Source organism: Arachis stenosperma, chromosome 3, assembly GCF_014773155.1.
Source record: "Arachis stenosperma cultivar V10309 chromosome 3, arast.V10309.gnm1.PFL2, whole genome shotgun sequence".
In the NCBI taxonomy this organism is placed as follows: domain Eukaryota; kingdom Viridiplantae; phylum Streptophyta; class Magnoliopsida; order Fabales; family Fabaceae; genus Arachis; species Arachis stenosperma.
The window spans coordinates 28,982,539-29,054,627 of record NC_080379.1 but is presented as its reverse complement, the minus strand read 5'-3'; the positions used below and the strand labels follow the sequence as shown (position 1 = coordinate 29,054,627).

The 72,089-nt window shown below is 36.6% G+C and overlaps 2 protein-coding genes and 1 non-coding gene across 4 annotated transcripts; all 3 read right to left on the bottom strand.

Moving 5' to 3' along the window:
- Positions 1–20,693: 20,693 nt before the first annotated feature.
- LOC130968421 (protein MICRORCHIDIA 6-like) lies at positions 20,694–38,192 on the bottom strand. 2 transcript variants are annotated; one of them, XM_057893682.1, is made up of 21 exons: positions 37,820–38,192; positions 32,854–33,124; positions 30,809–31,174; positions 30,570–30,644; positions 30,408–30,442; positions 29,937–30,015; positions 29,677–29,766; positions 29,519–29,594; positions 29,259–29,337; positions 25,069–25,197; positions 24,244–24,342; positions 24,055–24,156; positions 23,822–23,968; positions 23,520–23,612; positions 22,609–22,660; positions 22,394–22,505; positions 22,093–22,250; positions 21,908–22,014; positions 21,684–21,763; positions 21,425–21,467; positions 20,694–21,123 (listed from the first exon to the last, which is right to left on the bottom strand). In XM_057893682.1, the coding sequence occupies exons 3-21, from the start codon at positions 31,164–31,166 to the stop codon at positions 21,034–21,036; spliced, it is 2,004 nt and encodes a 667-aa protein (XP_057749665.1). In that variant the 5' UTR covers positions 31,167–31,174; positions 32,854–33,124; positions 37,820–38,192; the 3' UTR covers positions 20,694–21,033. The 2 variants fall into 2 exon arrangements, with proteins under 2 accessions (XP_057749665.1, XP_057749664.1); XM_057893681.1 differs by lacking the exon at positions 32,854–33,124.
- A 771-nt stretch (positions 38,193–38,963) lies between these two features.
- Positions 38,964–39,557, bottom strand: LOC130965783 (probable receptor-like protein kinase At1g33260). The gene has a single exon (XM_057890546.1). The coding sequence runs from the start codon at positions 39,555–39,557 to the stop codon at positions 38,964–38,966; it is 594 nt and encodes a 197-aa protein (XP_057746529.1).
- Positions 39,558–61,978: 22,421 nt separating this feature from the next.
- Positions 61,979–62,084, bottom strand: LOC130971703 (small nucleolar RNA R71). The gene has a single exon (XR_009082917.1). It is a non-coding gene; the product is annotated as a small nucleolar RNA R71 (small nucleolar RNA).
- Positions 62,085–72,089: the final 10,005 nt, after the last annotated feature.

Genomic DNA, 72,089 nt, shown 5'->3' with positions numbered 1-72,089 from the left:
CCATGAGATCATCAATTCTCGGCAATGGGTACTTATTCTTTATTGTAACTTTGTTCAGCTGCCTGTAATCCACACAGAGCCGCATACTCCCATCCTTCTTCTTCACCAGTAACACTGGAGCACCCCACGGAGAGACACTTGGTCGTATGAAATTCTTTCCCAACAAATCCTCTAACTGAGACTTTAGCTCGTTCATCTCTAACGGTGACATCCTATAAGGAGCACTTGAGATTGGTCCCGCCCCGGGCACCAACTCAATAGCAAACTCAACCTCTCGGTTAGGTGAAAACTCATCAATGTCATCGGGAAACACTTCCGGAAACTCACACACAACCGGAATCTGCTCCAACCTTTGATCATCACCCGAAACACCCGCGGTTAACAACATGATACCCTGACATTCGGTTCCAGAACAGTTCACCATCATCGAATTCAAGTAATAATTATTTACCACGACCGGCCCTTCTGTATCCTCCGGCATAAAGTACACCGACTTTGTAGAACAATCTAGCAGAACATGGTTCTTAGATAACCAGTCCAATCCCAAGATAAGATCAAGGCCGACCATCGGTAAGCAGACCAAATTATGAACAAAATCACGCTGCTTGAACCTAAAGGAAACTTCCGGGCATCCCAGCCTAGTTACCGTGGCTTCATGGGTAGCACTGTACACTCTTAGATCATAACCTAAGGTTACAATCTTCAATCCTAACTCATGGGCTTTCTCAAATGCAATGAATGAATGCGATGCTCCAGAATCAAATAAAGCATTTAAAGTTTGACCAGCCATTTCACAGTTACCTCGAATAAGTGTCTCGGATCCCTCAGCTCCTACAGCTGAAGTGGTGAACACCCGACCAGTCTGTTGTGCCTTCCCAGTACCTTGTTTTTGCCTCTCAGGACAACTGGCGGCTTTATGCCCCGCTTTTCCACAATTGTAGCACAAACCCCATCCGGCCTTGCATGGTGCTCCCGGATGGTGATTCCCACACCTAGTGCAAGCTTGATCATTCTGAGGCTGCTTCCCAAACTTCTTTCCTTGGGAGTTGTTGTTGTTGGGCCTCCTGAAAGAGCCTCCCCTCTTGAAAGACGGACCCCTAGGTGCAAAGCTCTTCCCTCGGTTCTGTGGAAATGAACCTTTGTGACTCCCTTTCTCAGCGGTTGCCCATTTCACACACTCCTCAGCAACCCTACACTTGTTCACTAATTCGGAGAAGGTCCTAATCTCCATTGGTCCCACTGAACTGAGGATATCACTCCGGAGTCCTCCTTCATACTTAACACACTTCCATTCTTCATATTCCACCGGAGTCCCTTGGCACATACGAGAGAACCTGAACAGCTCCTCAAACTTGTCAGTATACTCTGATATGGACATAGTACCCTGCTTCAGCTGTAACAATTCAAGTTCCTTAGTCGTCCTAGCAGAAGTCGGAAAGTACTTCTTATAGAACTCTTCTTGAAAGACATTCCAGGTGATATAGTCATCACCCTGCTGCAGAAGACGTCGGATGCCTTGCCACCAATGCGACGCTTCACCTGTGAGCATATAGGTAGCAAACTCGACACGCTGTCCTTCAGGTACCACTTGTGCTTGCAGTGCTCGCTCTATAGCCTGAAACCATGTATCAGCCTCAGTCGGGCTAGTAGTTCCCTTGAACTTAGGCAGATTAACCTTCAAAAAGTTTGCCAGTGTCATCGGGCCTTGAACTCCACCTCCATCATTACCATGGTTGTTCATCTGTTGACCAAGAGCCTCAGCAGTGGCTTGCATAGCAGCAGCCATGTTCTCCAACGCAGCCATAAAGTTCACTGGGTCATTAGGGTTATTCTCCGGTGCACGAGCATTCGTACGACCTCTCGCACTACCTCTACCGCGTCCACGAGGCGCCATCTGGTTCCTATACATACCAAACAATCGATATTAAGTTGATCAGTCTCAATATCGGAAGTCTAGTACTTCAAAGTCCCAAATGTATGCTCATGAACGTTTATGCCAATTATATCAAGCAGATATACTAATAGCACTTAACACACACACAGAGAATGCACAGAAGCATAGTCAGTCCATCCCTCAGGCTCTACAGGAACGAACTGCTCTGATACCATAATGTAACACCCTACCATACAGAGCCTTATGCTTAAGTCATAAGTCAGAGATGGCAAGGTATTACGACCTCTAAAATAAAAATTTAGTACGTATAGTAGTATGAATGATTGATGATAACTAGGAGCCTTTGTAGAAAAAGGGGTAAACAAAAATCATCGCAACTCAAAAGCGCATCACTCCGATTGATAACGTAACGAACAAGGATAAACCAACGCGAGATTATATATATACAAAGGAGTGTCAAAAACAGGAATATCAAAACTCAAAATCCGGCTGCGAAGATAACCGGTCCGAGCATAGCAATATATACATATGATAAAATAATGAAAACCCCAAAGGAAACCCAAAAGGGACACAAATATATAAAACCTATTCTCCAAAATCTCCCATAAGAGGAGTCATCACAGTTTATATTATTTAATGGAGATAAAAGTATCTAAGCGAAACATATAAACCAAAACATAGTCCCGAAAACAAAGGATCTTCGCAAATCTAGAAGTCTCCAGCATGCCTCAGCGAGAAACCTCACGTCCTGCATCTGAAAACCACAAAATCCGCATGGGTGAGAACCAGAGGTCCCCAGCATGGTAACAGCTTCCACATATATAATACATAATAATAGAGGAAAGCCAAAGGCAATCCTAGAACTTCCTCCAGATAATATCAAAGCTTATAAACAAGCTACCATATAAGGGCATCTGACTAAAGATTCTTCAGTCTAACTAATACTTCCCTTTCCAATTCCTTCAAACCTCCCAACCACCAGCAGGAGTATAATATATCAAACACAGTTATATCAGACAAAGAATATACAAATAGGAGCAGTTAAGACATTTAGACAATTAGCAAGTAATATGCAGTCAAATAGGCAATCTCAAACAATTCACATAGTATGCATATGATGAATGCCTGTCCCTAGTGGCTGATGATATCATCTTGTCGGTTATAGAGCCAACCCGACAAGTCCTGGTCGCTAACCATTGGACTGTCCCTCTGTCGCGCATCCCCAAATCGAGTTATACTCGTTATAAACTTGATCATAAACATGATCCATATCCATCACCCTCACTGGTGAATATTTCGGGGGCGAGCTCATCTGGGTCTTTCACAGTGCCCGGCCACACTTACGACATAGGGTCAACAGAGTCTCGAGCCTCCACCTGGAGCACGTGGTGGCTAGCCACTGCTACTACCCAGGGAAACTCGTATCTCTGATAGTGGAAGTGCAATTCACAATTATCAATAATTCAGCATCAACATGCATGAATTCTCATCCATGGATCAACATCCATATCAGCCATTTCGGCTCACGGTTCAATCCAGAACCAGCCAATATTCATAGCATACACAGCTATTCCGGCTCATGGTTCAATCCAGAACCAGCCAATTCACAAATAATCACGGCCCTTCGGCCAATGGCATAACAAGCACTTCCACCACCATCCTCCGCATTTCACATAATCATCTTGATCCTCATTGATCATTCATATTTCCCTTGCTTCACTCGCAAGTTACCTCATTCACTAGCCCCTTATTAATAGCTAGGCATGTCATAATGATTTAAGACATAAATGGTGAGATCGGAGGCTTAGAAGTATGAGATTTGGCTTTTAAAACTCAAAAATCAACTTTGGGATGAAAACAGGGCCACGCGTACGCGCACTCCACGCGCATGCGTGGATGGCCTCAAAAACTCATCGACGCGCAAGCGTCATGCACGCTAACGCGTGGATTACAAATTTGCCAATCGACGCGCATGCGTCAACCACGCGTACGCATGGGTGTTCTCATGCCCCAGGCACAACACTGGCACAGTTCTGGCATAACTCTCTAGAAAATGGCTGGGCATTGGGTGCAGCACAATCGGCGCGCCCGCGCACATCACGCGCACGCGTGGATGGCGCTTTCTGGAAGATTGGCGCGTACGCGCCAGGTGCGCCCACGCGCAAGGGGTTATTCTGCTAAAAAATTTTCTAAGCTAAAAGCTGCAGAATTCACAGATTTAAACCCCAATCTTCCAACGGACATAACTTCCTCATTTTAAATCGTTTTTCACCCGTTCTTCGAACGGCATGGACTTCCCAGATCCAATTTCATTTCTAAATAGATTTGGTACAAAACGGAGATCCGTAGTCCAAGTTATGTCCCGTCAAAGTATGCCCAAAAACCATATTTTCATACAAAACCATAATATGCCATTTTCAAAACAAACCATTTTCAACTCTTTCCAAAATCAATCAAAACATGCCAATTTCATCCCTTTTCTTTGAAATCAATTCAAAATGTATCAAATTCAACATCAAGCCTCCTCAACTCACACATTGACACATTACCACAATATACAAAATCACTATCTCATTATTTTAGCCCATTTCACCCAAGTGGCTCAAACTCAAACATATTGACATATCATATACTATTCCTCATGCCAATTTTCAACAACACCAATTCCAATAAATCATTATTGTACACAATCAACATCATACTCACCATCAACATGGTTCAACCCACAATTCAACCATAACCAATCATCAAGCATATATCACAACATGCATATTTCTCATACATCATACCACCAAGGCATCAATAATCATCATCACATATATGACCACATCATATATCTCAATCATTCAACAACATCAACAATTCAATGCCTATCTTAGGGCCTCTAGCCTAAGTATTTCCTACCACATTACATATTAGATACAGGAAACCGAAACCATACCTTAGCCGATTCTCCCAAGCTCCACCGGAGCACTTCCAAACCACTTATCCACAAGCTCTCAAGGCCTCAACACCTCCAAGAACAGATTTTTCACCATCAAACCCTTTTTCAAGCTTTTCAAAATCACCAATCAAGCTCCAATATCCACACATACACAACCTAAGCCACAACCATCATACCCATACACAACATCTCAAAACCCAAACATCATAAAACCACAAATTACACTAGGGTTGAGAATCTTACCACACCCAAGGTCCAAGGAGACAAGATTAACCTTCTCCTTCAAGAGAGTTGGGTCCTATAACATCAAAGAACCCAAAATCTCAACATTTTACCCATGAAACTCGAAAATAAGGGCTGGAATTTCGAATAGAAACATGTGGCTTACCTCAAGATTAGTTGTATGGGTTTTGTAGAGCTCTCCGTGGTGAACGCGTGGCCACAAACGGAGCGGCAATCGGAGCTCTAGATCAAAAGTTATGGTGGTTTGAAGATCAAGTGAGAGATAGAAGTTGAGAGAGTGTTCTTCTCCCCCCTTCCCTCTAATTCAGCATGTTTGTGTGTGTAATGAGGAGAGAGAGTGCTGAAAGCTAGGGTTTTGGTTAAGTTATGTTGGGCCAAGGGCCCACTTTGGGTCCGGTTGGCCCGGTTTGGCCCGTTCGGTCCAATCTTGGTCCGAATTCTATAAAATTGGTACCAAAATTCTCGTCTCAATCTCCTCTATCACATTTAGCCATAAAAATCACATTTTAGGCTTTCTAGAATAAATTCTCATTTATGGGTTAATTAGCCGTTAATTAACCGGGTTTTACAGCAATCCTTGTTCTTTTTCCCACTATTGGACCTCTTTGCTAGCCCATTAAGCTCACAAGTTAAAGTTTCTTCCGAATCTACCACATCGGTTATAAGGTTCCTTTCCTTAAAATCAGGTAATCCTTGATAATCGCCAGTAACCGAATGAGTTGATACGATATCTCCGCAATTGTGACATTTATTGCTATTAACCCATTCATTCAAAATTATGTCTGGAATTTCTAATCTACCTTTGTCTTCTTCCTCCTCCCGTGCTACCATCATCACCATCTCTTCGTCTTGGCTTCCTTCACATGAAACTACTGTCCCCTATCTTTGCCTTATACCCAGTCTTGAGGTCTTGCTTGTGTTCCCATGATTTCATTCCACCCCTGTCCCTTCATCCTTACTATTTTCTGGACACTGCAAAATGCATGCTTCATGACCAACCTCCTTCACCAGAACATCAAACCCACCTGTACCGACAATGATATGGATCCATTCATGAATTACATCCATTACACCAGTATCAATCTGAATACATCCTACTGTGAAAGAGTTACATAATTTTGTCTCTCCCCCGCATCTAACCACTTCACCCCCATTGACCTCCTATCGTCTTGAAAGTGTCAACTGACCATGCGTGCAGTGGAACTCCAAAGCATTCCAGCCATACTCTTCGGGTTTCACTATATTCTGTCTCTTCCCATCTGCATACACTATGAAACAATTGTAGGAGACTGTTCATGTTAAAGGTGTACGTTTCCTCAGCATGCACACCACTATCAAAAGTTAAAAGCACTTTGTATGCTCCCATTTCCCGAACCCGAACGACATTCGGGATGTTCCTCTCAATCACTTCCTTCAAGGAAGCAAAATTAATAGCCTTCGTCGTGACTCCTACAAGACTTCTTTGTAGCCATTCCAAATTTTCTGTCGCCACTGCTACTTCTAACTTCTTCGTCCATCCATATACATGCGGGACCTTTTCAACCTCCTTTGTTTTTCAATCCTGTCCAGATGACAATGAATCATTCTGCATTGTTTCCATCCGTGGTTTTTAAGTATTGAGGTTCTGCGTGACATCACGTTCATGTCGTGTGGTAATGTTCGTTATTTTTGATATTCTTCTGTATTTAGCCTCTCCCACGAAGACCACCTTACATCTCAGCCTCAGTCAATTCATTTCTGTTATAGCTTTCAATGCCCCTCATTTTATTGTGTATCGAATGAAAGCAAACATGTATATATGTTCCCATATTTTTGTTTTCGAGATAGATATATGTCATTGATGCGTCTCGTCCAGTTGAACAAATGAAATAATTCTCTCTTCGATATGTCTTCGAAAAGATTACTCACAAATATGGAGAAGGATTCATTCTCAAGCCAGCGATACTCTTTTCGATTCCAAATCCTGGGATCCTTGCCAAGTTTCCTAGACCTACCCCCTTTCTGTGTTTCCCACCCACTCTCTCTCTCTCTCTCATTCTCTCTCTTCCTAAGATTGATTTTCTAAGGAAGACTTTTTTTTGTTAGTTAGATAACCCTTCATCCCATCAACAAATATATATATATATATATATATATATATATATATATATATATATATATATATATATAAACAAAGACTCTCTAACTCACTTTATTATATATACATATATGCTTGCTATTTCAAAGAGGTTTATATAAACATGGAAAATAAAAAACAATCATATAAACCTCTTATGATTATTGAGGCAGCTTAAAGCACATATAAATGGTGCTTTAATCATAGTCAATTTGCATAAAATATGGCTGTCATGTTCATACCTTGTATCACATGCGGATGGAAGCTTTGCACCAAAATATAACCAATAAGAATTAATTAAAACGGAGAAATAATTGGAAGTTTTTTAAATAAATAAAATAAACAATTTGTAGCATTTTTTACTAAAATGCATCGGATCTCTTATCTTGCTTACATGACGATGTAGCCATATCACATTGTACATGTATTGTATAATGTCTTTATCTCGTTTACAGTATAAATGAGATACATTTAGTCTTATTTCATTTATATTGTTAACGAAATACGACTGGAGAAGGCCTATATATATGCATTTTGTCCACAGCCACAGTCAAGAGCTTATCACTTCCATTTCTTGGCATTTTCTCCCACTTTTATCCTCTTCTAATCATATTTTCGAATTACTTCAAGATTATGGCGTGCGCCAATAATCACGATGCGGACATCAACCAAATGAACGCGACCTGGCACATTACTGGAGCAGCCGACTTTGAGGTTGGTGTTTTTCATTTTATGTTTATGTTAAAGCATAGATGTGTTGCCATACTTAGAATACTTTTGTAAAAGTAGTATACAGTATATGTCAGGTGAATGAAAATATTGTTAGAAATGGTTTAAAGGATATGGTATGATGTTAGACATACTTTAAAATGAATTTTACTTAAATATTTATTTAGATTTGTGTTTTTAATCTAAGTTATTAAGCATATGTTTATTACTTTAGTTATTAATTTTGGTTATTAAAATTTTTTAATAAACTTAATTAAGTAATAAAATGTGTATGTTTTTATTTATTAAATATTTAAGTAAATATTTTTTTAAAAAAATTTGTTATTACTTAAATTAAGTTATTAAGCTGATGGCATACTTGTTAGCTATTTAAGTAAATGTTTTCACTTAATCTAACTTATAAAGGAGATGCCAAATGATTGTTGTTATTAAAATATTTAACTAAATATTTTTATTTAAATTAAATTATACAGACATTTAATAATTTAGTTATTCATTATTTAAGTAAATACTTTTATCTATATTAATTTCTAATGTAAAGTTTGTAGTTATTTGTTAAAATAGTTTACTTATAAATCAAATTAATTTGTTTTGTAAACATTTGTTGGTAGAATTTTTTACTTTGAAATTTTTATAGCTTTATACATTTCTGATTCGGATTTTTTATTTTTTACTAAAGGCCTCGCCTACTTCTTCTCAAGAGGGTGAGTCATAGACTACCACCACTCGACGCCATTGTCCCCTACCTGCAAGAGGCTGGCTTCGGCGACGCAGTGTCACTCAGGAATTTCGTATTTGACAACTCTCTGATCATGACATTCGTGGAGCGTTGGCGCCTAGAGATCCACACATTTCACCTGCTGTGGGGTGAGTGCGCCATCACCCTGTAGGACGTCGCTTACCACTTCGGGCTGCATGCTAATGGAGAGCCAGTGGGTGGGTGCTTTCGTGACTTCCATACAAGGTACGAGACCGATGCTTGGAAATTGGTTGAGTGGCTACTCAGTGACATGGCTTTGAGAGCATGTCCGACAGATGCCCGATACAGATGATTCAGCCACACTCTGACAGTATGCGAGGTGCTACATATTGTTGATGATTGGGGGTTACCAGATGACTGATAAATCGAATAATCAGGTCCATCTCTTGTAGCTCCCACTACTAGATGACTTCTAGAGGTATCATTCTCTGTCCTGGGGATCTGGAGTTCTAGCATGGATGTACCATTTTCTATGCTCTACAGCACACTGCTTCATCACAGACATTGCATGATGCACTCCTTTGCTGATATCTTGGATATACCAGAGATTTCCTAAGTGGTGTGGGATCGACAGGTGTACATGTACCTTATATATGGCAATGAGGTAACTGTTCATTTTGGTTTTACTATTCGTTTTTGCAATTCAATATGATGTGCAATTAAATGAATCGTGATTGTTCTTGCAAATGTTCATATGTTGATCGGCTTGACACAGTAGAGCAGAGACCACCACGAGCAGAGAGTCCTGTAGGATAAGGTAATCGAGTTACCCTTTTATTTGGTTTAACTTGCATAGAAAACTCAAACTTTTTTAGCACCTGTGAATGATCATTATTTCACTAAACCAATGTAGTTCCTGTGAACGCCATACAACGATCCTGCACTGCAGGATATCTGCCTGTTATGGCCGAAGAAAGAGGCAGAGTTAGGGACATGGATGTCTATTGTCTCCCTCGTCAGCTTCAATATAGTTGAACTCTACCATGCCGACCGGGTCAAGTGCCAGTTCAATGGCGAGCAGCCAGTGCCAAAAGACCCGGTCAATGTTGACAACTTCCTAACTACCACAGGTAGGGGTGAGGACTTCTGGTGGCCTACCAAACTTCGTGAGTGGTACGATCGGTGGAGGGCTCGGTTTCGGGAGGGATACCAGTGCCTTCGGAAACGCGGACACAGGTGGTGCATAGCTGTCGTCAGCTCATGCCATAGAATTAAACAGAATTCATATTATTTTCATTGCGATATCCCAAAAAAGTAAATCAAATGATTCCCCTTTTATTCTTTTTTTACTTTTCTTTCAACTTAAATTGAAAGAAATTTTTCTCTGGAAAAGACTTTTTTTAATCAAAAAATAAAGTTCATTTTTAAAAAACATTAAAAAAAATTGTTATTCGATGAATAATGGGTCTTCCTGTAGGAGTCCATGAAACTGACAATTTTGTTGCATCAAAGTAATGAGTTGAGGCTTCAATCCAAAATTGTTGGCATTCACAGGTGGCACAACAATGCCACTGTCATAAAAGGTGGGATTAGGAATATTGTAAGAACCAAGATTTCTTCTAGGTTGCTGAAGAGCATTGGGAGCATTAGGAGCATTAGGAATGACAACATTGTTATTATTGTTTAGCTCCATGGTGAATTCTTCAGCTTCCTTCTTAGAATTTTCTCTAATACTCTCAGCAGCTCTAAAAGTTCTAGCTTGTTGTTGGCGTCTTCTAATGGTCCTTTCAATTTTAGGATCAAAATAAAAAAGAAGTTCCTTGTCTCTGTTCCTACTCAGAAACAAACAGAAAATAAGAAAAATTAGAAATCTCTATGTCAGAATGAAGAGAATTCCTAGTAAGGTAAATTGAGTAAAAGAAATAAAATTAAATAAACTAAAAAAAGTAAAGTTTTCAAAAATAAAGGGTGAAAATTAAGAAAAATTTTTGAAAATAATGAGAAAAAATTTAAAAAATAAAATGAATAAAATAAGGAAAAATTATTAAGCGAATTTCAAAATTAAAAGGAGAAAAATCAAACAAATCAAAGCAAGAAAATGTCTAATATAGGTAATCAAACAATAGGTAGTTGTCAATCACAGTTAATCCCTGGCAACGGCGCCAAAAATTTGGTACGAATTTTGGATATCACAAACTGACCTGCAAGTGTACCAAGTCGTACCAAGTAATACCTTAAGTGAGTGAGGGTTGATTTCATGAGAATTAGTGGATCATGCAATAATAGTTGAGTGATTAAGCTAGTCAGATAAACCAAATTGAGTGTTTTGAGTTCCAATTATCTTAAAGCGGTAATCAAAGACTTTAAGAAAACAAACAGTGATTGATTGGTGAGAATAATGTGAGAAAATAATTAAGGCTTTGGAGATGTTCAGATATAAGGATTAACAATTCTTATTAACTACATTGATTATGCAAAGATTTAATTGACAACAAACTTTAAGTGATTAGACTCCAATTTCTTGGTGATTTAATCCTCCTCTAACTCAATTAACTGCCAATTTTTTGGTGATTTAATCCTCCTCTAACTCAATTAACCGCTAATTTCTTGGTCACTTAATCTAATTAGAGGATTTAAGTTCAAACCCTAGTTTATAAGCCACACAAAACCTTAAAAATCAAAAGATGATATGATTATATGTCACGTATCACGTTAAGTCCAGATAGTTGGAGATTCATGAGAATTCAGTTTCAAGCTGTTATTCAAGTGATGTAACTTTTCCAAAATTCAACAAGAATTCAATTTAGAAAAGAGTTATTTTTCAATATACTCTTATTTGTATGATGAAGAACGAAATTGATTCTTGAATGTAAATCAATGCATTAATCAGAAGTAGAAAATAATAGTATTAATCCATCCAAATAAACAGAGCTCCTAATCTTAACAATTGAGGTTTAGTTGCTCATGGTGCGGAAAAGTTCTAGTAGAGAAAAGTGTAAAAGTACGGAAGAAGAGAAGAAGGACCCCTAGGCCAAGATATCTTCTCCTTTTATATCTAATCCTAATTAATATAAAATATAATTTTTAAAACCTAAAAATATCTTTTCTTAATTCAAAACTAAATAAAAGATTAAATTAAATCCTAAAGATTTGGTGCAGATTCACGTGGAAGCCCTTCTTTTTCAGCATACTGGTGCCAAACTTGAGCTGGGTGGCGTTTGGCGCCACGTACTTATGAAGCACGAACGTATTCCAAAAATTCTGGCACCAAATGCCAAGATGTGGCATTTGGCGCGACCATGGCAGTGGCATTTATTGATTATTTTGGTCCTGGTGCCAAATGCTGGTGAGGTGGCGTTTGGCGCCACCTTGGCTGCATTGGCGTTGAACTCTATTCTCCTTTCTAAACTTTGCCAAACTCGCCTGAATGCTACCTCTGATCAATCAAATTGAAAAATAACTCAAAATAGCATTCATGGTGGCTTAATACACCTAAATCTTGATTATTTCAACAATGTCACATGCAAATTCACTAAGAAAAGATAAGAAAGATGCTCACGCATCAATCCGACCTACTAGTCATCCTTGCTATAAAACCAAAAATAACATCCAGGCTATATAAACATAATAAATATTAACAAGAGGATATTTACAAAATGAAACAGATTACTACCTAGCTCGGTACGAACATAACTCAGCTTTCCTATCAGAAAATTCTTGTTGTCAAGGTTAGGAGCTCGGCCCTAGCACTCTTAGAACAGGGATACTACACACTCTTCTACCTCATCTAAGTCCCCGAGATTGTATTTGATAATATTGGGAAACTCCTAATACATACTAAAAACGGATTCATATCTTTTATTCAGAAAGAAAGGTCAAACACCCTTTATAAATCGGATCTTAAAAAAATAAGTTTTGAAATCATGAAAATAGTCGTTAAAAATGGATAAAACTTTCCTTTCTTGAACAGCTCGAAAGAAAATTTAGCCTTGTTGTTTGGAATTAATGGCTTAGTGAGTTGAAAAAGGTAAAAGAAGACTTTGGAAGATAAAGGGAGATCAAGCTCTCAACTTATTAATTGATAAATTTTTATAAAACCCCAAGAATTGGTATGAAGTTGAGAAAGAACAACTTTACAAAGATGAAGAATTTCGGATTCAAAATAAGAAAAAAAAAGAATCACCCCCAGTCTAGTAAACAAGCATTCGTACATATACATTAAATGACGCTCCGACTTATCAACTTGGGGGGAGTAAATCCTATCCTCAGGGTCAGGGGCTACTATCTCATACTTACCCTCATCCTCCCAATCTTTACATAGCCTATGTTGTCTATGAAAAATTTCAGCATATTCATTATCAGAGACAGCGAAAAGAGCAGTAATATCTACCCAGTCTAAATCAAACAAAATTTTAAAAGACACACTGAGTACTTTGAGCGAAACATAGAAAGCTATACCTACAAAACAGTAAAAGAAAATCGTCATTACAAGCCGGAACACCGAACAAAACAAACATTCAAATAGTTTGCAAGAGTTTGGGTCATCTTCAACAAAATGAAAAAATCCCATAATTGTTAATCTCTCTCGCAGACATAGCAATTAATCCATCCTATTAGAATTTGAAATGGCGCCGTTATCAGAAGCAAAAGTGGCACCATTTGAGGACACAAAGCAAAGCCTAACATTCAACACAAATTCATAACAGAGAAATGACTTTCAAAAAAAGTAAAATGACAAAGGATACTAATATAGAACAAACCAAGAAGATTATTGCAAGAAAACACCCATAAATATTACCAAGAAATCATTTTTATTCACACAAACATAACAAATAATATCATTAGAAGCACAAATACATTATCCAGTAAAAAATATTATTGCAGAAAAAAATGAAAAAAGAAGGGCCAACCTTGTTAGAAGGTGGAATGAAGGAATGCATGTGACAACAAACATGTGAACGTTCTAAACTTCTCAAGCAAGTACAAATGAAGATTCGAAACAGAATTTTAAGACAGAAAAAATCTTGAAAAGAAAATGGGGTCACGGTGAGAAAAATGAAAAAACTTTGAGAGAGAAAGATGCAAAAGTCCCATAAGAAGAAATAAAAAGAAGAAAGAGAAAAAGGAATTAAGTTTATATAAGACTCTCAGTAAAACGGTAAAGTCACAATCCATTTAATGACGCACACAGTTACCAATGTAACAAAAAAGAGTATACAAACGATTACGAAAAGACGTAACATTTTAGATTTAAGAACATGTCGAGTACTCGACCTAGCTCCATGAAAGACAGTTTATTCGACGTGATAGATCAAAACCATAAGAGATCTAGTCCGACTTCTAAATGCTTGAGTCCGATCTAACAAAGTTCGGTCTCAAGTATGGGCACTATTCATACCTCGGTCCATCACTTAGCTAGGCCCAAAAGGATGGAGCCCAACCAGCTGATATTATCTATATTAAACAAACACCCGACCTCATAGTGGTCGAGCATGGCGACCAGGAGAGTCAGCCCCACTTATCTAAATAAGTAACTAACTCCTTTATCTCTCTTATTCATCTAGAAAGGAGATCCTAACAATCTCCCTAACAAAAGGGAGTAACCGACTCACCACCAAAAGTGGAACTACTCAAAAGGTGGTTATTGACTCTACACTTATAAATACACTGACATCTTCAGGTATATTTCGAACTCAATCTACTAAAAACCTACCTAAAACTCTTGCTAACTTAAGCATCGGAGTTCCTTGTAGGTACCATCCTCTACCTCCTCACGAGGAACTCAGATAGCAGTATCTTGACACCAACAGACGTCGAACGCTGTCCCAAAAGAATCTAGACCTCACGTTCAGATCCAAAACAACTCAATTTCAGATAATCCTTAGAATAAATATTATTATTCCTATTTCAGTAATATTACTATCTTTTATAAATTTATATAAATATATAACACAAATTATAAATAAAATGATATTATTAAAAATAAAAATAGTACTATCTTTTTTAAAATCTGTAGATTAAAAAATCAATTAATAATTGTTTCGTAAAATTTTACATATCTAAAAATAAAAAGTAGTATTTAAAATTTAGAAGTTATGCATCTCAAATTTATATAAAAGAATGTTATGTATTATATACGAATACTTAATTTAATTATTATTTATTATTATTATTATTATTATTATTATATATATATATATATATATATATATATATATAACATCTTTGAATTTATATTACTTGATTATCAATTTTAATTTCTATCATTATTATTTTTTTTTATAAATGATTGCGTATCAAATATATAATATATAATATGATTATGAATTTAATTTATTATGTGCATTGGACTGTATCTTATGCCAACTTATATAGTGTATGTGTTGTGTTGTAGAAATGCATGTAACTCACATGTGTCGGCGATCATTGCCTTCAACTCCTTTAGGCGGCACCATTTTTTCACTTCGCCTTGTAAGGGTTCAAAAAAAAAAAAAAAAACAATAAGTTTTACAAGTTAGAACCCTCATACACCTATGTAATTTTATAAAAATGATTCTTTATTAGAGGGAAAAAAAATACTTCTTTCTTAAAAAAATCAATCTAAATAATAAACATTAAAAAAGAATTGTTAAACGTTTTGACTTGGCTTATTCTATCATTCAAGGATTATACTACGTGAATCAAGGATTGTTTTAGCATAATCAATTCAATTCAGATTTTAATAAGTAAAAAATAAAAAATATAAATATTCTCGTATCCATATTTATATACTTCTAAATATGCAAGACTCGATTTGGTAATATGTTGATGTTTTATGTCATCAAAAAATACTAATAAAAATTATGAAAAACAAAAATATTTATTTTATTTCTAATGTTCTTAAAATTATTTTTAACATTTAATGAAATTTAAGTTAGTCTCATATATCAATTTTATTTTTATTATTAATTCTTAGACAATAAATTTTTAATTATTCTTTGTTTTAAATTTTATCTTTAATAACTGTTTTGTAGGATTATTTGGAACCAATTGATTGTGGGTTTAGATAAAAGATCTAGACTCCTTTTAACAAATATTTTGACTTATTCATTAGAGAGAACCTGTCCTCGAATGGGTGATGATGGAGGATACTTACAAGAGATTCCGATACTTATGTTAACAAGAATTTTAAGCATGTTCAAATTGATTGGAATTAAAAAAATATCCAAATTAAATGGAGTATTTACATAAGTAGGATGGTAACCTAGCCATTACTCCCATATCACCCAACCTTGTGGTGGTGGGTAGTTACTTCCTTGATAGTAGGGGAGTTATCCCACGTTAGAGTAGCAGTTGAGCTGTAGAGAATTTCTGAGATAATACCTAACGCGGCCTTACTAGACATGATTGCGTTGAAATGACGTTTCACTTTTTATAACTGTTTGTGCGCTTTTTCAGTTTTTTTGGTAACCGTGCGCTGTATTTAAAATAGGGTGAAATTACGTTTATGTTCGACACTATCATATATATTCAAAACCTTTTTTCTCTCTCTCTCTCCTTCTTTTGTTTCATTATCAAAAACTTTTCTTTTTTTTTCCCCGTTAAAAGTTCTCTTCTTCTTCATCTTTTTTTGCTTCCAAGAAACTCTTTTTTTCACCATCTCTTCTGCTTCCAAGTTTTTTCGTTTCTGTATTTGCCATTGTTATCTCCAAAACTTCCAAACATTCTTTACTACATTTCTTACTATTTTTTTTAAAGTTGAATTTGTTTTCTTCTTTTCTTTTTTTGTGTCTTTCATACTTAGTTGATCATCTTTGGCATATTTTATTATTGTATCGAAGATTTTGCTTGTTTTCTAATTTCTGAAAGGTGTCCAAGAAAGGGGTTATTTTTTGAGAATTTAGGGTAATAACAAATTTCATTTCCTGAGTAATGTAGTGTGATTGCTTTCATTTGAACTTGTGCCTGGGACTTCTATTGCCCCTAAATGGTGTTGTTATCGCTCTCGATAGGGCGCTATTTTTGTTTCTGCCTGTCTTTTGACCTCTGTCACTATTGAAGATAGTTTAGTTAATTATTTTTGCTGTTGGTGACGATACCAACTTGCCAAATGCTGTGACAGACTTCGCTTTCTTCACATGCAATTTTTTTATTGTAGGTATAACCATCTTTATATCTCGATCTATAATCCAAATAATACCTTCTAGGATCTCTAAAGATTTACCAAAACTACATTTGCTAGCCACAAGGGATACTTGGCTTCTTTAATAAATCCTGCTTTCAAGAGTGTCTAAACTTGTTCTTATACGACATGTACTCTCTCAAGACTAAGCTTTTGTCATCGTTGCTATACAGGTCGTGACCTTGGATAAACGGCCAACTTGTGACACACGAGATTAGGTTGTATACCTGACATATCAGAAGCTCTTCATGTGAAGAGATTGACATTCTGTTTAAGCAAGTTAACGAGATCCTCTTTTATCCCTTGTACTAGATTGGCTCCAACATTTGTAATTTTTTCAATCTCATTTTCGATTTGTACTTCTATTTTTTCCTCAGGCTGAGGTCTCATGTCCTCTCTTATTCGAACACTACCGAGCTCTATTATATGGACTTCCTTACCCCTTAGGCTACCCCACAAATTTAAGCTTTCATTGTAGCATTTACCCCCGTCCTCTGATTTTCTTATCTCCTCTTAAGGTAACTATCTTGAGTGAAGAATTTTATGCAGAGATGAAGAGTTGATACTACCGTGACAAGTTGATTTAATGTTGCCTGACCTATTAAGGTGTTGTAAGCTGATGGAATATCCACTACAATATAGTTGACACTCACAGTTCATACCTTCAAACCCTTACCAAAGGTAGTATACAGAATAATGTATCCTAAAGGCTGAATTGGGGTTTCTCGCATCCAAAGAATGTGTTTGGATATGCCTGCAAATCCTTTTCTTCCAAACCAGGTTTATTGAAAACATGCTTGAATAGGATGTCTGCTAAACTCCCGTAATCTACCAACATCTTGTGGAGGTTGACATTGGCTAGAATCATGGTTTTCATCATGGCCAAGGATAACTCCTTTAGCATCCTCTTTTGTGAAGATGATTGTGGAAAAGTTAGGCATTCCTTCATTTTTCACAACTTGGTAGACCTCCTTTAAGTGCCTCTTATGGGAGGATTTGGTTATTTCTTCTGCTACGAACCCGCCGACAATGACATAGACATGTCTTTCAGGAGTGTTGGTTGGTTGCCCTAGTTTTTTCCTATCCTCCTATTCATGCTTCCTTTTGTTGGTTTCACCTGATCTTCCAACAAGATATTTGTCCAACTTTTCTTCTCTGGTTAGCTTTCCTAACACATTTTTCAAATTGTAGCAGTCGTTTGTGGAGTGACCATAAATACGACGATACTCATAATAGTCTGAACGATTTTCTCTTCTTTCTCTGAATTGGCCTTGGTGGTAGTATCTTTTTCAGTATGGTATATCTCCCTGTAAATATCTACCAAAGACACGTACAAAGGAGTATTGGAGTGGTACATTATGGGTCTATTCAGATTGTCTCCTTCTTTCTTCTTTTGATCTTTCTTTTTATCTCGGGCCTAGTGTGTATTGTCCCATTCGTTCGTATGCTTTCTTATTTGAGTAGTTTATTCCATATTGATATATTTTTCAACCCGTTATCATACCTCGTATAAAAAGGTTTTGTGCCTCTTCGATATGGACTATTAATAAGTCCCATAATGGCTGTTTAGTAGGTAGATTTTCAATTTTTAAATAATCCTTATTAAAGTTCTTTATGCAAGCTCTAAAGGTATTTCCAACTTTTTGTTTGACACCGACGAGGCTCAGAGCACATTTTGCCTTATTTTTTTAAATTGAAAAACGTATGAGGAAGTTTTTTGGCAAGTAGTGAAAGCAGGTGACCGGCCTAGGCGGAAGGTCATTGAACCACTTCATGGTAGATTTGGTCAAAGTGATCGAAAAGGCCTTGCATCGAGTTGCGTCAAACATATCTGTCAGGTACATATGACTTTTAAAATTGTTTAAGTGATGTCAAGGGTTCGAAGTTCCATCATAAAGATTCATATTCGGGCACTTAAAGTTTCTAAGAACTTTAGCCTGCATTAGAGCTGGGTATGCAGGTCATGATCTGTGGGTCAACTCATTTAATTCGTAATTCGCATCATTTAAATCCGTAATTTTTTTTTATCCACAATTTTAATGGATTTTTCAATCCATACCATTTAACTCATGGGCTAAATGGGTTGAACCCGCAGTTTAGCAGGCCAACACATTAGCCTACTTTAAGTATATATAATATTAACAAAAATATATTTATATGGGCTAAAAGTTAATAATCCATTTAAAACTTATTTTTTTCACCTTAGTATTTACTTTTTAATTCTTTATTTAGACTTAAAATTGGCATAAATATCAATTTATTGCTATGCAAGATTTGTGTCTTTTTTATGGCCATTTCCTTGTCAATTTTTTAGTCATAGCTCATGAATTTGATAATAGCAATGCAAAAAAAAAAAAGTGACAGAGAAAATAATTTGTGATTTTGGCTAGCTCGCAAAACCGTGGACCAACGCGGTGCAGACACGGGCCTCTCTCAAAGCAATCCATATATAATCGTAGTTCAAATCCTTTGGGAACTGAATATCCCTTTTCGGAAGATATCATGCTGGCTATATATTGCGAGCTGATTCAGTTCGGTCCGTTTATATTTAGCCTGTTGTGGTCTAGGATAAACGAATCGGGCTGGCCCGTATACCCACCTCTAGCAAGCATGATATCTTCCGAAAAGGGATCTTCAGTTCCTAAACAAGTTGAATTACGATCTTCACGACGTCTTTAGTCTTTGAGGTCGAATTCGAACCTCTTCAATTTTTATTCAAGCTTTCTACAACTTTGTAATTCTCTCCGAAGGAGTCATTTAGACTCAAGATGTCACTCTAACTTGACCTCCAGCTATTCCAAACAGCCTTGATGACCATGAACCAATACCATTATCTCCGTTGCGTTTCTATTCCCTGTTCCTTCAGGGGTGTGAATTTGGGAATCTATCCTTCGTCTTCCTAGGTCCGCTTTGTCTCTTTCCTCCTCAGCACCCTTCCATCTTTTCGAATTTTGGATATAAAGGGTGCTCTATCATTATCGAGATGACCTCCGCTATGGAAGTCTAAATCTGGCGATGTACGTCCATCTTCTAGATGAACATTTGCCATGGTTGGCGTAGATTTTTAGGTCCCCGACAACAACGACAATATTCTGTATGGTTACTTTGAACCAATTGGATGTGGACCTAGACGAAAGGTTCAGACTCCATTGGACGAATATTTCAACTTGTTCACCAAATAAAAAATCTGTAAAAGACTTCGATATTTAATTTAGCAAGAGTTTTAGATAAATTCAAGTAAATTAAAATTAAAAAAATACATGAGTTAAATGAGTATTTATAGAAATAGGGTAGTAACCTAGCCTCACCCCCCTATCTTCCCATCTTGTGATGGTGGATAGTTACTTTGATATTAAGAGAGTTATCGCATATTAGAGTAGTGACTGAGCTGTAGAGGGTTTCTGAGTTATCGCATATTAGAGTAGTGACTGAGCTGTAGAGGGTTTCTAATGACCTGACTGGGCTTTAGTTGCCATGCAAGTCAAGTCAAACATTATTTAGAGATCCCGTGGCCCGAACAAATTGGGCAAACTAAGCCAAATGTTTTCTGGTCACTTCTAAAATGATCCATTGATGTTGTGGGCTTTTTTAGAAAGCGGGCTAGTTTATTTTGCATTATACGAAAAAAACCTAATTACAAAATTAAAAACGATGTAAAATTTAATAAAATACCTAACTATAAATTTAATAAAATTATAAAAAATAATTAAATAATTAAAGTATATTTTACATATCCACAAATATAAAATTTAGTAGTATAACTGTATTTACAAAATTATCTTTTATTTAAGAAAAATATTGTTAAAATATTAAATTATTTCCATATTTCATGAAATTTCATTCCATTCATCTTTACGTTGGCTCAAGTCAATAAATATTTGTGCACATATTAAAGAAGACCATAGAGAGACGAAAAGATTGCCTTGCTCATTTCACAAATAATGGTTTATCATGTTACATGTATACAGAAGAGAAAAATCTTCAGCTTTTGTGGCTAAATTTCTTAACTTACCAAAAAACCCCTGATGTTACAAACCTTGAAATGAAGACTAACCAAGGCATATAAACCAAACTAGCTTACAGCATTGACCACTATGCCCCTCCAAAGAACCAAAATTGGCTAGCTACACACCTACCTAGCGTGTGAAAGTGAAACTATACATATGGTACAACACTTGTACAAATAAAAGAATTTGAGCACTGCCAATTGTTACAGCTACACCTACAACTACTACTACAATTAGTACTAATCTTTCACATCTAGCAGTTGTAGTTGAGCCAATAGTAGATTATGCTGCCCTCTGGCTTCTTCTATTTTACTTCTAAGATCTGTTACCTGTAAAATCATAAACCATTTTGTTCAGAAGCCAAAACAACTGAACTATTTCATTCTATGCAGTTAATAGAGAATATCTAATTTAACAAACTTCAATTGCATCAGGCAACTGTGTTTAGTAAGTATCTTGGGATATAAGTTACAAATATAGAGATATCGAGACAATGGACATAAAGACTAGGTTCCAGGGCTTGAACATGTAACCTTGAAGTCACACAGAGACAACTCAACCATTGCTCTAAGGCTCTCCTTCAAGGATAATAGTATATATGAATGAATAAAATTAGACAGTGCAGATTACCTTAAGATTAAGTTCTTCTTGTATCTTTTCAGATTCCAAACATCTGCAGGGTAAAGATTTAAAAGCATATCAATATATAACTATATTAAAACTCCATTGTGAAAATCAAATTGAAAAAATGGGATAAAAATAGAATGGAGGTTGTATTGGACTGCAAGAATTGATCAAGAATCAAGAAAATCTAAGTTGCTGAGCAACAGCATCCCACACGATCGAGACCGTTGCTGTGGTGGTAAACACGAAACAGAAGTATACTCACTTTGTCCGTAGTTTCTGGTTTTCTTCCAATAATATTAAGGTCTCTTGGTCTAGCATCTGCTCCGCAGGAGACGGAATAACCTACCATCAAACACACAGGCAGAAGTTGCCATCAGAATACTGAAGTTATCAAAATTGGAGGAATATGGTTTTCAATAAATACATATCATATACATATGAACAAGATGGACCAATTTCAACATAACAAACGAAGTTACTACCGACCTGCATATTCTGAGATAAGCCAACACCTTTAATATTCTCTTCCTTTGCATGCTTTTTCGAATTATGGAGGTCTACCGATTCATATATCTTCCTCTTGTTATTAGATCCTGAACCAAGTCAGGATATACAAATTAGATTACATTAAGATAGTGACGCAGAATCTTGATTATCACATAAGCAGTTACCTTGCTCAGATGTGTTTCGCATGGTTCTCTTGCGTAGTTCAGCATTTTCATTTGCTGCTTTAGCATCAACAGAGTAGGAACTTCTATTGAGTTCGGCTTGTTTCGCTTTAGGAACTGGATATTTTTCGCGATACCCAAGCAATCTACAATGCACGTCCCTACATAAATTTTAAGAGTCCTAGTCATCTCAGATATCAATGCTTAAAAATCGTTAAAACTAGTATTAGCATTTTACATAGTTACTATTTACTCTGTTATTTTCCTGGATAATCATGAATTTTAACACAAGCATAAACACTACCAGTATTCCCATGTCATTTCCTTCAATCGTGCTTCAAGCTTTTGAAACAAAGAAGTTTTCTCAAAATCTTGCTTATTATGAGTTGGCTCAACAAAATCCGCTTGCAGGATACCTAATACGAGATCAACATAATTTATTATGTAGCATATTATGACGACTCGGTGTGTCTCGATAATTGAAAAGAACTTGACACCGCATGGAGATGTTTTACTTACCAACAACTCCTCTGCCTCTACTGTCTAAATAGTTCACAACCTGCCAAAATGGCTGATATTGAAAAGTAGCAATTGTATTAGAGAGAGAAGAGAAAAGCTAGATAATAACTATATGCTACAAACTGGCATGATTTGTCAATGAACCTACATAAGAATTTATTCAAAAGAGAAAGACAAAAGACAACAATGAAGAGCATGACATGACATGACTTGTAATTTCTAATTTCTACATTAGTCTCCATATAGCAGCAGCCAAATTTTTGTCATGATAAACTTGATCTATTTTTAAAAATAGGAGTTTTAGTAAAATGAAAGCTAGGACCATTTGTGGACCAGATAGCAAATAACCAACATCTAGCCTATTTTATTTCACCCCAAACCATGGAGGCTAACTCCAAAAATTAGTTCAGCGAGTTAGCACAACATATCCAACATTCATAAAAGAATTGGTAAAAGGTTCCATAAGGAAATCACAACAGAGAAATATATGAACAAATGTGAAACAATTTGGAGTAACTGAGTAAGCACCACATTACACACACTAGTATTAAGGGAAAGAAACTCATGCCCTTTGAAAAGTGTACAGCATGTTAACAGTGTTAATTTTAGGTTGAATCAATATACAACTAATAAGTTAAAAAAATTGTGTATTGATCTTCCATTTCCATTATATCATGCACATAGCTATAACTGTATTCAGCTACACTACGAATATTGAAGACTTAATCTTAATGCTTTTTGTGTACTGCTCAAAGTACTTTTTCCCTTGTTTCCTTAACTATAAATACAAGTTAATAATATAATAAAATATGATGTTATTTAGCTCTTATGCACTATAAGAAAATCATTAACTGTTTAACACCATAGAATGGTTAACAACCACTGTTATAACATTTAGGGCGATAATTTACCAGTATTAGCCGACTTTTGTGATATACATTGAAACCGTGCATAATGACTCGAGGAGCTTCCTTAAGGAATCCAACTGTTGTCACAACTGTTGCCTACACATTGAGCCCCAAAAAAGAAATTAAATTATAAAAAAAAGTTGAGTAAATTGATACAGTATGTTGTAATTGAAATTACCATTCATAAGTTTTAAATTTAGCTGAGACCTTTCATTTCCCTTAACTTTCTATTAGTTTTGTATTTAATATTAAGATAACTTTTATCCCTCAAATAATATTAAGACAGTCAAAAGTAAGATAATAACCTCCACGGTTCCACCAACTTGTGGTTTATACAAGATAAATTCAGGATATTTAAGATCATCAGCAATGTTATGTGGCTGCACAACTATGCCTCTCAAAAACATATGAAAAGTTTCTGGTATCCGCAAGTACAATATTGACATATAAACCTGCAAAACATGAGAATATTAGACCAATAAATTCACCCTTTTACATGGCCACACAAGGATAAGAATAATTTCAAAGTCCAGCATACACGTAAACAGAAACGGAACCGATGAGCAATATGTTTCTCATTTGCTTCCCGCCAGGCAGGAATTGTGTCAATCTTCCTTACATCCCCAGCAATTCGTATATCCTGCATATGAATAGAAGCCCCCTTGTTAAGCAATCAAAGCAAAATTCCAAAACAGTCAGTACAGCAGAAACAAAAAGCACATATCACCTCGGGATCCGTATCAAAATCTAGCTCCAAGTTCCCATCATCATTGAGCCACAAGTTGTAGATAATGACTTTAGTACCATGAGATCCAACGTCATTAAACTGTCAGAATGAAGAATATTTGAACTGAATAAGAACATGCTCATATTTTGAGAGGAGAAACAGAATATCATTAAGAATTAGAGAACAAGAATACAAGAAAATGTTACTAACTATCAAAAACAATCATACTACATGTAGACCAAAAATCAACTGTCAATCAGCCAACCATACGTATTTGGTGCTTATGAAAAAAATTTGATAATGTTGCTATAAAAACATTTGATTATTCTTCTATGATAGATTTGACTATTCTATTATATCAGGGTTCGTCTATTCTGGAACCTGTTTTTGGTGTTCGTGGAGCATGTTTGTATCAGAAATACAATCAGCATTAGGAAACAAATTAATTTGTCAAACAAATTACTTCATATGGGTACAAGCATTGTTGCATGCTTTATTCCCTTGCTGGTCAACCATATTTTTCTGGATATATGTGAGGATGTGAATCCACTTCTATACATTCTCTTTTCTAATAAAATTACTCAAACAGCTTTTATTTCCTTTTCTGATAAAACTGTGCAGAGACAATTTAATCTCTTTTACAAAATTTAAGCTAATTGAGAGGAACAATCTCCAAAGTTTACTTCTAGCATTACTAGGAAACATAAAATAAATTTAGAAAAAAAAATCATTTCCATAATATACATAGTATTATTAATGAAATAATTTTAATCTAACAACTTCCAGCCAATAGTCACGGATGAAAGGAAAAATGTAGAAACTAACTTGTCCAAGAAGTTCCTCTTCTGAGGAGTATGGAGACCAGCGCAAAATCAAAGATAAATTGGTGACAAAATGCTCTTTGCCATTTAATATCTCCAATGATCCAGTTGATGAATTAAACTCATAGTTTACCTGATATTGACAAGAACAGATAGTGTTGTAAATAAACTCAACTAGTAGAATCAACCATTGCAGAAAAGATTCTTATGAGAGAGAGGAAAAAAAATTATTTAGCAAACAATCAGTGTTCAGAAGTCTCTTAAAAGTCTGCCATAAGCATGTTGCAATAAGGGTCCTTTTAGGATTATTTTTAGGGGGAAAAGAATAAAACAAAACATAGAAGGGACCCTTGGAGCAATCCGTAACAGTTTATATGTCTTCTCGTGACCTTTCTGGTCCCATCTTCAAGTTCTGAATTAACCACTGACATTTTGTCAACCCAAGCTCCCCGCCTATGCTACACCTGTGGTACATAGCTGGTCCCAAACCCGGATAAAGGAAGAGAGTAGTGTTAGGTCTTCGACAGCCAACATGAAAACTTAGTCGAATCTTCATGACATGGATCAAAGACTTTATTGCGCTAAAGCTAAGCCGTTGCCCGGAAGCAACACACTGTATGAGCACGAGCCGCTGCATCGGTTCCCGGGTATAGTGTTAAATGAGCAAGGGTTCCCACCTTCGTTCCAGCGTTTCGTGAATGAACGAGGATAAATAAATAAGCTAGTTCATAAAAAAAAGCTAAAGGTAAAGATCGAAGCGACTGAAGATTGAGATTTGGGACAAGAAACATAGGCACTCTAACAAGAAAATTCATGACGGTGGTGGATTCCATGACAAGGAGAAAGATTAACATCTTGTGTCTACAAGAAACAAAATAGGTCATCGCAAAAGCTAAGAAGTTGGATAACTCCGGGTTCAAACTTAGGTATACAAAAAAGGTGAAGAATAGGAATGGGGCTGATATTATCGTGGATACGCAGTGAAAGAATGACCTAGTGGATGTCAAGAGAGTGGGTGATCGGGTAATTTCTATCAAACTTGTGGTGGAATGAGGTACTTTTAATGTGATTAACGCCTATACGCCGCAAGTGGGTTCAGATGAGCAATACAAGATATGGTTTTGGGAGGATCTAAAGAATTTGGTCTAAGACATACCTGCCGAAGGTACGATTTTCTTAGGAGATTTAAATGGTCATGTTGGAAGATAAGTGTTTGGGTATGAAAATACTCACGGAGGCTATGGTTTCGGAGTGGTCAATACCGAGAGTAAAACTATTTATTTTTTCTCAACCTTTGACCTTCTCATCGCAAATACATGCTTTAAAAAGAGAGACAAACATCTTATAACCCATAGAAGTGGCATGACAAGATCTCAAATCGACTTCTTGTAGAGAAGAATCGATCGAAAATTTTGCATTAATTGTAAAATTATTTCGAAAGAAAATTTAACAACACAACATACGATGCTCGTCATGCATTTTTGCGTTGAGCAAAAGTTGAGAAAAATATATCATACAGAAAACCCAAGGACAAAGAGGTGGCGAATGAAAGGTGAGAACAAAGTGGGAAGGGGATGTAAGTGTGGAGGAAGGGAGATGGCAAAAGTTATTAGAAAAACAGCAAAAGAAAGTTTTGATGAATCTAGAAGGATAGACCAAGAGACAAAGACTCCTGGTGATAGAATGCAAATGTACAAGAAAAGATAAAAGAAAAAAATGGAATGCTTTAAAGAATGGTCTTTCTGATACAATGAAAATAATTGGAAAAAATATAAGGCGGCAAGGAAAGAGAGAAAAGTGGCTGTAAGTGAAGTAAAAACAAGAACATATGAGGGTCTCTATTAGTCTTTAGGAATGAAGGAGAAAAATGTATTTATAGAATCGCCAAGAGCCGTGAAAGAAAAACGAGAGACTTAGATCAGGTTCAGACATAAAGGATAAAGACAAAAATCAACAAAAAGCGGAAGAACTACTTCTACGAGTTATTTAATGAAAGACAAAATATTCTTCCAAGTCTTGGTCGATTATCCATGAGTGAAGAAGATCAAAATTCGACTACTATCAAATGATTTGAGACTTCGAGGTAAAAGATGCTCTAAAGCGGACGAAAAATGGCATGCCATAAGACTTAATAATATTCTTATTGAAGTTTGGAAGGGCCATAGAGAGAGCTACTGGTTAACCAAGTTTTTTAATGAAATTTTAAGGTAAAAAAAAGATGTCAGATGAGTGGAGAAATAACATCTTGATACTTATCTACAAGAATAAAAGGGATATACAGAATTGCAAAAACCATGAAGGGAACAAGCTCATGAGCCATACCATAAAGTTATTAGAAAGGATGATAGACACTGAGACGAGAGACACAGATAACAAAAAACCAATTTGGTTTTATATCAAGCAGATCCACAACTGAAGCTGCATACCTGTTAAGAAGAATGATAGAAAGGTATTGTAATAATAAAAGGAATTTACATATAGTGTTTACTGATTTGGAAAAAACGTACAATAGTGTCGAGGCAAGTCTTATGGAAGGTTTTGGAAAGGAAAAGAGTAAAGATCGCATATATTCATGCAATTAAAGACATGTATAATGGAGTTACTAATTAGTGTGAAGACTCAAGGTAGTATGATAGAGAAATTTTCTATTTGTATAGGATTACGCTAGGAATCGTCCTTAAATCCATACATTTTCACATTAGCCTTAGAAATACTCACAGAACATATACAAGAGCCTATGTCATGGTACATGCTTTTTGTCGATGATATCGTCCTTATGGAAGAGTTAAGAAAAGACCTAAATAAGAAGTTGGATTTATAGAGATGAGCTCTAGAAGTGTATGGTCTGCGCAAAAACCGTAGCAAGACGAAATAGATGGAATGTAAGTTTGGTTGCCGAAGGAAAAACCCTAATACATAGGTGAAGATTGAAGAAAACATCCTACAAAAAGTTAAAAGTTTAAAGTATCTTGGGTACATCATATAAAATAACAGAGAGATTGAGCAAGATATAAATCATAAGAAACAAAACAAGTTGGTCAAAATGGCAGAGTGCGTCCGATTTTATATGACAAAAAAGTGCATTTAAAACTTAGAGATCAATTCTATCGCATTACTATCAGACCGGCTATACTTTATGGTACAAAGTGTTGAATGGCCAAAAAGGAATATGAACATAAGTTAAATGTGACAGAAATGAAGATGTTGAAATCGATGAGTGGTCATACGCGATTGGATAGAATAAAAAATGAAGATATAAGAGAGAAAGTCGGAGTAGCACCTATTGTAAAAAAGATGGTAGAATCACGTCTCAGGTGGTTTGGACATGTGAAAAAGAGACTGACAGAGCACTCAGGATAGTGGATGAGATGATAGATGAACAAGGAGTGAGACCGAGAAACACCTAGAAAGACCATCTACGAAATAGTCAAACGAGATAAAGCTCAATGGAGTCGTTTGATCTATGTAGCCAACTCCTTCACTAGGTTTTGTTTTTGTTGTAAGCTCCCTACAGAACCCATGATGTTTTGGCAAGATGTTCTTAACATGATTAACCGGAATTTTAGAAGCACTAGCATCTCGCATCTTTATCTACAAAAATATGAATGAAGTGTGTAGAGATTGCTCAAGAGCTCCTCTCTTTCTAATGTGTCCTATTGTGTGTAGTGTAGTCTCTCATTCTCTCTAGAAGTTTTTGGAATGCTTGGAACTGTCCGTTGACAATGGACTTGCATCAACATCTCACTAACTTGAAAAGCTTTGGATGCTTTTAAGAAGAAACAATCTCATGTTAGCCCTCAACTTATATGTTTTGGTGTATCTAGTGGCAAAGGAATGCTAAAAAAGAAAAACACTACTCATACATCAAATACTCTTTAACATCCGTATAAAAATTCAGTTGCTACTAAATAATTGTGTATTTAAATTATTTTTAATTAACAAACAAAGAGAATGCGGGTTTGGTTAAGAAAATACTATTGTCAAAATGGTGTTTATTATAAAGGGTGTAGACGTAGTAGAATTGCTAAAAAATGTTAATGACTCCTTTTCAATCTAACTTTATTTGGAGTATAATTACTATTTTGGCACCCCTTAATTCAAGCAACAAGTTGAAGAGAAGTAGCATTTGAAGCCTATGCATAATATAAACCAAACCCTCTACGTAATAAAAGAAAAATGTGGAATACCACTCACCATGGGTACTACTATTCTGTCAAGCTTTTCTTGCACCAAAAATGTATATGACAGAAGTCCAATGCTTTGCGTCAATATCCTGATCCAGGTTAAAAACAGTAAGAAAAATTAAGCATAGTTTTCACTTTTCTTTTCCACTATAGCTTCAATTTTGATCCCAAAATCACCTTGCCTCACTCTAATGAAAGATCAGAAGGTCTAATGTTTAAAAGCCTAACTAACTTCAGCGTGGATAGATGCTTTAAGTTTTTGTCACATACCCATTACTCATATGCCGACTGAAGACAATGACATCAGCCCCAAGCCTCATTGTACTGGTCTTAAAGCCATTACCATCTGCAACAATAAATCAAAAACTCAAAAAAAGAATAAAGCGCGAATACGAAAATAGTTGAAGAAAGAATGCCAAGACCCATACACTGCCCAATAGCCAGCTTTGACTTCTTATCTGAAAATCCAAAACTCATGCAATGCCTCATTGCTTCTGGATCCATTCCACCACCATCATCTGATTACCCAATGTCAGTACAAAATCAATAAAAAATGTCAAATGTAAATTTTTGAATTTTGAATCTTACCAAATCATGATGCTCAGGGTAAACATGTTCCTAACAAGACTCAGGCTAGGATTTTCAATAACTAAATTTTTAAAATTGATATGTTCCAGAACCATTGTACCTTGAATCAGCAATGCTGGACTTCCATCCTTTGGATTTGAAGTTTTATCTACAAGGACAAAGGTAGCCCCATTTTGGATCTATCCTAAGCACAAATGGCAAGAATGCAATACAAATTGGAGCATAAAACAAATGTAAAATGTGAGATGTAACACGTCAAATGATGATTTTAAACAAGAAATGAAAAATCACAGCAATAAAGATTATGGTTTTACACCAATCTATGGAATGATAATTAAGTAAAGAACATTGGAATAAACATGAACCTTAAAAAACGTATAGTAACAGTAAAAACCAGAAAGGAAGGATATGTACAAAGGAAATCATTTCTGGAAAACATCACAGTTAATAAAGAATACACCATCAGAAATCAATGCCAAAATAAGTATGCAGGTAGATGACAAAACTAACACAGCATATACAATACTTAAAAATTCATGTAGTTCACAACTGAAACATCAGGAATAATCACCTCATCAACTGCATTATCGAGAAGCTCTGCTATGGCTGCAACCAAAATCAAAGAAAAAAACCAACACATTAAAAGAAAAAACAAAAACGACTGAGAGACAAAGGTGGACAATTAAAGTAATCAAAGAGGATGAACAAGTTCATATAAGTCATAAGAAAATACCACCAAATGCCCACTTATGTGAAGTTGCATTCGAGTGAAGGAACATAGGGTGTACATGTAGATAGTTTTTGGCATCTGAAATCAAAGAAAAATATTAGTACGATGAGAAATGAAGAACGAGTAAAATTCTCTGAACTTACAAAACGTCAGCATATGTCGAGCTCAAAAAATTGTCACAACTAAATATAAGCACTAACGTCCACGGAAGAAACTATAAGCTGCATTAATTTGGAAATTACTTTGGACTGTGACTTTTTTACAAGCAGGCCCATCATCGTAAGTCCCAGCTTTCCAAAACTGCCTAGTAAGGGGTGCTGCACAAATGGGTGACGCATAAGAAATGTCTGAATCATCAGCTGGTGGCAACCCCTGATTAGCTACCAGGCCGTTCCTTGGAATATTAGAGAAAATATTATTTTCAGAATCTTGTCGAACAGAATGAATGCGAGATCCATTTCGATTGGCCAGTTGACCTTTATTAGTCGATTTTTCTTGCTTTACATCCAAAACAAGATCTGGCTCCTGCTTCACCGCTATGGGAATAACCTTTTCACTCTCATCATCACTAGATAAATCAATAATTTCTATGCCTCCCATATTTGTCCCTGTAACCAAAGCAAAGCATACAAAGTTGAGTTAGCATTATGAAACAAGAATACAATATAGAGTAACTAAAACAAGAATGTGAGTCAAACAACTATCAACCTGTATACATGACACATTTGACTTTAGGCACACATGCATCTTACCAAAAAAAAAAAAAAAATCAGGGGTGGTTCGCTAGTTACCATTCCCGCATTTATCATATCTTAATATAAGAAACAACTGTTAATAGGTATGTGCAACTTAACTCTTTATGATTCAAATGTGTAGATTAATCCTCAACTTTGTTAAATGTTCAATTCGGTAAAAAAACATGAGTGCAAATTTGAACTTTGGGCAATGTGCTATTGACCCCCTCAACTTTCTCAATGTGCAATCCAATACTTCACGCATGGATGTCAACGGGCCGGGATGGGGTGGGAGATGCCTCCCTGCTCCCCGTCCCCGCCCCCGCCCCCGCCCCCGCCCCCGCCCCCGATCCCCGCTGTGGGAGAATATTTACCGCCATCTCCCTAGTTGATAATTTCTATGAAAATTCTAATGAAAAAATTTTAAAACATTGATAAAAAATCATAAAACATGGAACAACATACAAATACATCATGTCCAAGATTAAAAATTAACTAAAATTCAATATCATATCCAAAGTTAAATTTTTAAAAAAGCCTATAAAACAAAGTCTTCAACTTCGAATATTCTCCCATTGCAAAAGTACAACTTCCAACAAACAACTTTGAGTTCTTTGATAAAACAACGAATATATAAATATGTCAACATGCATCATAAACAAAACACTGTTTAAAGTATAAAGACTTAATTTCTCTTGATGGATTTTGACTTCTAATGAAACCGTTGCCCTTCATTAATTGACTAATACTCTTTGCTCAACCATAAAGATTTGTAATTTGTTGAGCTTAATGTGTTCACATATTAGCATCATAAAAATGAATAACAAGTTCCATTAAAAAACACAAAGAAAGAGATAAGACAAGAGATACTGAAGTTGAACAATTACATCAACCTGCAAAATAGATGAAGAATTTATAATACACTATCACGATTTGAATTTAATTTTCTTTTACCAATGGGGAAAAAAAGCACTTCTTTTAGCGCACTACTTTTGGAATTCAATAAGCACACTATATATACACTACATGCACCAGCTACAAAAGCTTTTTTACTTCTTCACTAGAACGACCATTTTATGGCACCACAAACAACAGATACTAAAACAAATAAATTTTCAGATATAGCAAAAGACCAAACATTTATCATGTGAAAAAATATTAAGGGGAAACAACCCTATTGATTGTCCATCTGAACTTGCCTAACCATTCTAACCTCACTAACCCTTAAAATGCACCAAACTAAATTCAAATCCAAATCACAATTAATTCATTGTTTGCACACTTAAAAGACTTCAAAGCTTAAAACTTGTACACATGCACACTAGCCAAGCCATTACCAACTAAGAAGGCTTAGCCACCCAAATAATTTTTACTAGGAGCTCAGGTTAAGATTTAGTTCCTTATTGCTTATTCAGGGGAAAACAAGCACAAAAAATGTATAAAACAAGCACAAGCATGTTGCAGTTGCGGAAAATCAAGCAAGGTTAAAAGCACAAGCATGCTGAAAATCACCAAGATTCAAAACAAACAAGCACAAAAAATGTAGAATAAACCTTTAGTGCAATAAAATACAAAGAGGGCGAGAGTATCCAATCAGAAGTGGAGGAGGGGGAGGGACAACCGACGGCTGTGATGGCAATGCTGCCGACGGCAGACGGTGGCTTCTTTCACACGGACAACGAGCGACGACGTAGAGCACGGAGCAGCGGACGAGGTGGGGGGGCGGTGCAGCGGACTGCGGACACAAGCGGAGAGGAGAGCACGGGAGCAAGGAGAGTGGCGGGTTGGGAGCAGAGAGGTGAGGTGGGGGGATGGCGTACAAATCTACAATGATGAAGAAAGGAAGACACAAATGAGAATTAGGGTCAGGGTTTATCTATATATATGTCATGTGAAATGACTAAAAAACCTATAATAAAAATAAGTTATTGACACTTAAGTATATTTACAAATTTCGTAGATTAGTGGGGATAGGGCAAAGATCACCGCTCAGGTACCCGCACCTGCTTCAGGGGAATTTTGTCCCACATCCCCATCCCCGCAGGAAAAATTCTCCCCCTTCGGGTCTCCATTTGGGGCGATTCCCGCAGGGATCTCTATGTATCGGAGAGTTTTGTCATCCCTGATGCATTCTTGAATATGCACTAATTTGTTCCCAATCATTGTTAAAGTTAATAGAAAGGTTGATTTGCAAATTCAAAGAAAGATCAGTCAATATAATGACTTTTTTCCTTACATTCCCGCACATTCTAACGCTTAACTACTTTTTTCCTTACACAACAATCGAAAAATTGACTTGTTAGGTGTAAAGCATGATCTCCCATCAAGCAAAATGGAATTCCTCCATCAAGGTCCAATTGTTTGAATCACGATGATCCGAGGAAAACCTATCCAGATAGCTATATCGGCAACGTTGTCTTCAAAGATAACTTTGGTGCTCTGAGCCAATAAGCAATTCCCTTTTTTTCCATAATTTCCAACAACAAGAGCCTTTCCTCTTATTGATGCCACCAACAACTATTTGAGCTGTTTTTATTACTTTCAACTCTAAGCATAACATGTATTAATTCTAACAGGTGCATGGCACTATTAAAAAGCATAATTAGAAACCAATCAAAAGGCATGGGACCTCAGGGTTAGTAGTATCGACATCGACATTTAAATAAAGTAGTTAAGGTATCAAATAACAATAAACAAACAAAGGCCGCCTTGGAACTATTAGACAATTAAAGAGTGCCTAATTGCAACCAAAGATTTCACTCTAAAATTATATAAGAATACGCGTAATTGCAAATATCTATTGCCAGAATTGTCTCTTCACCTAGTTCTTTATCTAACCAATGGTTTCATAACTTCAACGAAATGAACATGATCTTTGGGTCGAGGCATTTTCCCTTCTTATCTTGAAAAAGTAAAGGCATGTTGCATTCTTAAGTAAATAACCAACTTCCGGCTAACCAAGCATCTACTGTCTTGTCGAACATACAACAGATAAGACGGCAATATTCCCCACTTCTACACTAACTATACCCTTTCGCCTAATCTTTAAATCCTAGTTGAACCTTCGTAGACAAACCATTCAAACATCACTCACATATGTTATGCAATTGCTTTTTACTTGAATCAAATCTTTGATCTTCTGAGTAAGCACAAAATTAGGCTTCTACCTAAATGTGCAATAAGGGTATGCCACAATTCCTTCTAGAATCAGAATATGCATGTATTGATAATAGTCTTTAGAAAGTGTGGCATGGATAATAACATAGTTTTCAAATGCAATCAACTTTAGTGTTATTGCTAATTGCAAAACACACTTCTAACATTCTACTCTATCATAAAACAGCTTATGAATTTCAATTAGTTTCACTCCCACATAGCTTGGGTGTCATTTTTATAATAATACACAACAATTCATAACTAAAAGTTGCCAACCGTTGAATGAATTATGATTGGTATAATTAGGAGATGCATAAAATGGTCATAGTTCCCCCTTATTAATAACTTATTCCCAATGATTGGTCAGATAGCAAGGGGAACAAATAGATTCAACCAGGATAGTTTCACTCTTTAGTTTCACCCTTTCAACCACTCTCCAATCCAACGAAAACTACCAACCACCATCCCCTTGCCACAAACCCCTTCTCACCACTAGTCATATTTGCCATGGCAAGACATACAGAGCAACACCCTTTACTTTACAACAATGTTGATAAAGTGTTGCCTGTAGCTGAAACTTCACTGCGAAAAGGGCATTTAACAATCCATATTTATCACTCCTACAAACTAGGGCAAGATATATGGAGCATCACCATTTACTTTTGCAACAATGGTGATGAGCATTGTTTGTAGCAAAAACTTCACTAAGGAAAGGAAATTTAACAAGTCAATATTTATCACTCCTACAAACTAGGACTCACCTATTTGCACACACAAAAGGTCCCTAATGTAACATTCTATTCCCATATAGAGCACACCTATTAAATTATAGCTCCAATGTTCTCCCAAACTTCTTTCCAATATTTACTCTGAATGGATTAGCTCTAGCCCATGCCAATCTCACAAAATTTTGTTTACACTTCTACAGTATTTTGCTCCTTCACAACAAAAGGGCAGCTCAGTGCACTAGCATCCCACATTAGCACAAGATCTGGAGACAGACTGCAACCACAGGATGTAATGTACGAACCCTAACCTGATAATTACATCAATAACTGTTCCACGGCTTGAACCTGTGACCTAGAGGTCACAACAAACTCCAACTAAAATGATTTTTAAAGGGGAAGTTGTTTTGGCAAGCATGTAAACCCAAGCTCAAATAAAATACCAAACCACTCTTGATATATCGATCAAAGTGAGAAGGGTAGGATAAGCACTTCAAGTAGCTCTATCAATCACAAAGTTGAAAGCTTGGTCAATGTACCCACAATCCAAAGTTCACCAATATTCTACTAGCTTACACTCCTCCATTTCGTGTTGATTATTGGCTAGACACCACCACAAGACCTCTCAAAAAAGCATTAGAAGTACAAAAAAAGTATTATACCAACTAACAAAAATCAAGGAACTAAACACATCAATTACTTCATAAGTCCAACTCAACCCTAAAAAAGGCACAATTCAATCAATTATCATTACTTATCAAAGGCTTTAAGATAACTTTTCATTCATTCACCCAATTATCTTAAAGATATACAATAAAAACCTCCTAAAAAACATATTCCACCCTTGATAGATACCTACTATGTAGCTATAGAAAGCAAAATGTCAAAACAATGACAAGGTCCATTGCCAACCATGATTTTAAAAAACAAACTGAACTGACCGATTTGATCCGATTAATTGATTCATTTAAAGGTATAAATCACTTGACAATAAAACCAGTCAAAAATAAAAATAAAAAAGGTCAAAAAATTGGTTAATTAATGCGATTTTTTAGCAGTTAACATATTTAAAATGATAAATTACAAAAAAATAATGTTTAAAAAAATTATATATTTCATACATAAATATATTATTTGATTATATTAACTTAAATATTGGTGAAACCTTAGTTTAACTTTAAAAACTATTGAACTTCTAACTCTATCGATTCAATAACTAATTAAGTTTTAAGAAAAAATAAAAATTTTACGTAAAATAAAAAATTTAAATACAAATAATATACAATCATATTCAGATTCAAATCATAAATGTGAAAATGTCTGATTTAATAAAGAAAAAACATTTAAAATCGTAAGATAAAAATTTTAAAAGTTAAATTGAAATTTAAAAGCATACTATATCTATATTTGTTTTTCATTATATTAAAAAATAGTTACCAAATAAAAAATTTTCAAAAAACCCATTTAATATTTCCCTTATCTCAAAAGTATCAATGCAAAAATAATTGATTTTACACCTTAAGTTTTGAAATTTCTCAAAAATAATTCAATGGTTATACAAATTTTCTATTACAGATAAGAATATACAGAAAATCAGATTGGATTGAAATTGAATATAAACAAAATCTACATTTGATCTACCCTAAAACACTAAATATTCTTATATCTAATCGGATCTGGTTCGCAAATTATTGGTATAACAGGCTTCTCCATAAAAATTTAGATCTCAAATTAAAGAGACTTTTGCTTGAAAAGTTAGATCTCAAAATGAGAAGGATAGGAAAAGAAAATTGAAATCATAACACATGCTAAAATATACTTAAATTGGTAACAAAAAATAATTTTAATACTAAAACTACTTTTAAAAAGACTAAAATCTTGTTCAAATTCATTTAATAATTAAAAAAAATCTTTTGAATAGTTAAAATATTTTTCTCTCCCACAACCATCTCAAAACCCTAATACCCAAAAGGATATTTAGGAAAAAAAAGGAAACAAAGTTTCGAACTTCGTGGGAGTTTGAAAGAGTTACGGACCAAGTAATGGGATTTGGCTTTGTGGTGGCAAGATAAGCTGGAGAAGAAAGAAGATAAAGAAAACTCCAATATTGAAGAAGAAAAAGGAAAAACCTTTCTATAAGAGTCACACTAATACCTCTAATAGGCAGGGATGGCAACGGGTCCCATGACCTGTCCCATCCCTGCCCCCGCCCCAGCAACAGGACCGTGCTGGGGATTTGGTTCTCCGCGGATATTTTTTGAAAAAATTATTTAAAAAAAAAACAGAAAGATGATCCTCAATAGTTAACAATTTCTAATCACCAATAAGCAACAATTGAACACAATCCTACATAAGTAACAATATAATTAACAAAGTACCACACAATTACATTTACATCAACAATCAACAATAAAACTCAGAATCCATATTCCATACAATTACATTTCCATCAACAATCAACAAAATTAATAAGATACCATCATCAATTAACAAAATTACATCATACAAATTGACACGAAAAAGAAAATCACCTAAGGACTGAGAAGCCTCAGAGTCACAAACTCATAACCATCATAATCATAAAAGTTTATTCATGAAAAAATAAATAAAACTGAAGTAGCAGAGGAGGATTGCCTACCGGCAGAGCAACGGAGAGGGAGGAACGGAGGTGAAGAGGCTGACGACGGCAACGAAGATGATTTTCCTCTGACACGATGAAGACAGCGACGATTCTGCCTCTGACGCGACGATTCTCCTCGGCTGTCTCAGGAACAACACGACGACGTCCTCCTCGGCTGGGTCAAGCGTGCGATAAGACGTTCTCCTCGGGCATGTTTCTCAGGCGCGCGACGACAGTGCTGCGGTGACCTTCAGAGTGAGAGAGGGAAGCAGTGAGAAGGAGGAGCGCGGCGGCGAGGGAAAAGGAGGGTGGTGGACGGCGGTGAGAGAAGAGAATCTTTGAAATGTTAGGGTTTGAATGAGAGGGAGTGGGTGAAAGCGATACCAATTTGGGAATTTAGGGTTTTATTGAAATTTATATTTATAGAAAAGGATATTTTAGTCATTTTAATATACAATCTTATATGGATCTTCATGGGACAAAGATTTTTATTTTTATTTTTATTTTTATTTTTATTTTTGTTTTCGTTCCGTTTATTATACGATTTTTTTTGTATAGTTATCAAAATCGAATGGTTTTTGTTTTTTCGCATAATTATCAAAATATTAAAATTGGATGGATTTTATTTTTCGTATAATTATTAAAATCGGACTGGATCAACTGATATGTGATGTGATCGGATTTGAATGAAAAAGAGTGAGCGAGAATAAGGCTAATTTAGGAAGATTTAGGCTAATTGGTTATTATTTGGGTAAAAATTTTAAAATTGATGAATATGTATTTCAAACAAAAATCTTTTTTATTACTACATATTTTTCTTATCATTAAACTATGTTATCCTTTATTATTTACTTGTTAATTATATAATAAAAAGGTTAAGTATAATTTTGGTCCCAACGTAGAGGCTGAAAATTTATTTTGTCCTCGACCTTTTTTCCGTTACAAAATGGTCTCAAAGGTTTCAATTTGTTTTAAAATCGTCTTTTTTTACCAATTTTATTTTTTTATTCCCAAATTACCTCTCGTTAAAAAAATTATAAAATAAAATAAATAAATAAAAAGGAAAGAAAGGGATACAGAGAATCGGGGGTGGGGAGAGAAAGAAGGTGGGGGGTGGGCGCGAGAACGGGGGGAGGGAAGGGAAAAAGGAGGAAGGGAAGCCTCACTGCCGCACCTTTTCGGCAACCTCAATCGGGAACAAGTCTTTCAGCCTCTTATCCACCCACCTCCTCAGCGCCCCCTCACCACCGTCCCCGGCCGCCCTCGCAACGTCGATCACAGATGTCCTCACGAACTCTCCACTCTTCTTGTCGTACCTGAACCTCAGCGGCTCCTCCCCGGAGAGAAGCTCCAGCATGACCACTCTGAACGCGTACACGTCAGACTTTTGCGTCGCCACGCCGGTGGCCTGAAATTCCGGCGACATGTAGCCTCTCACTCCCTCGAATTGCATGCCAGAACCACCCGATCGTTTTAATTTTTCGGACCTCGCCGGGGAAGGAGATTCCATGGGTTCCTCCTCGATTTCTCCCAATTTCGCAGCAGCGACATCGCTTTCCTCTTCCAGGATCTCACCACAAAGCTGTGCGGCACCGAAATGGCAAACCCTAGCATTGAAATTAGGGAAGCCACTACTCGCCTTCTCTATCAACCTCGTCTTGCCGCACCTCCTCCTCGCCGCTCGCACTGCTACCCGCGTCCTTGCCGCTGCTCCACGATCCTCACCGCCCGCCACTTCTTCTTCTTCTTCTTCCATTCTGCTTTTGCTTTGATTATGTTGTTGATTTTTTATTATTGTTGTTTCTGGTTGCTTCTGTTTCTGATTGATTATATTGTTTCATTATTATTATTGTTGTTGTTGTTGTTGTTCTGTTACTGTTTCTACTCCTGCTTCTTCTATTTCTACTTGATTCCATTGTTGTTTCATTGGTGATTCATTGATGTTGTTGTTGTTGTCCTGCTGCTGCTTCTGTTTGATTAATAATTGTTGTTGCTTCTGGTTCTGTTTCTGCTTGTGCTTTTACTGGTGCTTCTGTTTGTACTTCTGCTGGTGCTGCATGATTTTGGGGAAGAAGAAATAGGGGCAATTTGGTCCGAAGGACGGTTTTAAAACAAACTGAAACCTTGAGGACCATTTTGTAGCAAAATAAAGGCCGGGGGCGAAATAAATTTTTGACCTCTACGTTAGGGATCAAAATCATACTTAACCATAATAAAAACGTACAATAATTTTGTTAGATATTATTTTAATTTTATACTCATTTATATTTAAATTAATTATATTTTTTATTATTCATCATTATTAATATAAATATAAATATTGTTAAACATGTATAAATAAAAATATCAAATATTTGTATTAATTACAATATAATTATTCTTTATATGATTATATGATATTTATTAATATTATTTTTTAATAAATACATATAGTATATAATAATATAATAAATATGAAATAATTAGTTAGTTACTAAAATAAAAATAGTTATTTTAATATAAAAAATTAAAGAATCTTGATTATTAAAAATATTAAAATTTTATATACTTATATAATAATAATTGGATTATAATTTGTTGAAACTTGATTTTTTTTTTAAATTTAGTGAAGATATGTGTTTTAAATTTTAATTTTAAATTTTTGACTATTTTTTATTTTTTTATTTATGTGAGACTGGTTCTACCGGTTTCACAAATGACTCATCCGTTAAACTAATAAATCAGTGAACTAGAAATTAACCGGTTCGATTATCGATTCGATTTTGACAACTATAATTTTCTATCTCCGCAGATAGCAAAAGGCCCCGAAGTATTTTCTTTGACAGGGTAATTTTCCGCGAGTATTTGTCCTGTCGGAGAAAAATGTCATCCAAACTAAAATAAATGTAGAAAAACTTTTATTTTTCTTTTTTGTTTAGGTAATAAACGATACTATATCTAGAGGTGGTAAACGGGTCTAAACTCCCTAGGCCGGCCCGCATAAGCTGCCAAAAAAGACGGATCGAGCTAAAAAATTGAGACCGCCACATAACAAAAGCCTGCCTAAGCCATACTGCTTAAACTGCGGGCTTTGGCGGGACGGGCTTAGTGATTTTTTTTGCCAGGGGATATTTTTGTAATTTTTTTGCCAAAATCCAACTCTCACAACCCGACCGGACCCAATGAAACCATACCTACCCGACCCGAGCTTCTCATCCCAGAGTCACACCTCACACTCACACCAACCGCCACTCCCAACCATGTTGTGTCCAGCGTCTGACGCCGTTGTTGTTGCCATCGCCGGCGCCGTTGGCTCGTCTCACGCTCATGCAGTCTAATCACGCTATCGCTCGCACCTCAAAGTCTCGCACAGACGGCAAAGTCGCACCCAGCAGTCACGGCACTCCTCGTCAAGGCTGCTCCCACCGTTGCTTCTCGGTCCTCCTGGGTCCTAGCCATCGCTGCTGCTCCATCTAGCCGTCGTCGCCGCTGATCGTCGGTTCTCGGCTCCTTAGTCCTGGCCATCAGCGCTGCTCATCTGTCCTCTCACTCTCTGGGTTTGTCATCTGGCCGTCACTGCTGCTCCTCGCCTCCTCTATCCTGGTCATCGACTCGTCGCTGCTGTTATTCTGAATTTCTGGTATGTTGAATTTCTAGTGTAGGTATTAGATCAAAGATTTAGGTTTATTTGCTGTGTTTTGTTTTGTTTGATAATGGTTTTGAGTTTTGACTAAATCAGAATTGTTGATACTTGTTTTAACATTTGCTTTGATTAAATTTTAATGTTTTGAATTCTGACAAATCTAAAATCTGATGCATATTTATATATTGTTTGCTGTGTTTTGTTTTGTTTGATAATAGTTTTGAGTTTTGACATAATCAAAATGGTTGATACTTGTTTTAACATTTGTTTTGATTGAATTTTACTGTTTTGACAAATGACAAATCTATAATCTGATGCATATTCATATATTGTTTGCTGTATTTTGTTTTGTTCGATAATGGTCTTGAGTTTTGACTAAATCAGAATGGTTGATACCTGGTTTTAACATTTGCTTTGATTAAATTTTACTGTTTTGACAAATGACAAATCTAAAATCTGATGCAGATTCATATATTGTTTGCTATGTTTTATTTTGTTTGATAATGGTTTTGAGTTTTTACTAAATCAGAATTGTTAATACCTTGTTTAATAATTAACATTTGCTTTTATTTCAGAAAATATGAATTCTGAAACTACGAGTAATCTTGTTACTACTGGAGTTGGTTCTGAGGCTGCTTAAGTCGAGGTTGATGAACCTAGTTCGAAAAGGGCCATACCAAGGTGTGACAGGACGGGCTTCCCCGCTTGCCACTCCTAACTATACCTATTTATAATTTTAGAAAGTAGAATCTAACAAGTTCCAGTGATAAATGCACTTTGTAGATGTTAGATTTTGATTGGTGGAAGAATAAAAATTAAATAATTAAAAAATAGTTAGAATTAAGATAAGACTGAATTTTTAGTTTATTAATTTAAAGTATTATTTTATTTTAATTTATTTTTAGGTTATTATTAATGTAAAAAATTAAATAATTAATTGTGTATTATTACATCAGTAAATTTTTTAATTTATTATTTAAAAATTTATTTGAATAAATGATTAAAAAACTCTCAAAAGAATTATTATACACAATATCTTTAAAAGAAGAAAAAAATTTATTTGAATTTAAATTTGATCTGATTTTTATTTTATTGTTAAATTTTAATATTTCAAATAAATCAAATCAAGCAATGTTGATTAAAAAGTTGAAAATATAAATATTACACTAAATGATATTCAACAAATAGAATTACTTCTAAATGTGATTCAAATATTAAAAAATATGTTCGAGACACTTAGACACGAGTGATAAATAAGTAAAAATTTATTGAACCAGTCTATTAAATACTCAAAAATAGCGGTCAAACTTAAAAATTAAAATCACTAAACTCATAAGTTTTGGTGGAAGGTGGCCAACAAGTGTCTTTTTTTTTTCAAGCCATTTATTTATTCTGTCAGGTCTATTGTTGAATTTTGATCAGTTAGGAAGGAGATGTTCATTTGTCATTCATACTTTTTGAATTGTAATTGAATTGATTTAGAAATCAAATAATTTGTTTATAATACATACGAAGATGAGAATGAATTTTTTTATGTTCAAATAAAACAGAACATCAATGAAAAAAAATAAAAGGAGAGCATAACTTATACAACTAAAGCATCACTTAGGAAAGATTCTTGAAGCTTTCTCCATTACTTCAAACATGCAATAAAATTATAAATTCTAAGTTCCACATTTACCTAGCATAACAGTTGTAATAGTTTCTCTCTTTATTAATCTAAATTGAACTTCCCATCTTTGAAAAAGAAGTTCTTGAATCTTTACCATTAAATTTTCATCCTCAATATACTATCCTACCACATAGAATTTTACGCCTAAGACATAAATTAAAAATAGTGAGACATTACGACTTCTAGAAATAATATATATATATATATATATATACACACACACACAACCCAACAGTGAACCAAAAGACAAATACAAATCCTAGTTCCGATAGTTAACCTCTAAGAAGGACAAAAATATGTTTTTATACAAAGTCGAAGAAAGTATATATATAACTAAGTACATAATATAAAAAGCCCAAAAGATAAGTTTTCGCTTCCAAGAAAGCAAATCCAGCACGCTCAGTGAAGTGCGTTACGTCTTGCATTTGAAAGATAACAAATACGTATGGAATGAGAATCAGAAATTCTCAACATGGTAAAGGTGCCAACTTACATAATATATAAGGTCTCGGGAAAGCCAAAGGCAATCCAAAAATTCCGACACTCAAAGTGTAACACCCTACCACATAGAGCCTTATGTTTAAGTCATAAGACAAAGGTGGTGAGGCATTACAATCTCTAAAAGTAAAATTATTTATATAATAATAATAATAATAAAAATAGTTTTAACTAGGAGCCTTTGAAAAAAAAGGTAAAGCAAGACAAAGTTACAAAACCTGTTTCTCCAAAATAATCTCTAAGAGGAGTTAATACAGTGTATATATATAAGTAGCGGAGAATATAAGTATCTAAACAAGTACATATAACCAAAATAAAGTCTCGAGAACTAAGGACCTTCGCTAAATTAGAAACTTCCAGCATGCCTCACCGAGAAGCCTCTCGTCCTGCATCTGAAAATCACAAAATCTGCATGGAGTGAGAACCAGAGGTTCTCAGCATGATAACAGTGCCCACATATCTAATATATAATGTCTTGGGAAAGCCGAAGGCAATCCTAGAAATTCCAACATATAATTAAAGCTTATAAACATTACTAACACTACAAGAAAAAGTAATATTTGTAACAAAAAAATTGTTACAAAAAATCAAAATTTTAAAACAAAAGGAATTTGTAACAAAAAAGGGGTCGTTGCAGTATGTCCCGTTACAAAAAAATTTTGTAACAAAAAATAGAATTGTTACAATTCAAAGTAATATTTTGTAACAAATTTTTTTGATACAAAAAACGAAATTTGCTACAAAAATGGTAATACTTTTTTACTTTTAAAATACTTTTCGTAACAATTTAGATTTTTGTGTCATAATATTTTGTTACAAAATACTACTGGCTTTTGTAACATTTTTTTATTCTTTTAGTTACGAAATAGAAAATTCATTTTAAAATATTTAATTAAATAATTGATATATCAATTAACTTGCTAATCCCACTAACTCAATATTTATATAATATATAATTATATAGATAATTAAAACATCTTACATGTCATTAAGATTCTTTTACAATAAAATAAGTTCTACAAATTCAACTAAACACAATTTTTTTCTAACATAAAATTGTATCATATCGAATTTATAATTATGGACTCTTCTAGCATATCTTAGTCAATATAAAGTCTAGCATGTTGGCATCAATTTTGTACACCTGCAAATATAAACAATGACAACCAAAATTAAAAAATAACACATAACACTATCTTCATCCGAGTAAAAATTAAGTTATATGAGGATAAAAGCATTGTGATTTGGAGTTCTGTAACTTATTATTGATTGCTTGGAGTGCAACTACTTACAAGCATCTTTTCTAACACATCGCTGCAAGCTAGTAATCCAACATGTGAGATCTGTTTCTTGAGAAGAAATAAGTTACTGATGAGAATAAACCTGAAATAAGATTGATTACCAAACAAAAGAAAAACAAAAAACAAAACAAAAGGTTATTTGACAATATCAAATATTCTTTGATCACTAACTGAATATGTTACCAGAAATTACAAGTGTCACAACAAAATACTAATACACATATATTGGAGAGCTTATAAACAGGCCTTCTTTAAGCATAAGTTGCTTTGCAGTTTCTATAGCTTCTTCACTTAATATCTACCAATTTAAACATATCTCAAGAGTTAACAAAACATAAAATTTAGTTTGACTTCATGAATCACAACATTTTATCAACTCTTGAATAAAGCTTACTTGAATGATTTCATCGAGAAGATTGACTTCTAATACACCAGGGACAAAGCCTGCACCAATCCCCTGAATCTTGTATGGACCTACACATTAATAATGACAAATTGCAAATCTCTGGGTACTACAAATGAAGTTGTGGACCTTAACCCTGAGGACTTCTAATAAATAAATAACCTTCTTTTAAAAAAAAATACAAGAAAGTCATTGTCACACAGAAGAGGTTGTAACTCACCAGGTTTTCCTCCCGAGAGCATTGGATTTTCAGCTGGTTCCACACTAATCAACTACAAAAAGTCAAAAGAAAAATGATAACATAAGAAAATAACACCATGATTATAGCAAAAATTATCTTCTGCAAATGTATCTGCCAATAAGAACAAAATTGATCACCCAAAGTTGGTAAGAATCAGTTGTACTAAAATGTACTAAAAACAAAACATTGATGAATTCATATATCGACTCAAAATGAAGAATCTCTTCTATCTATCATAACCGAATCAACAAATTTTCTAAAACAAAAGCTTTCTCCAGCAATTGCAATAAATTTTTAAAAATTAGTATTCTAAAACATTTAAGAAAAAACTAGTGTATCAATCAATCACCTGCTTAGCTTTCTCCAGCAATGTAGAACTCTCTATGCTTATACTGAAGAAATCTTTCATACCACTTAACAAGAAATGTATATGCATCTTCAGTTGCAAATTCAGGAACCCCAAGATCCCAAATACAAGCACACAACCAACTCAAGATCGTAATGAACAAAGCAAAATCGACATGATGAACAGATGTGACAACTTCATTACCTATTCTCTGGTCACCAAATGTGTACAGATCCGTTGTCTTATTCGAGTACGAAAACCCCGACACCAGCAGGAGAATCAAGGAATAATATGTTTGCCACTATAACACCAACACCAACAAGCAATCAAAAGTATGTAAAGAACAAGAAAAAATAACACAGCTGGTGATGCAAAATTTTTCAATTTTGTTCATACATTTGTTCCAAGCATATAAGGGTTCAAGTAAAGTGACTTCCCATCAGGTTTAATCCTAAAAGGGCCAATTTCTTCAGATGCACCATAAGCAATGGAGGAGCATCCAATCAACAATTCCAATCACATTTCATATTTCTTCAAAGGGGACGGAATTGCAAACCCTAATAATCAAAACGAAAACTAGAAGCAAGAACAGAATAAAAACCAAAAGCAAAACAAAACGAAAACAAAGAGCAAGAATGCTTGCCTCGGTTCATCTTCACAGTGGTGGCGAGCTCCCACGGCAGCGGCGAGGAGAACACCCACCAACGCGTCCTTCGACTCCCCCCTCTCTCTTGGCCAATCGCGGATCTTCCCTTCTCTCTCCCCTTCGCATGCGACGGAGATGGCTACGACGATGGTGACGAGTCCTAGCGACGGCAGCGATGAAGCACAACGGTGACAGTCCTAAGCGACGACGATGGAGATGGCTTCGTGCAGCTCCAATGGTGACGACAGCTTTGGGCAGCAACTCCATTTGCGAGCTCTCTCTCTCACCCACACAATGGCAGCGGCGGCGATAGTGGCACCTTTCCCGGCACCATCCCTTCCCTCTCTTCTCTTTCATCTTCTTCTCTGATTCCTCCCTTTTGTCTTCTCCCTGTTTTCCGTTTCCTTTCTTTCCCCTCTCTGAACATAGGTTTAGGGATTTAGGGTAATAGATTTAGGAATTTAGTAAAATTAGGATTTTATTTGGTAATTCTAGAATTAAGGTAAAATATATACAAGTAATATAATAATATTATAAAATATTTGAAATAGAATGATAATTTAGGGTTTAAATATAATACTGTAAAAATTAATTTCAGAATACATAATTTTATTAATTTATTAATGAGTTTAAATAATTATTTTTAATTTAAATAATAAAATGAATATTTTAGTCATTTTATAAAACACAGGTTAAACCTGAAATATCTATTGTCTAAATTAAATTATATGACATTTTATTATTTTTCTATTACCAAAACTGTAATTTCTTTGTATAAAATAATTAATTATAATAAAAATTATACATAACTATTAATTGTCTTAAACTTAAAGTATTTATAAAAGTGTAATATCTCATTTTTAAATAACTTTTTTGATATATTCTCTTTTATTTCTATCTATAAAATAAATAATGTCTAAAATAAAATTTAAAATTTAGAAAATTTAAATCTATTTTGTTAATCTTAAAAATCTTATTATTAATAAAAATTATATATTAATTTTTAAAAGAATATAAAATAATATTTACCATTTTCAAAAATTAATGAATACAAACAATATGTAAAAAATTTTATTTTTTGAAACAAAAAAAAATTATTTTGAAAAAAATATATACACAATTTTTTTTATTCTTAAAGTGTTTAACATTTTGAAAAAAAATTGTAATAAAATATACTTATATTTTGTGACAAACAATTAACTTGTTATAAACAATATTGAATTTTGTGACAAATTAATTTTTTGTTACAAAATAATTGGAGTTTTGAAACAAAAAAATATTTTGTTACAAAATATTTCGAATTTTGCAACTTCTTTTTTTTGTTACAAAATATTATAATATTTTGTAACAAAACACCATCTTGTTACAAAAACTAACATAATTTGTAAAAAAAAAAAAATCAGGTTGTTACAAAATATTATCATGTTTTGTAACAACTTGTAATGTTGTTACAAAACATTATTCTTTTGTAATAATTACCAATTATTATTACAAAAAATTATTTTTTTTTAACAATTTTAAATTTGATATAAAAATTTTGTTACAAATGTTTCATTTTCTTGTAGTGTAAACCATAAGAAATGAAGATAGGCAACTAACTAAGAATCTTCAATCTAACTAAAACTCTCCTTTCCAGCTCCTCTAAACCTCCCTACCGCCACCGGAAATTTGATATCGCAAACACAGTTATGTCAAGCAAGAAAATCACAAATAGGAAGCAGATATACCAGATAAATAAGTAGCAAGTATTTATGCAGTTAATTAGGCATTCAAAACAAATCACACCAAACAAACATATAAATGTATATGATGCATGCCTGTCCTAGTGGCTGATGAGTCTCATCTGTCAGTTATAAAGCCAACTCGACAAGTCCTGGTAGCTAACCATTGGACTGTCCATCTGTCGTGCATTTCCAACTCGAGTAATTCTCAATCATAATTATCAATATATACAACACCCACACTGGTGTTTATCCATGAGGGCGAGCTCATCCAAAATTTTCATAGTGTCCAGCCACACTTATGACATAGGGTTAGCAGAGTATCAAGTCTAAACCTAGAGCACGTGGTGACTGATGCGTGAGCATCTTTCCTGTCTTTTCCTAGTGAATTTGCATTCAAGTTATTGAGTTTAATCAAGAATTAATTACCTTTTAGCCACCATGGATGCTACTTTGAGTCTGTGTAATTCTGTTTATTTTAGGTAGCATTTGGATGGATTTGATGGAGTTTCTGTAGAAAAAGAGAAGAAAGCGAATGATGCTATCAACCCTGACCTCTCTGCACTCTAACCTGAATAATTTGAGCTACAGAGGTCCAATGGATGTGATTTTAGTGGCGTTGAAAAGCTAACTTCCAGATCTTTTCAACGATGTATAATAGTTTTACTTCTTCTCCATCAATTCTGCAAGGGTGGTGCCTAACTTGAGGTTTCTCAAGTTAGGCGCCAAGATGAACATAAGCCACCAATTGCATGCTGTAAGAGTGGTGCCTAACTTGGCAAAACCCAAGTTAGGCGCCAGGACAAGGAATGCTACAAAAGGGTTCAGCCAAGGTGGCACCTAACTTGAGATTTCCCAAGTTAGGCGTTGTTCCGACGGTTACCTGAAACTGTAGGTCGATCTCGGACGAGATCTTCTGTACTGGTCGGAGTTGACGTGTCCGACTGGCGGGTAGTGGCCGGAGCTGTTGTGTCCGACTTGTTTGACTAGCTGTGCTGCTGATCCTTTGTCACCAGAGGGTGGTGGTACATGCAAGGGACTCCGATGCTTAAGTTAGCAAGGGTATTAAGCAGGTTTTTAGTAGAATTAGAGTATGAGTTATACCTGGGTGCTCCAGTGTATTTATAGAGGTATGGAGTGACCTTTTTAGATAAGATAAGTTAGTTATCTTATCTTATCTTATCTTATCTTTGGGTAAATCCAGCTTATCTTCAAGGGAACCGCCCTTATCTCTATAGGCTTGGGCTGCCTTTGGATTTGGGTCATGTTCCTCTATTTGGGCTTTCTTGGTAATTTGGCCGAGCTCTTTGAGAAGAGGTCGGATAGTCTGACCTGAAGAGGTTGGTCGCTTTGTCGCTAAACATCCCAGGTCGGATAGCTCGATCCAGGGTATGAACAGTGCCCCTGCTCAAGCTCAGTCTTTCTTTTTGAGGTTGAGTCTTAGTTTTTAGGACTTCGATCCTTCTCTGGTGAAGCCGAACTCGAGCATCTTGTCGACTTCATCTTTGTAGCGTTCTCCTTTTTGAATATGGAACGTTTTCTTTTGCTTCTTTTTAAAAGCGCGCACTTTTGCATTAGCGCTCTTAGCCTTGGGAATATGCGAGGGTTTAGTACCCTCATTAATTGGTTTTTAATTGCCCCGTTTCTCTTAGCCTCTCTATTTTGAATTTCACACTTAAAAAACGGTTTCTCTTCTCCGTAACTTCTTTTCTTTCTCTCTTTCTGTTTTTTGAAGTTTGCAGTTTTCATATTTCTTCTCTGTCCCGTATTCTTGGCGATCATTAGTGCTTTCCTTGCTGTGAAAGGGTGACTCTGGATTTCATCTTCCATTTTCAACTTATGTGAGGCTTTCTGTTTGGAGGTGACTCTAATCCCTGCCGCTTCTGCTTTCAGCTTTCTCCAGAGTTTTCTCCCTTTTTCCAGGTTGGTTCTTTTTTACTTTCTTCGTCGCTTGCATTGTGCCTTTTTTTACTTTAGAAAGTTTGAACCTTTTTGTATTGCCGTGCATCTGCTTGTTTATTGTTGTGGGGGTGTTTCTTGCTTTTGAAATTAACCTTCTGTATCTTAGGGTTTGTGCCGTTTATTTTTCTTCTTTTGTGATCTGCATGAACCCACTTGCTTTCTCAAAAGGTTGTTCCTTTGATGTCTTTCACCATGTTGATAGTTTTCTTTGTTGATAAATTTTGCAAAAGATAACTTATATTTTTTATTTCTCTGAAAAAGGTTGTGTCTTTGATGACTTCTTCTTGAGCTGTTTTGTTATTTGGTTGCTTCGTTTGTTGACTAAACTGGGACTGTGGGTCTGGAGGGTAGTTATTTTGATGATTTTACCTGTGGCTCGTGGCCTTCTATTCAAAGTGTTGTTTTAGTTGAAAGGGGTCGTTATCGAGGTGTGAGCTTGTAGGTTTTCCTGAGTCCTTGTTCTGTGACTGCCTCCAAAGGGTGCCCCTGGATCTTTGGTGTGGGTCCTGGGGTTTCCTTTTGTTGCTTGTACTGTGCTGGATTATGTTAGCCGAGTTATTTTGCTTTTGTCCGAGATGTTTTTAGTAATCCAATCTTCTTTTCTTGTTGTAGGACTAGTTGACCTCATGTCTTCTCGCAAAAATATCGTTGAGATATCTTCCCAAGTCCCTGAAGGCATGGCTGATTGGGTGGATTCTATGGTTCTTCTGTGTGTTTCATTGGTTGACTCAGAATTTTGTCAGCAACTTAGGCAATTTCATAGGATTTGTGGTAATGGTAGTGATGAGAAGAACTATGAGCTTGTATCTCTAAATTCTGAGGAAAGGCTCTGTTTTTCTACCCAAATTGCTGGAGAGTGCCCCTTTTTCTATGCATACGATTTCTTTTTTAATCAAATGAATATTACTCTTCCTTTTGCCCCTTTTGAGACCAACCTATTATGGTCCTGTAATGTAGCTCCATCCCAACTTCACCCTAATTCCTGGGGTTTTATAAAAATCTTTCATTTGCTGTGTCATGAGCTCGGTATCCCTGCTTTACAATCCCTCTTCTTTTATCTCTTTGTTTTGATAAAGCCTGGGGTGGTTAAGAAGAAAGCCGCTTAGGTTTCTTTCCGAGCTTCCCAGGGGAAAAAGGTTTTCTCTATGTTTGATGAATCTTTCTGCGACTTCAAAAATTACTTTTTTAGGGTCTGAGCTGTTGAAGGAGCTCGGCCCTTTTTTCTGGATAAAAATGATGAGCCTGCCTTTCTTTTGGAATGGCAAAAGAATGTAATGGTATCTAAATATACGTAGGAGATGTTAGATGAGGCTGAGCAAGCTTTTGTGACTATGCTGGAAGAAAACTGGGGGCAGCCTCCCATCTCGACACAAAGAAATTCTTAGCAAACCCCTCTCTCCTCCAAACTGAGCTGGGTAGTGGTCAATTCTTCTTTTAGTTTTGCTTATTTTGTCGAGTTTATCTCTTATAAGATATTTTCTGATTCATAACTTGGTTTTCCGCTGTGATGTTTGTTTGCAGAGATGGTAAAAATAACGAATCCATGAAGGCCTTTAAAAGGGCAAGGAAGGCTACTGTAGCTCAAAACGTCTCGGCCAAGGCGACCGAGGAGGGTTCGTCCCAGGTTCAGTCGAAGCCGGTCGTACCGAGCTCACCGGGGGCGAGGAGGGTAATCCCTACTCCCCGGGTTCGCTTGGTTGATCCTCCGCAAGCTTCTGTTGCTACTTCTGGTGCTCCTCCAAACAAAAAACAAAAGACAACTGAGCCTTTTAACCTTGACGCTCCTGACTTTGATGCGGTTGAGTTTGTTGATCAGCAGATTGGTCCTTGTGGTACCATCCCCACTGACGATGTCTCTCTCCTTCGCCATTTGGACTTCATTACTCGGAGCAGCATTAAGATGGCACATATGGGAGCTGCCATGTACCGAACTGCCCAAGATCTTCCCCTTCATGCTACTAAGGCCTTTATGGCAGAGGCTAAGCGGGAGTTTGACATAATGAAGGGTTTGAAGGAAGAACTCCAAGTGAAAGTGACCAAGCTGGAGAAGGAGTCGGAGGGCAAAAAGGCTAGTTCTGTTACCTTGGCGGCTTCTGTGCGGTTAGCTGAAGACACGGCATTGAGGCACAAAGATAGCTATGTCACGACCTACAGAGAAGTGATGCGTCTCAGTGAGGAGTTGGAGTCGGCCCGGGCTAATTATGCCAAACTCCAGAGTCACCTTGTGGGCAGCGTAAATGCTGCTTATGAGAACCTGAAGGAGCAGGTTCGGGTTCTTGTCCCTGAGGTCGACCTTACTCTCTTTAGCCTGGACAATGTTGTGAAGGACGACAAGATTGTCCCTGACGACCCTGAAGATGATGATGTTAAACCTCCCTCTGTGCCTGCTACCAAAGCCTCTGTGGTGCCAACTTCTTCAGTTCCCTCAACTGAAGTCGGTCATTCCAGGTTGGAACCTGATTGTCAAATCTTAAATCGAGATGATGGGACAGTAGATGCTGTGCCTCTTCAGACTCGCCTTCCTTCACCCCCGTGTTGATGCTGCCGAGAAGCCTTTGGATCCTTAATGAATTTTATGGATGTTTGTGTGGATAGCTCGGCTTGTGGGCTTCTTGAACTCTTTATATTTTGTAAATGGTGGTTCTGACTTTTTCTACATTCATAGTTGCTTGTTTAGCAACTTTATTTTGAAAAACAAAGTAATTTCCAAGCTCTTGGGGCTAGTTTTGGTAGCCTTTTGAGTTTGTTATTATTATAACTTGTGTTTGTTGTAACATATCTGTCTGCACTCGTCTTGGTACCTTTCTAGGTTTTGGGAGTGTTGAAACTTTCGTTGTTTGACCTCTTTGGATTGGATTGATTCCTTTGAGCCTTTGCCTGATGTTATTTTCAGTAATTTGTTTTGTTCGGACCTTGTTCAGGTCTTTATTAGGAATTACTTTATATAATGCTAAGGTTTTCGAGAGGCCGATTTCGTCATGTTGGTTTTGTCCAAGTTGTTGTTAGTAACCCTCTTTTTTGGACCTTTATTTAGGTCTCTTTCAGGGATTACTTTTGTAACCTTGTGTTTTGGGCTGACTCCATCGTGTCGGGCCCTTCCAAGTTATTTTTGTAATCCTCTTTCTTGGACCTTGTTCAGGTCTCTTTCAGGGATTACTTTTATAACTTTTATGTTTTGGGCCGACTTCATCATGTCTGGCCCTTCTAAGTTATTTTTGTAATCCTCTTTCTTGGACCTTGTTCAGGTCTCTTTCAGGGATTACTTTTATAACTTTTATGTTTTAGGCCGACTTCATCATGTCGGGCCCTTCTAAGTTATTTTTGTAATCATCTTTCTTGGACCTTGTTCAGGTCTCTTTTAGGGATTACTTTTATAACTTTTATGTTTTGGGCCGACTTTATCATGTCGGGGCCTTCTAAGTTATAGTAATACTCTTTTATAGGGCTGGCCAGACCTCTTTTCAGGGATTTACTTATAACTTTGGTTATTGCGACTGGTCAGACTTCTTTACGTTGGCCAGTCTTTAAGTTATTTTTTAGCAATTCATTTTATTAAGACCTCGTCAGGTCCTTTCTATGGATCACTTTCGATAACTTCTTGCATTATTCTATTTTTATCTTTGCCGATTTTGTAGAAATTGGGTTTAATCCTCGTTTGGTCGACCTTTTAATGAATTTGGTTTTCATCTCTGTTGGTCTTTATCATGATCGTGTAGTGAATTTGATTTTCACTTTCTACCGATCTGTAGCTTTATAATCGGACGATGAATATTTCAAATTAATGCGGCTTGAGAATTTGTAGAAGATCTAAATAGATTTTATTCAAAAGAAAATGCAAATATATACATGCGGGAGTTTTATCCCTCTAAGTCGGGTGATTTGTAGGTCTTGGCTTGGCGCCTCATTAAAAAATCTTTTCAGGAAAAAGAGTGCGCCTTATCCTAAGATCCTTTATCATCCCTAACTATAGTACCTTCTTAGGTTGCAGGCATGCCATGACCTAGGAAGCTCTCGCCCATCGAGTTCAGACAGTCTGTAGTAGCCCTTTCCAAGTACTTCTATGACTCGGTAGGGTCCTTTCCAGTTTGCTGCCAGCTTTTCTTCTCCAGGTCGAGTTGTTTCGATATCATTTCGGATTAGGATGAGGTCGTTCTCAGCAAAAACTCACTGTACTACCTTTTGATTGTATCTCAAAGCCATTCGACATTTTAATGCTTCTTCCCTGATCCGAGCTCTTTCTTGGACTTCCGGAAGTAGGTCGAGTTCTTCCCTTTAAAGTTGGGAGTTGGCTTCCTCATTATAGTGGATCATTCTGGGCGACCCTTCTTCAATCTCTACTGGGATCATTGCCTCCATTCCGTATGCTAATCGGAAGGGTAATTCCTTTGTGGTGGAATGTGGCATTGTTCGATATGCCCATAGGACTTGTGAGAGCTCCTCAGCCCAGGCTCCCTTTGTGTACTGTAATCTCCATTTCAGCCCAGCCAATATGACTTTGTTGGCAGCTTCGACTTGTCCATTGGCTTGGGGATGTTCTACAGAAGTGAATTGTTGTTTTATGTTCAAGTCGGCCACTAACTTTCTGAAGCCTACATCTGTGAATTGGGTACCATTGTCTATGGTGATGGAGTATGGAACCCCGAACCTTGTGACAATGTTCCTATATAGGAATTTTCGACTTCTTTGAGCAGTGGCATTAGCTAGGGGTTCTGCCTCGATCTACTTTGTGAAATAGTCTACCCCTACTATGAGGAATTTAACTTGTCCCGATCCCTGAGGGAAGGGTCCAAGAAGGTCGAGTCCCCATTTTGCGAATGGCCAAGGTGAGGTCACGCTGATGAGTTCCTCTGGTGGGACGATGTGAAAGTTGGCATGTTTCTGACATGGTGGACATGTCTTTACGAACTCTGTGGCTTCTTTTTGTAGAGTTGGCCAATAAAATCCTACTCGGAGTACTTTTTTGGTAAGTGCTTGCGCTCCGAGATGATTGCCACAAATGCCACTATGTACTTCTTCTAGAACTTCCTTTGTGTTGGAAGTTGGCACACATTTTAATAATGGTATTGAAATCCCTCTTTTGTATAGAGTATTGTTTATGATAGTGTAGTATTGTGCCTCTCGTTTTAACCTCTTTGCCTCCTTTTCCTTTGTGGGGAGTGTTTCTGTTTTGAGGTAATTAATTATGGGAGTCATCTATCATTGATCTTGACCTGTTATGGCTAGGACTTTTTCTTCTTCCGAGAATGATAGGTTCTGCAGAATTTCTTATATGAGGCTTCTATTGTTGCCCCCTGGTTTGGTGCTGGCTAGTTTCGAGAGTGCGTCAGCTCAGGCATTCTGTTCTCGGGGTATGTGATGGACCTCATATTCTCCGAGTTGTCTGAGATGTTCCCTGGTTTTGTCCAAGTACTTTTTCATGGTGGGATCTTTGGCTTGGTAGCTCTCTACTATTTGTGAAGTGACTACTTGTGAGTCGCTGAAAATGTTAAGCTTTTGAGTTCCAACCTCCCTAGCCAACTTCAAGCTAGCTAGTAGTGCCTCATATTCCGCTTAGTTGTTTGAGGCAGGGAACCCGAATTTGAGGGAGAGTTCGATTTGGGTTCCTTGGTCGCTTTCAATTATCACACCCGCGTCGCTTCCAGTTTTATTTGAGGAACCGTCCACGTAGAGATTCTATTCTGTGGGGATTTCTGGTGTGTCTATAAATTCTGCAATGAAGTCGGCTAGGTATTATGATTTGATAGCTGTTCGAGCTTCGTATTGAAGGTCAAATTCGGACAACTCGACTGCCCATTGTAAGACTCTGCCTGCTAGGTCTGTTTTTTGCAAAATCCATTTTATAGGCTGGTTGGTCCGAACCCTAATGGTGTGAGCTTGGAAGTATGGGCGAAGTCATCGAAATGTTAGTATGAGAGCGTAGGCAAATTTTTCTATTTTTTGGTAGTTCAGCTCAGATCCTTGTAATGCTTTACTTATGAAGTATACGGGTTGTTGCCCACTGTCGTCTTCTCGAACTAGTGCTGAGGTTACTACCCGACTTCCTACCGCGAGGTACAGTATGAGTGGTTCTCCTTCCCGTGGCCGAGTTAGGATATGTGGTTGTTCCAAGAATCTTTTGAAATCTCGGAAGGCTTGCTCGCACTCCGTTGTCCATTCAAACTTCTTTCCTTTCCTTAGAGTGGCGTAGAAGGGAAGAGATCTTATTGCCGATCCAGCTAGAAATCTGGACAAGGCTGCCAACCTTCCGTTGAGTTGTTGTACCTCTTTGACACAAGTCGGACTCTTCATGTCGAGTATAGCCCGACATTTATCCGGATTTGCCTCGATTCCTCTTTGTTTGAGCATAAAACCCAAGAATTTGCCAGCTTCTACTGCGAAGGTGCATTTTGCAGGATTGAGTCGCATGTCATGCCGTCTTATAGTGTCGAATACTTGGGTCAGGTCGGAGAATAGCGTCTCTTCACTTTTTGTCTTTATTAACATGTCGTCCACATAGGCTTCCATGATTTTTCTGATGTGATCCGTAAAGACCTTATTCATTAATCTCTGATAAGTAGCTTCCGCGTTTTTAAGACCAAAAGGTATGGCGATGTAGCAGTAGTTTGCTTTTGGGGTTAAGAAGAAATTTTTTTTCTTGGTCGGGTGGATACATTGGGATTTGATTGTATCCCGAATATGCGTCCATAAACGAGAGGTATTTATATCCGAAGGAGACATCTACCAGAGCGTCGATACTTGGGAGTGGATAAGAATCTTTTGGGCAGGCTTTGTTGAGATCAGTGTAGTCGGTGCACATTCGCCACTTCCCATTTGATTTTTTCACCAAGACGACATTAGCTAGCCATAGTGGGTATTTGACTTCTCTTATGAATCTTGCCTCCAGTAGAGCTTGTACCTGCTTTTCCACAACTTGGGATCGTTCTGGTCCGAGCTTTCTTTGTCTCTGTTGTATTGGCCGAGATCCTGGGTAGACTGCCAACTTGTGGCACATTAATTTGAAGTCTATGCCTGGCATGTCTGCAACCTTCCATGCAAAGAGGTCGACGTTATCTCGTAAGAACTGTACGAGTGATTCTTTTATGTCTCCTTGTACCAATATTGGTTGTTTTGTCTGGGATGTCTCCGATTTGGACTTTCTCTACTTCACCTTCGGGTTGTGGGCGGAGTTCTTCCCGCCTCTGAACTCTATCGAGTTCGATTATGTGGAATTCTTCTTCTCTGCCTCTGAGGTTTAGACTTTTGTTATAACAACGGCGTGCCGTCTTTTGATTTGCTTTTATTGTAGCTATCCCTTCTGTAGTTGGGAATTTCATGTTTAGATGTGAAGTCGAGACTATTGCGTCGAGCTGATTCAATGTTGTCCGACCTATTAAGGCGTTGTAGGCTGAACTCACATCGACCACAATGTAGTCTATCTTGAGTGTTCTTGACTGGTTTCCTTTTCTGAAGGTTGTGTGTAGTGAGATGTATCCAAGTGGTTGAACCGGGGTGTCTCCCAGTCTGGACAGGCTGTTTGGATATGCTCTAAGTTCTTTTTCTTCCAGGCCGAGCTTATCGAAGGCAGTTTTGAACAAGATGTCGACGGAGTTCCCTTGGTCTATCAGTGTGCGGTGGAGATTTGCGTTTGCCAGTATAATAGTGATGACCATGGGATTGTCATGTCCTAAGATGATACCGGATGCGTCTTCTTTGGTGAAAGTAATTGCGGGGATGTCAGGTGCTTCATCCTTCCCCTCAACATGATATACTTCTTTAAGATATCTTTTGCGAGATGATTTGGAGATTCCTCCTCCCACAAATTTGCCGTGTATCATGTGGACGTGTCTTTGAGGTGATCGCTCGGTTCGTCCGACATCTTCGTCCCTTTTTTTTCTTTGCTCATCATCCCGGGTGGCCAGGTACCGATCTAATTTCCCTTCTCTTATTAGTTTTTCTATGACATTCTTTAAGTCAAAACATTCGTTGGTGGAATGCCCGCAGATTCGATGGTATTCACAATATTCGGTCCGATTTCCTCCTCCTTTTTTGCCTTTGAGTGGTCAAGCTAGGGGTATTTTTTAGTGTGGCAAACTTCTCTGTAGACATTCACAAGGGACACCCGAAGAGGGGTGTAATTGTGGTATTTTTTATTTTTTTCCCATGTCGATCTTTCTTCTTTTTGGACTCTTTATCCTTATCCCGGGAGGGGTAGGTGAATCCGGATTTTGAGGTCTCTCCTAGTCGAGAGTTTTTCTCCATGTTGATGTACTTCTCTGCTCGTTCTTGTACTTTGTTCAGAGATGTGGGGTGTTTTTTTGATATAGATTGGCTAAAAGGTCCCTCTTACAAGCCATTGACGAGGCCCATAATGGCAGCCTCTGTTGGTAGGCTTTGTATGTCCAGGCATGTTTTGTTGAATCTTTCCATGTAGTTGCGAAGACTTTCCCTATCTCCTTACTTGATTCCTAATAGACTTGGGGCGTGCTTAGCCTTATCTTTTTGGATGGAGAATCTGGCCAAAAACTTCTTGGCTAAGTCGTCGAAGCTTGAGATGGACTTAGGAGGTAGATTGTCGAACCATCTAATTGCTGTCTTTGTTAAAGTAGTTGGAAATATTTTGCAGTGAACTGCATCTGAGGCGTCGGTGAGGTACATTATACTTCTGAAATTGCTGAGATGATGGCCGGAATCTGTAGTGCCATCGTACAAAGTCATATTCGGGAGTTTAAAGTCTTTTGGGATTTTGGTCTTCATGATCTCCTTGGTAAATGGATCTTGGTCCTTGCGGGAGCTATCCTCATGAGAGGATCGATTAGCTTTGGCCTTGAGATCGGCTTCGAGTTTTAGGAGTTTGTCCTCCAATTCCTGACGTCTCCTTATTTTCCTTTGTAGGTCTTTCTCAGCCTCTCATTGATGTAGGGCTTCTTCTTCAAGTTGTTTTAAACGGTCTTGAAGCACCTCCATGGCTCCCGCATTTGGAGAATTCTTTTCATTGTTAAGTTGAGGAGTATCCTTTGGTGTAGTGTCTACGTTTTTGTGCGGTGTTCTATCCTTTAGATCTGAATCGTGGTCGTTGTCATGGTCTTCCGCCATGGTGATGGGATGACTTCTAGGTTCCCCGGCAACGGCGCCAATGTTCCGAGGATTACCTGAAATTGTAGGTCGATCTCGGACGAGATCTTCTGTACTGGTCGGAGTTGACGTGTCCGACTGGTGGGTGGTAGCCAGAGCTGTTGTGTCTGACTTGTTTGACTAGCTATACTGCTGATCCTTTGTCACCGGAGGGTGGTGGTACCTGCAAGGGACTCCTATGCTTAAGTTAGCAAGGGTATTAAGCAGGTTCTTAGTAGAATCAGAGTATGAGTTATACTTAGGTGCTCCAGTGTATTTATAGAGGTGTGGAGTGACCTTTTTAGATAAGATAAGTTAGTTATCTTATCTTATCTTATCTTTGGGTAGGGCCAGCTTATCTTCAAGGGAATCACCCTTATCTCTATAGGCTTGGGCTGCCTTTGGATTTGGGTCATGTTCCTCTATTCGGGCCCTTTATTTGGGCTTTCTTGGTAATTTGGCCAAGCTCTTTGAGAAGAGGTCGGATAGTCTGACCTGAAGAGGTCTGTCGCCTTGTCGCTAAACATCCCGGGTCGGATAGCTCGACCCAGGATATGAACAGGCGCCAAGCACACACTAATTGGTTCGGATGGCTTGGAGTTAGGCGCAAGAATTCCAAGTTAGGCGCCAACATCAACCATAACACACAAACCAATTCTGCCTCATCCAAGTTAGGCACACTCCTCCTCAAGTTAGGTGCTGCAACACACGCACCAAGTGCCCCAAACCACTCTACCCCCTCCAAGTTAGGTGCCCCAATTGCAAGTTAGGCGCCAACATTAATGTGTAAAATGGTCCCCACGCCTAAAATGCAAAGCCACGAAGATCTCTTTTAATTTTGATTAAACTTTATTTCATTTAAAAATAGGAAAAGATATTATTTAGTTCTAGGAAATATAATTTACATTAATTAGGATTAGATATAAAGGGGAAAAGAATCAGTCCTTTGGGCTCATCTCTTCTCTTCTACCTCATTCCGTAATTTACAGTTTTCTGAATCCTAGTTTTCTCTCGGAACCATGAGCAACTAAACCTCCACTGTTAAGGTTAGGAGCTCTATCTATTGTATGGATTGATATCATTATTTTTCTATTTTAATTCATGTACTGATTTATATTTCAAGAATTATTTTCATTCTTTATCTTATGAATTTTGGTGGAACGGAAGCATGTCCCTTTTTCTAATTGAGTTATTGTATAACTTGGAAAAACTCTTTACTTGAACACAAGCTTGAAAACAATTTCTCCTAAATTTCTAATTATCTCAACTTAACGGGATACGTGACATTTAATCCTCTTATATTTGGGTAATTAGGGTTTTTGCATATAAACTAGAATTGAACTTCACCCTCTAATTGGAATTAAGTGACCAAGGAATTGGTGGTTGATGAAGGTTAGAGAAGACTAAAAAGGTCTAAGGAATTAGGGTTTAGTTACGTATAGTTTGCCATGAATTGAATATTGCATGATTAAAATAGTTAGTAAGAAAAGTCAATCCGGAAGATAGATATCTCTGAAGTCTTAACTGTTTCTTCATATATTATTCACTACTTGTTTACTGCTTGCTTTTCTGATTCTTTGATTTACTGTTTAATGCAATTGAACTTTCAAAACTCCATTTTCTGTTTGTCTGACTAAGCCAATCACTCATCATTGTTGCTTGATCCATCAATCTTCGTGGGATTAACCCTCATTCACTTGAGGTACTACTTGGTACGACTCGGTACACTTGCAAGTTAGTTTGTGTGTTATAAATTTTGCATCAAATTTTTGGCGTCGTTGCCGGAAATTGACTGTGATTGACAACTATTAGTTGTTTGATTGCTTAGATTAGGTGTTTTAGCTTTAATTTTATTTAATTTTGCACTCTAATTTTCAAAATTTTTAGCTACTGTTTTTTCGTAATTTCTGAAATTAAGTTTGGTGTCTCCTAGTTATTTTTATTTTTACTTTTCCTTTTTATTTTTCTTAATAATTTCGAAAGTTTCTTTTCTAATTTCACTTATAATTTTCGAATTTGATTGCTTAATTTATTTAGTTTCTTTATTTTATTTCTTTACACAGGTTACCTCATTAGGAATTCTCTACACTCTGACGTAGAGAATCTCATTTTTCTTGTCTTCTGTCTATTTATGAGCAGGAATAGGGACAAGGAACCTCTTATAGATTTTAATCCTGAACCTAAAAGGAATTTAAGGTGGCGTTTGTAACAAGCTAGACTTTACAAGGCTAATGAAAATTTGAGCATGGATCAGAATCATGATGTGAATGCCAATATGGCAAATCTGAATGAGAATGAGCAACCAAGAAGAGTGCTTGTCTCATACACTGCTCCCAATGTAGATGTTTATCGAAAAAGCATTGTGGTGCCTCCTATAGCTATAAACAATTTTGAACTGAAACCTCAGCTAGTCACTCTTGTACAACAAAATTGCCAGTATCATGGACTTTCTCATAAAAAACCAAATCAATTTATTTCTAATTTTTTGCAGATTTGTGATACTGTGAAGACTAATGGAGTGAATTCTGAGGTATATAAACTCATGCTCTTCCCATTTGCTCTGAGGGATAGAGCAAAACTGTGGTTAGACTCTCAACCCAAAGAGAGTCTGGATACTTGGGACAAGGTGGTCACTGGATTTCTGACTAAATTTTTTCCACCACAAAAGCTGACTAAGCTAAGGGTAGAGGTTCAGATTTTCAGACAGAAAGATGGTGAGAACCTTTATGAAGCTTGGGAGAGATTCAAACTACTGACTAGGCAATGCCCTCCAGACATGTTCTCTAAATGGACCCAGTTGGATATCTTTTATGAGGGCTTAGGTGAAATATCCAAGATGTGTTTAGATAATTCTACAGGTGGTTCATTGCACATGAAGAAGACACCAGAGGAGACTACTGAGCTTATTGAGTTGGTTGCTAATAATCAATATTTATACGCATCTAATAGGAATCCTGTGAACTCTGGGACTCCTCAGAAGAAAAGCGTTATGAAAGTGGAAGCTTTTGATGCTCTTCTGATTAAAATCTTGTCTCAACAGATGAATTTACTTACTCAACAATTGAGTGGGATGTAGGTTTTAGCTGTCAACACTCAGATTGCACCTCAAGAAGCCCTTTATGACCTGACTGGTAACTCTATGCAATGTGAGAATTATGATTATGCTCAATCTTCTACTGAATAGGTTAATTACATGGGGAATACTCCTAGAAACCCCAATAATGATCCGTACTCTAAGACTTATAATCAGGGGTGGAGAAATCACCCAAATTTTGGGTGGAGAGATCAACCTCAGAAATCCCAGAATTTTAACAATAATTCTCAAGGCAGTTTTTAGTAGAACAATAAAAATAACCGCCAGTTTCAGTCTCATCAACAACAACCACCTCAGCAGGCAAATTCTCAATCCCAGCAGAACACTAATTGGGAAACACTACTGAATAGTTTTATGCAGGAGACTAGAGCCTCTGTCAAAAACTTGGAGGTGCAAGTAGGCCAGTTGAGCAAGCAAATACCTGAGAGGCTTCCAAGTACATTTCCTGGTGATACAATGGTAAACCCAAGAGAAGACTGCAAGGCCATTCAATTGAGAAGTGGCAAAGTAGCTGGTTCTAAGACTAAGGTCAATGAAGAGCTTGTTGAAAAAGAAGCTCCAAAGGAGAAGAAAGAAGAGGTGGAGCAAGTTCTGCCTAGGCGTGTAGATAACCTATTCCCCATCTCTCTTGACACTCATCCTACATTACCAAAGGCTCCTGAATACTAGCCTAAAATGCCATATCCTCAGAGGCTTCAGAAGGCTTCCAAAAACAAACAATTTTCTAGAATTTTAGAAGTCTTCAAGAAGTTACAGATTAACATTCTTTTTACTAGGCTCTTGAGCAAATGCCTCTCTATGCTAAATTCCTGAAAGAACTGTTGACTAATAAGAGGAATTGGAAGGAACAAGAGACAGTGGTGTTAACAAAAGAGTGCAGTATTCAACATAACCTTTCTGAGAAGATGCAGGATCCAAGGAACTTTGTCATTCCTTGCACAATTGGAGATGTCACTATTCAGAGGGTCCTGTGTGATCTTGGAGCTAGCATCAATCTCATGCCACTTTCAGTGATGAAAAAGCTCCAAATTGAGGAGGTAAAACCCACTTGTATTTCTCTTCAACTTGTTGATCTTTCTATTAAATTTCTTATGGGGGTTGTTGAGGATTTACTTGTGAAAGTATGGCCATTTATTTTTCCTGCTGATTTTGTTATACTGGATATGGAAGAGGATAGAAAGTCCTCTATTATTCTTGGAAGACCCTTTTTAGCTACAGGTAGAGCTCTGATTGATGTGCAAAAGGGTGAATTAACCCTGAAGGTCAATGAAGAACAGGTGGTGCTTAATGTATTTGAAGCCCTCAAACACCCTAATGATTCTAAAGGATGTATGAGAGTTGATGTTGTTGAACCACTTGTTCAAGAGGTACTAGAAGCTGAGGTACTTAATGATATTCTAGAGCCTCTTTCTGAATATGAATTACTTGAGATTGATGATTCACCACTCCAGAAGAACCTGGTGAACATGCCTAAGGTGGAGGAAGAAGTCCCCAAGCTTGAGCTCAAGCCTTTGCCTCCTTCTCTGAAATATGTGTTCTTAGGTGAGAATGATTCATATCTAGTGATTATTAGCTCTTCCTTGAAGCCTGGTGAGGAAGAGGCGCTTATTACAGTGCTTATGAGCCATAAAACAGCTCTTGGGTGGACCATTGGTGATTTAAAGGGGATTAATCCAACCAAGTGTATGCACAAGATTCTTCTTGAAGATGATGCTAAATCGGTTGTGCAACCACAAAGGAGACTCAATCCAACTATGAAAGAGGTGGTCCAAAAAGAGGTAATGAAACTATGGGAAGCCGACATTATAGACCATATTTTTGACAGCCCTTGGATGTGTCCTGTGCAGGTAGTTCCAAGGAAGGAGGGATGACAATGATCAAGAATGATAAGAATGAGTTGATTCCAAAACAAGAACCTTCACAGGATGGAGAATGTGCATAGACTACAGGAGGCTTAACACTGCCACAAGGAAGGATCACTTCCCCTTGCCTTTCATTGATCAAATGCTTGAGAGGTTAGCTGGTCATGCTTTTTATTGTTTTCTAGATGGATATTCTGGATATAACTAAATTGTAGTGGACCTTTAAGACTAAGAGAAGACAGCATTCACATGTCCTTTTGGAGTACTTGCTTACAGGAGAATGCCATTTGGACTCTGTAATGCTCCAACAACTTTTCAGAGGTGTATGTTTTTAATTTTTTCTAATATGGTTGAAAAGTTCATTGAGGTATTTATGGATGATTTTTCTCTTTTTGTTAATTCTTTTGAATCCTGCCTTAAGCATTTATCTCTAGTCTTGAAACAGTGTCAAGAATCAAACCTTGTTTTAAATTGGAAAAAATGTCATTTTATGGTTATAGAAGGTATTTTTCTTGGACACCGGATTTCAAGCAAAGGGATTGAGGTTGATAGAGCCAAGGTGAAGGTAATTGAAAAATTACCACCACCATCTCATGTTAAGACAGTCCAGAGTTTCTTGGGTCATGCAGGATTTTACAGAAGATTTATAAAAGATTTTTCTAAAATTGCTAAACCACTGAGCAACCTACTAGTTGCTGATGTTCCTTTTCTCTTTGATACTGAATGTCTGCATGCTTTTGAAACTCTAAAAACAAACCTTATCTCTGCTCCCATCATAGCTCCCCTGACTGGGATTTGCCATTTGAATTAATGTGTAATGCTAGTGATTTTGCTATAAGAGTTGTTTTAGAACAGAGGCATGGCAAGCTTATACATGTTATTTACTATACTAGCCGTGTGCTAAATGATGCTCAAAAGAATTACACAACTACAGAAAAAGAATTATTAGTTATTGTGTATGCTATTGATAAGTTTATGTCCTATTTAATTGGTTCTAAGGTTATTATTTATACTGATAATGCTGCTTTGATGTACCTTCTAACCAAACAAGATTCTAAACTAAGATTAATCAGATGGGTGCTACTCCTTCAGGAGTTTGACATTGAGATCAAAGACAGGAAAGGGTCAGAAAATCAAGTAGCTGACCACCTTTCCTGGATTGAACCTGAGGAGGGTGTGTAACCACCCACAGCTGTGACTGAGACATTTTCGGATGAGAAACTGTTCACCATTCATCAGGCTTCATGGTTTGCAGACATTGCAAATTACAAAGCCATGAATTTCATTCCAAAAGAGTACAGTAAACAATAAGTGAAGAAGCTACTAACTGATGTAAAGTACTACTTTTGGGAGGAACTATACCTTTTTAGAAGATGCTCTATGGTATAATCCGGAGGTGTGTCTCAGATGAGGAAGCACAGCAAATTCTTTGACACTGTCATGGCTCTGATTATGGAGACCACTTTGGTGGTGAAAGGACAGCTATAAAGGTCCTTCAGAGCGGTTTTTACTAGCCGACTCTCTTCCGAGACTCAAGAGAATTTGTGAAGAATTGTGACATATGTGAAAGAGCTAAGACTCTCCCTGCCAACCATGAGATGCCACAGCAGGGGATTCTTGAGATTGAGTTATTTGACGTGTGGGATATTGACTTCATGGGACCTTTTCCACCCTCATATTCCAACTATATCTTGGTGGCAGTTGATTATGTGTCCAAGTGGGTGGAAGCTGTAGCTCTACCCACAAATGATGCCAAAGTGGTGATGAGCTTTCTTCATAGATATATTTTCAACCGGTTTGGTGTCTCAAGGACACTCATTAGTGATGGTGGAAGTCACTTCTATAACAGACAGCTGAACTCACTTCTGCAGAGGTATGAAGTCTGTCATAAAGTGGCAAACCCCTATCACCTTCAGACAAGTGGACAGGTTGAGGTCTCTAATAGAGAACTTAAGTGGATTTTGGAGAAGACCGTCAGTGTCTCAAGGAAGGACTGGTCTAGGAAGCTTGATGATGCTCTTTGGGCATACCAGACATCTTACAAGACTTCTATTGGCATGTCCCCTTATCAGTTGGTCTATGGTAAAACCTTTCACTTGCCAGTGGAGCTGGAGCATAAAGCTTATTGGGCAATTAAGTATCTGAACTTTGATGCTCAAGCTGCAGGAATAAAGAGAATGCTTCAGTTGAATGAGCTTGATGAATTCCGATATTCAGCCTATGAGAATGCCAAGCTCTATAAGGAGAGAACTATGATATGGCATGATAAGAAGATTGCCATCAGAGTCTTTTAGCAAGGTCAAAAGGTGCTTCTGTTCAATTCCAGGCTCAAACTCTTTCCCAGGAAGCTGAATCTCGGTGGTCAGGACCGTTTGTGGTAACCAGAGCATAACCGTATGGTCATGTAAAAATTCAGGAAGAGAATTCTGATAGAAAGTTTATAGTTAATGGCCAAAGGTTGAAGCATTATCTTGGGGCAAGATTGATTGCCAAAGGTCTGCTCATCTACTGAACTAGCAGAACTAACCGTCAAGTTGGTGATGTTAAAGAAGTGCTTATCGGGAGGTAACCCGATGCTTTCGTATCCTTAGTTGATTTCTATTGTTTTGATTTTGCTATTTATTTGATTTTCGTTGAATTTCTACTATTTTCCTTTGTTTTATGTGTGTTTGGATCCTGCAGCATATTTAGAACAGAAACAGGAATTTGAAAACAGAGTTTTGACACCCTGGAGGTTTTGATTCGGGAAGGGTAGCGCCTATCTTGGCTCCATAAGGTTAGGCGCCACACCATGCGTTGGAAGTGCATTCGTTTCGGGAGCCTTGGAGTTAAGCGTACCATAACTTGAAGTTAGGCGTGGAGATGGTTGTTGCTTTCGGAAGCCCTCAAGTTAGGTGCTCCAATTGTTGAAGTTAGGCACCACACCTAGGAGACAAGTACCATACCATTCAGGCCATCCCAAGTTAGGCGCAAGGAACGTGAAGTTATGCACCATAAGGGAGTGAGTTAGGTGCAAGGAGCATCAAGTTAGGCACGGAGTGAAAGAGCGATACCGTCGGCTAAGAATTTCTTCTTGGTAAAAGAGAAATAACCTCGTTGCTAATATAGTTCTCAACCAACATGTAATTCTCAATCAAAGTTTAATTTCTAATTCAAATATAAACCGAGAGTAATTAAACCTCGGGTCGTTCTCCCTAGGAACTAGTGACAACAAGTGCATAAAATTGGTTGTGGAAAGCAATGGGTTTCAATGATTGAAGTAAACAAATAAAGAGATAAAAGAACGATTCAAAATTTCAATTAATAAAGTAATAAAGGAATGAAAGAACTATATATGTAGTATGGACAAGTAATGCTATAAAGTGATGAAAATGTGGTTCAAAACATAAATGGAACCTTGACTTGGGATGAGTTATGGAATTCCTTCCTTGCCATAACCACAACTATGATAATTATGATGGATTAATTTCACTTATTCTACCCTTAACATCGAAGAGTAAGTCAAGTGAGCATAATTGTTATTAATCTACAAATCCTACCTAACTTACTAATTATCTTAGTAAGAAGCTAGCGTTAGTGGAAACAATAACAACTAACAACCTAAGAATTATCATTAAATGTTGGACATTATGACTCTAGTAATCCATATACTCATTTTCCCAAGCCAAGGGGTGAAAATTTACCCCATAATCAAAATTGACGTTTCATCAAACACATAGTAGGCATAATCATAAAACATGGCAAAATTGGAAAAATGATAAAAACTATGAACCACAATTGATCAAAATCAACAATAGTAACTCAAACAAGCATAAAATAAACATCAAACATCAAATTCATCAACTAGAAATCAAAATTGCAAAACTATGTATATATTAACAAAAGGAGATTAAAGTATATGAAAGTGTAGAACAATTAATGTAATAAGAGAGAAAATTAAGGAATACTTACAATGAGATAGCTAAATCCAAGATCAAAATTGAGCTATAAAATGTTACATTCAAAACCTAATTAAAACCCTAAAAGAGAATTTGTATGCTATTCTACTCCTACTCCTACAATGTGTTTTTCTAATCTAAAATGAGCTCCCTTTGATATGTGTTGTTGCCCCTTCATATAGCCTTTCCATTTCACCTTCAGCCTTCCAGAAATGGGCCAAAAGAGCCCCAAAATCGCGAGCCATGTGACTTTTTAATGAAGTCATGCGCCGGTACCTGTGCGTACGCACAGGTGTGTGGGTACGCACACTTTGCTGAATTTTCACTTGTGCGTGCGCACAGAGGGTTATGCGTACGCACGCATGCTGATTTCCTTCTTGTGCGTACGGACTAAGAGTTGTGCGTACGCACACATGACTGTGTGCTTCTCCTTTGATTTCTTCATGTTTTCTCCCTGTTGCATACTTCTCCTCCACTCTCATCAAGCCATTCCAACCTATTATACCTGAAATCACTCATCAAAACTATCAAGGCATCGAATGGGATGAAAGTGAAATAAAATTGGTTAAATTAAGCACAAAATAGCATGTTTTTACAATTAGGCACAATTTAGGGAGAGAACACAAAAGTATGCTATTTGAATGAATAAATGTGGGTTTATATGATGAAATCCACTCAAATCAAACCAAAATTTATCATCAAATATAGATTCATCAATTTTTTCACACTTAAATAATAGCATGTCCTCATGCTAATCACAATTAAAGGAAAAGGGTAAAAGGGCAAGCAACTTATTTAATGCATCTACCTACATGCAAGCAACTATGCAAAATGCTATCTATATATGTCTATACTTTGGTTCCTATTGAGTTTGGTAAAAACAAATAATAGAATCTCAATTAATAAAAAAAGTAGATTATTAGCGCTAAGGCAAGAAAATGTAGCAATATGACTAATTTCAAAATATTTTATTTGAAAATTTCAAAAACTAAACGGCAACTTACAAGAAGATACAAGATGAGAAAAGGAATCATAGAATTGAGCAATCGAACCCCTCACCGGTTGTGTATACAGTCTAGTCGTTCAGTGTTTAGGGCTTTATCACTCAATGCTCCTTTAATCATGTTTTCTAGGATTTGTCAGTCATCTAATAATCAACAAATACTTGATGAATGAATGCAAATATCATGAGGTCTTTGGAGGGTTGTAATGGGGCTAGGGTAAGGGTAGGATTAATATGGTTAAGTGGACTAATGAATTGGATCTTTGATTAGCTCAAGTATCCCACCTAATCCTATATTAACCTACTTACACTCAAGAAAACAACCTAACTTCCTATTCATCTCCTTTTCTCACATTTACTCATGCATCTTCTTTCTAATTCACACACGCATATGTATCCTTTATTTACATTCTTATTATCCTTTTCTTTTCTTTTCTTTTCTTTTTTTTTCAAAAAGTATATACACTAAAATTCTCTTTTATTTTATCATAAAAAAGAGATTCATATGTTTTAAATGATGAATGCATGAGTGTTTACCCATTTTTTTTCAAAATTTTCACAATGAACACCCAAAGTAACTTTCTACCAATGTTTCCCCCAAATTCCCCCCCACACTTGATTAACACACACACTCAACCCAAGCTAATCAAAGATATAATTCATGGACATTCATGGTTTTTCGCTTAGGACAAATGATGTGCTTAATATAAGAATAAAGGGGATTTAAAAGGCTCAAAAGTGGTTAACAAAGGTAGATGTAAGGGTTGGCCATATGGGTTAGTGAGTTTAATTTCAAGAATGGCCTCAATCATACTAAATGCATTTAAAACATCAAATATAAGACATAAAGACTCAAGCAAATCTAAGATCACAATTATGAAAGGAGTATAACACATAAGAACAAATTTTGTGGTTGAAAATGTGCAACCACTCCATTAAGGCTCAAATCTCACTAGGTGTTTTGTTCAAACTCTTTTCTATCCATAAAAAATACTTCAAGCAAGTTCAAAAATAAATTTTCAAATCTAATCAATGGAACGTCCTAAAAGAGATTTCTTGAAAATTCTTTGTTGTTTTTACCAAAATTATTTCTTATACTAGTTATCATTCAAATATTTACTAGAATAGAACTAGAAGCAAGATATATACAAACAAACTAAGCAAAGTATAATGTGATAAAATATCAACAAATATTCACAAAAACATAACTACCAAAAGAAGAAAATGATGCAAAGTGTTGATAAGGAGAAATTTACGCCTCGAAAATTGTGGAACCTCCCCCACACTTAAACGTTGCACAGTCCTCCGTGCGTGCACTCAATCCGGGGTGAAGAGATGTGAGGTTCCACCTTTAGCTGGTGGGCACCGAGGGTCAGGTTGCTGTATAAAACAAATAAACAAAATTGAGGAAGGATTTATATGAGGGAGGTAAGAGAAAAGACAATGTGTGCATCCTAAATGTGTGCACGCTTTAGAACACACACATTTCCCGGATAAAACGGCAACCACACAATCAAAAGAAATAGCATGTTCCTCAATCAGGTAGTCTAGATTACAAGTAAAGAATAAGCAAGAGATAAGGTACAAACAAACCTATGTGACCACAACTAAAGTGAATTGAATATATGAGATATTGGATATAGAACTTGTGCAAGTGAAAGCGCAAGATGAATGTAAAATGGCACAATCAACAATAACCAATTCCATGATAAAAAAAACTACTTGTTTATCCTTAAACATAATGAAGTACTCACATGGTAAAGGTACTTGTTGCAAAAAGTGACAAGTTTGATAAGAATCAAGTTAAGTCACTCAAACAAATGCAAAGCATTAAAAACAAACAAGTATCTTGTTATGTGATTGAATTGATATGAAAACCATGATGAACAAGTGATACAATTTGATTCACTAAAGTAAAAGTGCACAATTCATGATTAAGTTGCCAAACAAGGATATAGTCTAATGCATATGGTAGCTACAACATATGAATCAAACACACAATTCATTTAGGCAATTAAATTAAGATGCAATGCTCAATGCACATATTCATAAAAAATTATACCAAAATTTAAGCAAGAAGCAACCCAATCAACATCAATTAAACACTTGCAATTTATTTAGTTTAGAAACAAGTAAACCAAAAGTAAGATAATTACTAAAATAAAAAATGAAATGCAAACAAAACTAATAAGAACAAGTAGAAAACAAGGTAAAAGTAAGAGAAGAGAGGGATGGAGGGGGTGGAAGTGCGTTAGGGCTTAAGGAAAAGTGCAAACAAAATTGTACCCAAAACAGCACCTGTGCGTACGCACACAAAGTGAAACATGGAAGGTGTGCGCTCATACAAGGGTGTGCGAACACTCTAGACAAAAAGGGGATCAAGAAGTGTGTGTGCGCACAAGCCTGTGCGCACGCACAGAACACTCTTTTTTTTTTATCTTGGGGCAGGGTCATGTGTGCATGCGCACACACAGCAGCTAAAAGGGGTGGGGTTCATGCGCACAGGCTGTTCCAACACTCCCACCAAAATGGGTGTAAGTTGTCGTGCGAATGCACAAGCCTGTGAGCTTGCACAGGAAGTGCGAAAAAAAGGGTATGTGTGTACGCACAAGCAGGTGCGCACGCACAGGGCCAAGAAAAACAAGGAAGCGCCCATGCACAGGTCGTGCTAGCACTACGAACAAAGGGCATAACAGCTGGTGTGTGTACGCACAGGCTTGTGCGTACACACAGGACGCAAAACATAGAGGTTTTGTGCGCACGCACAGGGCCCTATTTATCCAAAAATGTTTTCTCAAAATCCAAGGTATTGCACCTTAGCTCATCCAAAATTCAACCCTATAACATTCAAAACTTCACAAAATCATGATCCATACCAAAATCAACCTA

Excerpts from the sequence above, each read along its gene's own strand:
- LOC130968421 (XM_057893682.1), bottom strand. The coding sequence starts at position 31,166 with ATGGGAGGCATAGAAATTATTGATTTATCTAGTGATGATGAGAGTGAA. Across the intron at positions 22,661-23,519 it reads ACAAAAGTCGGCTAATACTG|CCATTTTGGCAGGTTGTGAA; the intron begins GTAAATTATCGC and ends TTTCAATATCAG. Across the intron at positions 22,506-22,608 it reads TAGAGGCAGAGGAGTTGTTG|GTATCCTGCAAGCGGATTTT; the intron begins GTAAGTAAAACA and ends ATCTCGTATTAG.
- LOC130965783 (XM_057890546.1), bottom strand. The coding sequence starts at position 39,557 with ATGGAAGAAGAAGAAGAAGAAGTGGCGGGCGGTGAGGATCGTGGAGCA.